Genomic DNA, 57,767 nt, shown 5'->3' on the forward strand with positions numbered 1-57,767 from the left:
GACAAGGACAAAGAGTCAAAAAACGGTACAACGAATCGTCTTCTTTCTCTAATAATTTATGAAAGGTCAAAGCTTCCGCCCTTCGCGCGGGAAGGGGGGGAAACTGAATTCAAACAAGGAGTAAGAGTAGAGAATGGTACAACGAAGAGGCTATAGCCCCCCCCCCCCCCTCGATGAAAATGTCAAAAAAATTGTACCGGTATGTTGCTTCTAATATGACCTTGTCAGTATTGTTATGTTGAGTTGAAAAAAAACGGCATGCGCAATTTTCAAATTTCCGGGCCCCCCCCCCCCCCCCCCCCCCCCCCCCCCCCCCACCCCCCCCCCCCCCCCCCACCCCCCCCCCCCCCCCCCCCCCCCCCCCCCCCCCCCCCCCCCCCCCCCCCCCCCCCCCCCCCCCCCCCCTATTGGAAAATTCTGGATCCGCGCCTGAAACTTGCCTTAAAAGACTCTACAGATGGGGATTGACGAATAATAATAGGTAAACTGTTCCATAATTTAGGGGCTGCAATGGCAAAAGTACGATCTCCGTAACGGGTATTTCTTCGGGGACCAGGGGCGTATTGGAAATTAGCATGTGTAGTTGACCGTAATGAACGTGATGGAACAATAGGTTTGAGAAGGTCGTTTAAAATATGATGGAGCATAACCATGTTTAATTTTGAATACTAACAAAAGAATCTTAAATTGAATGCGAGTTAAAATAGGTAGCCAATGAAGAGATCTAAGAATAGGAGTTATGTGTTCATATTTTGGTTTTGGTATAATGAGACGGGCTGCCATGTTCTGAATACGTTGGAGTGGAGAAATGGTGGAATCTGGTTACTTCTGGTAAGCCAAAGTACAATCCGTTACAATAATCTAAATGGGAAGTCACAAAAGCGTGGATCAATAATGTTCTGTAGACTGTCTGTCCAAATATTTTCGAAGTTTACTAATCCTGGATATACAAAGGCAGCCGTCCGACAAGTATTCCTGATGTGTTGTTTCATATTCAATACATTATCAACAGTGACGCCGAGGTTACGAACTACTTTTGAAGCGTACGATTTCAACGCCAGCAGCATCCAAGCACGGCAGACTGCAAGAACTTCTAAACTGCGAGGTGGTGAGTGTAGTACCTCAGTCTTAGATTGATTTAACTTGAGTTTATTTGAAGAAGACCAGGACATGACATCGGAGACGCACTCGCTCAGTTTATGCATAGAGCCTACGTGATCTTGGATGTCATGGTCACATACAACTGGGTGTCGTCAGCGTACATGACATGATGAATGTCCCGATGGGAAGAGATGACCGCAGACCAGTATACAGGATGAACTCCAGTGGACCTAGGACAGACCCTTGAGGAACACCCCAGGGCAGGGGAAATGGTCTGGAAGAGTCATTCACAACGACGACGTGAATTTTTCGATCATTATCCACATATAAAAAACACACAACAATAACAAAAACTATTCAGTAATAATTTACTTAAATCATTTTTAAACGCAAAACAATGATAAATACATACATGTATATATAAAAATAATTACACTGTATAATATCGTTTGAAAGAGGATTCCACAGTTTGGACCTTTAAAACAAATGTCTTTGTGCAAAAGATGTTCTAGATGAAAAGTGCTAGCTTGCATATATCATGGCGAGTGAACTATGAATCTGACCTTATGCGGTATATATACTAGCGAGGGGAGACTTTTCTCAGGGTATTTTTTTTTTGTCTTCAGAGGTCCTTGGTTTTCCTTGACCTTGTTGTCCTTGAGGTAATTTTACGGGGGGGGGGGGGGGTAATTGTCCTACTATAGACTTTGATTGTAATTTTCCTAGGGTACGTGTCCGTAGGGGGGTATTGTTCCTAATTATTGTCACGCTGGTATTTGGCCGGTGGGTGATTGTCCAGGGGGTAATGGTCCTGTATAGAACCGATTTTGGAAACAATTAAGCTCAAGCGCACCGCACCCCTCTGCCCCACTACCAGTGCTCTGCCCCCCCCCCCCCCCCCCACAACCCGTACTATACCCGAAAAACAACGACGCGACGTCTACATGTAGTCTGCGCTTGCGCTCCGCGATCCGTGATCTCTCGCTGCGCACTAGTATGTTAGTACGGTGTTTTGTTTATATTAAAAACACACTGGGCAGGATTACGGTATTACTTCAAACTTCTACATGATATGATGGTCATGGACACTCGGAGATCAGTGGCTCTTTGTCTTTGGTTGTCATCTTGACATTGTCTGTTCTTGAATTCTTACCAATACTTCAATCCACAGGTGAGAAGAATTTTGTTATTTCACCTGTTGAATTTGCATGGCATTGGTATTGTGGCACTGTCTGTAATGTAGGCCTATACTGTGTAGCGCGCAATCTAGCAAGCTGCCAAGGCTAGGGTTAACAGTGAAACTACAGTCCCATGCACTTAAAACTGTGTCTTAGTCTTACGTCTTGTTAAAAATGTATAGGGGTAGGGGTTGAGGCCCGGGAGGGGAGGGGGGGGGGGGGTCACTCTCATACACAAGTGCAACCCACTAGTGTCCATCAACCTCTGAAATGGACCCTAATCAATGTTGTAATGGTGTATCTGACCTTTTCTGAAATTATTTTCAGGGGGGGGGTGTAGATCTACCCACATTTTGTTGAGACATCTACAGGGTGTGCCGCTCAAGTTTTGGGTCACTTTTTCAAAAAAATCCCTAAACATGGGTCCCATTTTCAACAAAAATATTTCTAAACATGCGTACTTTTTTTTCAAAATTTTGAAAATGTACTTTTTGAAAAGCTAAGTTAGCCTTTGGGCTTGGCTTTACTTCAAGAAAAATCCCCTTAATGACCCTTGAAAATGGGTAGGGGTTTCGAGGCTTGAGCAGCATACCCCCGTCCAAACCTAATCTGAGTGCCTCCTTCCCCCTCCCCCCGCGTAAAAATGTACCCTTTTTGTGGTTTTTGTGCAATCAGTGCTTGAAAAACCCCCTCTGCACTGTAATATTGTTGAAGGTTAATGAAAAAGTGTGTAATGTTTGCATGAAATGTTACTTATTATATTCCTTCTACAGAGCTACCAAGTATCACGCATTAGGCGTGACATCACAAATTTCGAGGGTCTGAAAATGCTCTTACGCATGACGCGCGCGCTAGATTTTGAAAAAAACGCTATACCTTATACGTGTGTTATACCCTCGCATGCGCGCTCGCGCGCCGAATCATGAAAATGTCACCTTTTGCCGATCTTTGAACTTGGCGTCTCTGCTTCTACTGTACTTACCCTCTAACATGCCACAAATCCTGAAAAATTCTCAAACCACAAAGATATTTATAGTTTCGTTGAAATTACTCATGCTTTGATTTCTTCTCGCTTGGATTTTGGTAATGGCCTTTTGTTTAGTTCGCCTCACAACCTACTCGCAAAATTACAAAGATTACAGAATGCTGCTGCTTGTGTCGTGACCCTGTCCAACAAGTACAGTCACATCACACCAGTCCTCAAATCACTCCATTGGTTGCCCGTAGAAAAACGTGTTGTTTTCAAGATTATTTTGCTATTATTTCACTGTATACATGGCTCTGCTCAGCAGTATAACATCGGCTTGATTAAGCATTACTTTCCTTCTAGACAGCTACGTTCTCAAAACTCTGGCTTACTTGTTACTCCTAGGGTTAAAACAAAGTGGGGGGAGCGAACCTTCGCTCATGCTGGGCCTTCGTTATGGAATACTCTCCCTCAATGGGTTAAGAATAGCAGTTCTGCTGAGGTGTTAAAAAACAATCTTAAGAATTATCTGTTTAATTTAGCTTATAATTGATTACCATTACCTTTCATGTCTGTACCTTTCTTATTGCACTTTGTATAAATGTATCATGTATGTATTTCATCTTTTGCACAAGCTGCGCCTTGAGCATTTGACTGTCAAGTGGATTTGGCGCCTTATAAATCATATGTATTATTGTATTATTATTAAGGCGTCACTGTGCGACACCCCATAACAGTAAATTCTCCCAACCATTTTTGAATTTTCGCAATTGTTTTCCATGAAACTAAGACATAATTAAGACAGGCTTTTAAAAATCTGTCACCACTTAAATGTCTGGAATGGTATATAGAGCCAATTCATTGCTTTGTGATAATTTACATTTACCTAAAATGTAATCAAATATAGTTTGAAGAATTAAGGAATCGATCAGATCAGTTTTTCCCAAACTTTCAGATTATCTTTAATTGTACATATAGCATTGAAGTCACTACCTAAAGCTACAGTCCCATATACGTCCCGGACCGTCCCGGACCATCCCGGACCCCATCCGGGGTGATCCGGGATTCGGTCCGTGTTGACACCGTGTTGGCACCGGGGTGGTCCTGGATGGTCCTGGATGGTCCTGGGCGGTCCGGGATGGTCCTGGGCGGTCCGGGAGTCGACCCCGGATGTTTTTGACGGTCAAAAACTGCCGGGGTGGTCCGGGACGGTCCGGGACAAAAGTTTGATCCGGGGTGATCCGTGTAGCCACCGTGTTGGGTCCGGGGTCATCCGTAGTGGCGCCGGGGCGGTCCGTGTTGATCCGTGGCAGTCCGGGAGTGAGTTATTGACCGCCCAGGACCATCCAGGACCATCCAGGACCACCCCGGTGCCAACACGGTGTCAACACGGACCGAATCCCGGATCACCCCGGATGGGGTCCGGGATGGTCCGGGACGGTCCGGGACGTATATGGGACTGTAGCTTTTAAAGCATCACACTTTTTTTAACAAAACATCCCGGACCATCCCGGATCACCCCAGACCATGGTCCGGGATGGTCCGGAGTGGTCCGTGCTCGTCCGTGCTGGTCCGGCTTTATATGGGACTGGGGCTTAAGCACCAATTTTGTCTCGCCTGCGTAGCCAAAAGCAAGCAGCGAGACATAGGTGCCGCTTTTCCGGTGAGGACGGCGGCGTCAACATCAAAAACTTATAGGGTTATCAAGTCTCCCCGATCATGTGAGCAGAATTTTAGGTCATTAAGTTAAGGTCAAAGGTCATATTTTAAGGTCAACAAACTTAGACTTTGTTGTGGCATCAACATCAAGATTTTCAAAATGCTTTTTTTCTTCGTTATTTTTCAACCGATTTTGATTCTGATTGTTTCATATGATAGGGCTAGGAGGGGATTTAAAATTTCTACTCAGAATTGTGAAATTCATTATCTATGCTTATTTATGCAAATTTATTCGAAATCACAAAAAGGCTTCTTCTCCTTCATTTCTTGACCGATTTTGATTTGGTTTTCTTTATATCGTAGAGCTAACTTTAGTACACTAAACTTGTACACAGAATTTTGAAATTGTTCTCCATTAAATAATTATGGTAATTTATGCAAATTTATTCCAAAAATAAAAAAAATTGCTTATTTTCCCTCATTTCTTGACCGTTTTTGATTTGGTTTGCCTTATCTGGTAGAGCTAAATTTGGAACACTAAACTTCTACACAGAATTGTGAGATTTTGATCCATTGATTATTTATGGTACTTTATGCAAATGAAATGAAATTACCGGTATGTCCCTTCCAGGGCATCAAATTTTTATTTTTTGACCAGTTCAAAAGTGTACCACATAAATTTTACGATATTTGTTGTTGCGAGATGCGGATGAGCGCTACGTCATTGACGTTCTGGTTTATCATATTGAATTGCGTTTTGCAGGCGAGACCGCCGAGAGCGTTTCCCTTGTTTTTCTCATATGAAAAATGTTACCAAGTCCCTTTAACCGTTTCCCTGCTATTGGCTTAAAACACGTTCATACCCCCCCCCTGTGCTACAGCATTTTTGTACTGTACAAAATCTGTACGCTGTACACAAAAAGGCCAGATTTTTTTTGGAAGAGCGCCATGTACGGTTCAAGACCTGTATAACATCATTGCAGTGCTAATTACACAGTAGGGCTAGGCATTCTGCAGTGCTACGATCTTGAAAGTGCAATGCCCTAAGCATGTACATGTTAGTGGTACGCACAGGCATGCGAGAGCGAGAACACGTACATGTACGTGATCCACAGTCAAGTGGTTAAGGAAAACGTTGACGACCCCATATAGCTCAAGAGTGACCCCCATGTTAGTCATATCTTTGTCTGCGACCTACGGATATGTCGGGGAGCAGACAACCTGTTACTGAAAACCATGTCATGTCTCTTAATTGTCATGATAAGCGACAAATTCATTATTTCGATATTATCGCCATTATTTCGATATTATCGCCTTTATCGGCTAAAAGATTAACATACATGTACATGTATATTCTCATAAGTCACAGTCATACATGTACATGAGCCTGAGGTGATGAGGAGAGGCATTGAAACCCCAAATTTGTAGCTGAATGGTAATTCTAATCTAAAACAAACAAACAGAATAAGCAAACATGGATGGTTTGTTTGGGTTTTTCCAGTTGAGTACAACCATAAAGTACAACTACATGTACAAGTACAATGCAGTTTTAAAAAACTGTTTTGTTTTCGAATAGGTTCTTCTGCAATGTAAACGGGTCTATAGATGTATATTATTTGTGTATTCATTAGATATACATGTACCGGTATGTATTTAATCAGGATGATTTGTTATCATCCTTTTATGGGATTTTTTTCCCAGAGATTCTGTAGTCTGACATAAAAATGTACAACTTTTGATACATTTATACTAACAAAAACCAGTAACAACAGATAACAAAATAAAAAATTATGCTAAATAACAAAATCAAATCAAATCAAAACAAAGAGAAACATTATAGGCATGAATAACATATCAAAAATATGAAGACTGAAAGGAAATCAAACATAAATTAAACAAAAAATGTACACAAAATACAAATTAACAATAATAAATAAAAAGTAATTAATTAATAGAGAACTACATGTATTTGATAAACCAAGAGTCTGTTGACTCTCTTCCAAATGGTTGCCTCCCTGCATCGTGTATTAAAAGTAAACCTACATGTACATAGTAAAGTTGTGTGTGTTAAACAACATTTACATTCTCTTTTTCATTTCCTGTATAATGTGTTCCAACATGTCATCCTCCTCCCCCCCCCCCCTCCTATAATTTGCCTCTCTTGTACTCTCTCTTGCTCTTCATTTCTTTAGATGGCAAACGGGATGAAAGAAGTGCAGAGCTGATGGATAAGGATAACTCTTCTCAAGCAGAGGTTCATCCATTTTCCGCTCTGGACTATGTCATCTTCTCATCGATGCTGGTTGTCTCTACGGCAACCGGGTTGTACCATGCATTTTCCGGGGGTGGCCAAAAAACTACAGCAAAGTGCGTAACTGCTGAATAACATTTCAAATAGTTATTTACAACAAATTGGCATGTAGTTCAGTCTAGGTTCATTTGTTTTACAATCAAATAAGGAAATTTGCAGGAAACTACTTGGCTCGAACTTTCTATATCTCATGACAATCATGTGACTGTTTCTACCTGAATGCCTGTACATGTTTAATACAATTTCAATTCCATTCGCTAAGGCCTAAAAAAAAAAATTGATGACTTGGCGTAAGGGGTCACTAAAAATTAGGGTAGGTAGGGCGATTTTTTTGTTGTTGTTTTTTTTTTTTTTTTTTTTTTTGGTTGTTGTTGTTGTTGCTTATATTTGCATACATGAAATTAGCCATTCATACACATACATACATACAGTGGCGTAGATAGGTCCTCAGACCTTGGGGATGATCTGATGAGAGGGGTAGACCACAATATGTTCAAATAACTCCACGCACACACACACACATATATGGACACACACACTGTGTGAGCAAAGTGAGCAAGAAATTGTTGAAATCTTGATCACCTTGGGACCTGGGGGATGCATACATACACCTGGCCCCCCCCCCCCCCTGCATACATACATGTACATGTACATACACCCTCATGCACATAAAATGCAAACATACGAACGCATTAATAGGTTTCCAACAGACCCCAGCCTGAGATATCTCAGACACTGTCTTCAACAGGATAAACAGGTTTAGAAGGGGCTGTTCACAAATATTAGTATTTTCACAATGTATTGACTAGCATTTTTATAACTTGTCTAGAGGTTAACATGTTAACATGTTAACATGTATCCAAAATCTTGAAGAATGAGGGTTGAAAAGAGTAGCCAATTACAACTTGTGAAAATATTTACAATTGTGAATGGCTCTGTAATAACAAACAGTTAAAAAATGTCTCCAGTATTTCAGAATCCTTTATCAAAAAATTTAAAAAAAAAAAAAAATTTAAAAAAAAAAAAAAAAAAAAAAAAAATTAAAAAAAAAATTTAAAAAAAAAAATTTAAAAAAAAAATTTTAAAAAAAAATTAAAAAAAAAAAAAAGCGTAGGGTCGGCGATAAAAATAGGGTCGGGCGGGTTACGCCAAGTCATCAATTTTTTTTTTTAGGCCTAATTAATATCGGCTATCTTCCTCCATACATAATTAACCCATTACCGATAAGTATTGAGAATACCTGATCATTGTATCCACTTGTAAACCCAAACTAGACATTCGATCTGACCGAATATACAGAAAAATATTGCTTCTGATGTCAATTTCTGTTCATACTACCATAATACCCTGGGCAGTACAAGTTCAGCGACATCCTATTGAAGCGCGTGTTAAACTTAATACACGCATTTCAAAGGGATGTCGCCGAACTTGTACTTACAATGTATGACGGTTTCTTGAGACGCAGCCCTATATCATATGGGACATCAAATGACCAAATACCTTGGACTTGCCGGTATTTTGAAATTTAGGCCTTCTATGTGTGCACTATATATCTATGGATGGTAAAGAAATTACTACAATGATTTTCACATTAAATAGAGCACATCATTTCACAAAGCAAATAAAAATCAAACTCAAAACACATCGTCTGATGTGATTACCCTGTATGTGCAATAATTTCCACATTAAATAAACAAAATTGTCTTGCACCTCAAATCATATCCAACTCAACTCATGCAGGTTCCTGATGGCGGATCGCAGCATGTACAGCATCCCTGTAGCGATCAGTGTGCTGGCGTCCTACGTGTCAGCTATCACCATCCTTGGTATCCCGGCTGAGATCTTCATCTATGGTATCCAGTACTGGATAGTCATCTTCAGCTTCTTCATCACCATCCCCATCACTGCCTTGGTCTTCATCCCAGTGTTCCATGGTCTGGGAGTCACCAGTGCTTATGAGGTAAACAATTGCTAACAGAGAACCAGTTACCTTAAAGGCATCGCTTAACAATGTTAAATCTGAGATGCATGGCCCTACGTGTTATCAGTGTCTGTGGTATGGTGTATTATTGAAGCCCTAAAAAATTTGATCTTCAAAAAGATCAAGAAGTGCCTCAAAAAATGTAAAAATCTTTGAGTGACTGGTTTTACCCTACTCATTGCCCCAATAGACTGTAGTGTTATGAAAACCGTTAAGCAAGCGCAAAATTTGGCTTCAATTTCCAATCTTAAATATCTTGATAATCAGACAGGCGATCGGCTTGTAAAAGTCATGGTGTTAAAACTTACAGAATAATGCTCAAACCTATTCTTAAAAAGTACACAGAAAATTCTCAATGCTTTTTATTGATTAGTTTTCTTTGAAATGTAAGAAAATCAACATTCAGTTCTATGTACTCATATGCTTGCGTGCACCCCAAAGTTGTTTATTTATGCTTTTCATATTTAGACTGGTGTATAGGTTCTGATCTGTCCCATTCATCACAGGTCAAATAGCTTGGAATTGTCCTACAATATTAAAGCAGAAACATGATTGTTTTAGGGTTTTTATTAACAGAAGGGTCAAATTCTTTGGTTTCTTGTGAAAAAAAGCCACTGGTCATTGATTGTGTACACACACACTTGTATATAAAACCTATGGAGGTGGAAAGGATAGTTCTCTATGAATATGTTCAAATCTTTGGATGTTTGTTTCCTGGGACCTAGTGACAAGTTCCCGGTATTCCATAAACCTGTTATTAAAGGCGGGCTGTACTAGTTTGGCCGGGAGGGAATAGACCACACAGCGTGGTGACTGACAGGTGGCTATCTCATCAACTCAGCTCTCATGTAACATAAGAAAAAGAGGATCATGGGGGACCAACAGGCACCGACTAGGCATTGTTTTCTGGATAAAGGGAGCAAGTAGCTACAAGTAGAACAGTGGGGCTTTAAATATTACACAATATTTATTAGGCGCTTAATACGGGTGTCTCTAAGCTCACCATAGTCTGACTAAAAAATTATTTTCCAAAACTTATAATAAACACACAACTTATACATCTGTTCTTTATTCAATAAACCATGCATATATATAATAATAAAAATAAGAGTGAGATCAAACATATATAAGGTGATGAACTGCAATCCTTGGAATCCAGTCTGCATGCAGTACCTTTCCCTATGTCAGCTAGGCAAGCATTGGGCAAGCTTTCACGTTGTCAAGAACGATCTTTGTTTAAAATTAATGCATACAATTTGAATACCGTATGTTAAACCTGTCTATTCCCAATAACATTGCATGCAATGAACCGCTACTACGCGGACGGAGTGAATGTGTGAGCGCTGGAAGATTTTACGAGAATGCTGAATTATCTTTCTTTCCAGTACCTTCATAAAAGGTTCAGCATGTCCGTCAGGATAGCCGGTGCCTTCCTCTTCATAATCCAGACTCTGTTTTACATGGCCATAGTACTCTATGCTCCAGCCCTCGCTATCAATGCAGGTAAGATCATTGACCTTTGAACCTTGACCTTGACCCAGTGGCGTACCCACACGTATAAGACTTTGTCAGTAGCGAAGTACTGCTACAGCAGGAGCAAACAAAAAATCAAACTTTTAAATTTGATGACTTTTCACTGGATTAAATGACCAATATGTTACATTTACTTATAGTGTCCTTTGTATTCACTCAGATCAGTAGTGAGATCAGTAGTACAGAAAAAAGAATGTTTCATTGCTTCTGAAGTGTAAGTTTTTATAGCAAGAGACCTTTTTCACTCATCAGTTGCTTCTTTTCAACAATCCTTATATAAGGTGATCATAAAAGGGGCATCTTAAAAAGTACAAGCATATATAAGACTATAAGTGACCATGTTGTTAACGTCTGAAAACCGTGTTATCACATTTTGTCTTCTCATACAGTGACTAAGTTTCCTATATCAGCCACAGTACTTCTGACAGGAGCGATATGTTCCATATATACTGCTTTGGTAAGTCGAAGAAAACCTCACCCAAAAGAATAAGTGTAGGTACCGGTATGCTAAATTATGACATTTATTCAGGACTGCCTATTGATGTACAATATTCCTTACAGAAATGTACAAGAGAAATATAAATGAAGATACGCTTGGCATGATTTAATGCCTTTAAGCATGACATGGGCGCAGCCATTTTCTTGATAATGTGATGATAAAATAATGATGCCCATGTCATGCTGAGATACTGTACATTATGCTAAGAATATCTTGCTTCATACACTTTGGTGGGGAATCTTGTAGATAAATGGGCAAGAATACAAGAAATCTTTCAGAATAACTAAAGTTATTTCTTGGGGTAGGGTTTCCTTTAATAATACATTCTCCAAGACAAAGACTCACCACTCATAGGACCAAAACATATCTGGGATTGTGTCACGTTGTCACTACTACTCTAGTTTAAAACGAACCTCAAAATAAATGGAAGCAGGGTTGAATTTACTTACAGTTTCTAGTTTACCTGATTCAAGGACTCTTAAACTGCAAGATACAAATTTGGGGTTTCCAAGTTGAAAATGAAATTTGATATAATATCTTTTCTCTCCTCATGTATGATCTACCTTGGGCCAATCTAGGTCTATAGGAACCAATTCTACACATACAGTTATGCAGGGGTACAGGGTTACAATGTATTTCAAATACCGTAAGTGAGGTTATCATGACAGTGCTGTAAAGTATATCGACTTAGGAGCTGTAGTGTACAAACAAACAAAAATGTTGTTGTTGTTGTAGTGCTCATTATCTACCCTTAGAAGACCTGTGTATATTTCGGGTCATTTGTACCATGTGCTAACTACGACCTGGTCAATTCCTATGCTCTATAAATAGCCAATGTTTGGTTTTGGTTTTCACTTCATAGGGAGGAATCAAAGCTGTTATTTGGACCGATGTGTTCCAGTTCACAGTCTTGTTTGGATCCCTGTTGACTGTGGTCATATTGGGGGCCATTCAAGCCGGTGGGTTAGGCTACGTGTGGCAGTACAACAAAGAGAAGGGCCATCTCAACTTTTTTGAGTGAGTATTCCAAGATAAAAAGAATGATATACAAAGAAGAGGTATGAATAATCCAGGACTGACAAGGTTTAATGATATATTTTACCTGACTTCATAAAACCAGATACAGTTTACTACTGAATTACTCATACTCTTTGTAAATTTGATGTTTTATGTGCTTTTCATAACTCAAGAATCAAAGGTGGACGGGTTGAATTAGAGCCTTTGTTGAATACTTTAAATTTAAGCTTTAATATGTAACATTCTTAAATCGACTTGGTAAGATTATTTAGATGAGAAAATGTGGTGCTCAATGCTAAATGTACAAGTAAAGAAAATCAAAGAAAGCAGACCATTATTAATGATACAAATTGGGGGAAAAAAGTGATCTGATCGATTCCTTGATTCTCCAAACTACATGTATATTATTACAATTTAATTACAGAATGTAACCCGTCACAAAGCAATAAATTGGATCTATATACGATTCCAAGCATTTAAGTGTTCAACGATTTTTAAAAGCCTGTTTGATGTCTTATTTTCATTGAAAAAAGACGTTTGGGAAAATTCAATAATGGTTTGGAGAATTTACTGTTAGAGGGTGTTGCACAGTGACACCTTTCAGGATTTTTTTGCCTGTTACAGGGTTAGAACAGTAGCTTCATATAAACAAATTACACAGTCTTTTCATCAACCTTCAACAATATTACAGAGTCACTTTAAAGGTAAAGACCAGTTATGGTCATGCGATTGCATTGTGAAAGAAACGTTGTGGAATCGATCATAAAAGGTTGATCATCTAGCATCTAGCATCTGCAAGGTTCTGGAATCATCAAAATAATAAGAAATTTGGCCCATTCTTCGTAAAGTTACAAGCACTATACACAGAAAGATGTATATGGGACTACCCTATATCTCTCACAGACCATGAGAGAAACAAATTTACCAAATATATGAATTAGTAGGCGGTTTCCCGGCAAATTTTTTATCATCATGTATTAGTCAAAACATATCTTTCACATGATTGGTAATGAGAGCTTCCATTTCATTTTTTGAAATTGGGGCGTTTCCAATACTGGTCTTTACCTTTAAGTCCTTTCTGAGAGACTTGCTAATGAGGATTACCGGTAATGCATTATCAATGTGCACTAGCGCATCCACTTCGTTTTGAACCTGGCTCTTCTCAGTTACGAGACCACTGTTCTACCTCGTACTGAGCCATCTCGCCTTGAACATAGTTGCTCATCTTGCCTCTAAAGTGTGTTGCCTCTGCGTCACACATGTCCTTTGTCTTTCTTCCTGTCTGTCTTCTTGCCTGTTGTAGACCATCGGCTGACCTGACACAGCGAGAGACCTTCTGGGGTCTGTTGATTGGTGGTGCATTCAATAGCCTTCCACTCTGGGCAGTCAGTCAGACTGCTGTACAACGATTCCTCACCTCAAAGACACTCAAAGACGCTAAAAGGTTAGCAACTCTTTTGCCAATATTATACGAAAAGTTAAACCCGATGTGAGGACTAGAGCGAATTTTAACATCAATCCTAGACCTCAATTTTTTACTTGCTTTGTTCTAAAGTCAACTTTAGACTGAGCTCAAACCCAGGGTCAGGTTTAGATTTTTAAGTCTTCGCTACAAAGTAGCCGGAGGCGTTATGTTTTTGGGTTGTCCATCCATCCCGTTCTCGTAATCACATTATCTCAAGAACCGATTGATGGATACCCGCTAAACTTGTGTCATGTATGTGTCTTGCAGAGCCAATGAACTTTTCAGATTTTGGGGCCACAAGGTCAAAGGTCACAGGGCTCATTATGAATGTAAAAATAGCTTGTGATCACATTATCATCAGAACCGATTGACGGATTACCATCAAACTCAAGACTTGTATGTTTCTTGCTGAGCCAATGAACTGATCAGATTTTGGGGTCATGAGGTCAAGGTCAAAGAGTCATTCATGTACATGAAAAATAGCTTGTAATATTGATATTCTGAGAACCTGTTAATGGATTACAATCAAACTTCAATTTTAAAAATTGCTTCTGTTTTAGTTTGTAAAATGGATTTATGGCAGAGGCATCATTTTCGATTGTGCGCAGTCAAAGTTTCATCTAGTTTAGTTTATTATTCACCTTTGTCACTTCTATATGTACATGCTATGAACATTGATTAAAACAATGGGAAACAAATTGAGAGTTTCATCTTAAATGTGATTACTTATAAATCTCTGTCTTTTTCAATATGTATGCTCTTAACATTGAAGAAAAGGAAAAGAACTAACATCTTTTGAAAAGTACTCAAAAGTAAGTTCTTTTTACTTCATCCCAATTACATTTTCTTGTGTCAGATCTGTGTGGTATGGACTACCTGGAAACATCATAATGATCTCAATCGTGTCTCTGTGTGGACTAGTTCTCTTTGCATATTATAATGGTAAGTTGTATAGGTCCAAGCCGTGGTTTGTATTTATGTAATGCGGGTGTATGTAGTTCATGTTACTGCATTACTTCTAATCATTTGTTATAAATATTTTTTAGATGTGACGTATGTAGTGACTTTGAAAACTTACCTGTACGATGAACATTTACTTATTTCTTATTTATATATTTTCCTGTATGAAAAACAGTGAAATATTAAAGGTGTCCCACAAGCTTTTAACATTCTTTCTTGGGAACAAAATTCATCCAAAGTGCTTTCAATCTCTCCTTTTCAATCTTGCTGTGCTGGTCCAAGCAGGGGATGTCACATGGTTGTTCATTATGCTACATGCATGTTTGGTGTTATTTTTGCACATTTACAAACCCAATTTGTACTCTTTTAAAAATTTACTTATTTTATAAAAGGAATGAGAAACCATACTGTCAGATTTGGATTAATATGTATAGTCAAAACCTAACAATTTTCTTCCTGAAATTGGTCATTTTTGATTTGTGGATGACACTATACAGAATATTTATAACCCTTTTCAAATGCATTGCTTTGTAAATTGCAAATGATGTCCTCTTTAGCATTACATTGTGTGATATAGCACTTTCAGTATAAATCTTTAATCATTGATTATAGGGTGTCATGGTATACACTGGACTCTCAATCCAAGGCTTAAGGGTTTGAATCCCATTCTGCCACTAATGTCCTTTGGCAAGACATTAATCCATGTTTGCCAATCTCCACCCAGGTGTATTAAAATAAGATCAAACTCAAATTGGCAACTTTGTGACTTATCTTTCAAGGTCCCCTCCCATTTAATTACTCTGTACTAAAAAAACTTGTATGAAGCAAATCCATTCTGTCATCGATATCTAAGAAAATGAAAGTTTATGAAGTGTCCTATACAGAGCAAATTGGAGAGGAGCTCGCACGAAACGACACAGTGTTGCCAATTTGTGTTCCAGTGATGACAAATTCAAAAATTCATAACATTGCTATTTTTAATCAGATATTGCTCAAACTTTCACTTATTTGTTTCTCTCATTTTTCTGCTTTTATTAAAACCAACCAAATATCAGGGTGGACTTCCCCTTTAAATGCTCATTTCTGTAAATTGGCATATAAAACAAATATGTATTGCTAGTGCAGTGGATAAATTCCATCCTTTTCATTCTTAGTGAGTGCTTTTGCAGCATCGATTACAAATCCTGCACATGTTTAACTTCTGTCACTTGCATGAAGTGTTGAGCCTTTTGAGTGTCATCTGATGAGAGCCAGAAGGGCTTCTATCAATCATGCAGAATAAATGCTCTTCTGGTTCTTAAAGATGACATTAATTATGAGGTAGAAACCATACTATAGCACCATCTCACACTAGCTTCTTCTTCTTCATATTGCTTCTATCCTGTCTCTACTGAAACAGACGACATGACGCATCTTCAACCAGCTCTCAATCACACTTATCCAAGTAAGAATGATTGATGTAGATGGCTAATCTGGGTCGGCCCACTAGGGGTGTACCTGAATGGAGGGGGGGGGGGGGGGCGGAGGGTGTCAGACTCAAATTAGAGACAAGCATAGAATAATGAAGTAATCTTGCCCAACTAGGGGTGTACTTGGGTGTACTGGATGTCTGATCAAATTTACATATACCAGAAAGGGCCTATCCTAGGAAGGGATCACCCTTGCTGGCATGGGTAAAAAAAATTCTCAGATATTTGCTAGGAGGAGGGGGGGGGGGGGGGGGGGGGTTGATGATTTTGCTTAAACTAGCAACAAAAATGAAAGTATACAGTAGCCCCGAAATTGGGAAAGTGCAAAAGTTGAAATATTGCCAACATAAACAGTGGTTGGGGAGGGGGGTGGGGGTGTAGGGTTAAGCTTCTCTGCCCATGTAGTTCTGCCCCTGCTGTGCACATTAAAGATAAAGGCCAGTTCTGGTCAAGCAAATGCATTGTGAAAGAAACGTTGTGGAATCGATCAGAAAAGGTTGATCATCTAGCATAAAGTATTGTTGTGTACTTCAAGGTTCTGGAATCATCAAAATGAAAAGAAATTTGGCCCAGTCTTGGTAAAGTTACAAGCACTGTACACAAAATATGTATGGGACTACGCGACATGTGCGTGATACGTGCACGATATCTATCAGGTCCAAATGGATATAACTTTTTACCAAATATATCAATAAGTAGGCGGTTTGCCGGCAAAATTTGTATTATCAAGTATTAGTCAAAATATATTCTTTCACATGATTGGTAATAAGATCTTCCATTTCATTTTTTGAGAGGGGGGGGGGGGGTTCCAAAACTGGTCTTTACCTTTAATGGAGCATTTCAGGAGGAAGGAAGAAAGGGAATCCAAAAATGAATTATAAATTCATGTACTGAATCTGTAGTAGAGCAGTTTTCATCCTGTAAAAATTTGATGTTCTTGTTTATTTGGGTCATTAAGTTTTGGCCTTCATCTAGATAGAAGCAGTGTCCATGCAGCATGAGTTTGCATGGTTTCTGAAATTCAGGGTATGCCATAATGGATGTTGATAAATGTACTGGGGAGACTTACAGAGAAATCTACCTTGGACTTTGAATGGTTTTTATTAAAAGCAGAAGAATGTACAGGGAATAATTTTCCTGGTATCGCATCGCAATTTGCTATGCATTTTTGCATGACTGCTATACAAAATATCTTTTATGTAGCAGTTTTCTTCCATAGAAATGTACAGAATTTCATTTGAAATATTTATCCATCGCCTGAAATTGCTAATCAAAAAATTTGAAGAAAATTATTCCCTGATGTACGTGTATAAACATGCAGATGAGCGGAGTAGTTAAAGAGTGCAGAAAATCTGACAAAGAATAAAAAGAGTTCTTGATTGCGACGTTGTAGTCAGTCAATGTAAGAGTACCTTTCAAGCACCTTTCCCATTTGCTTAGTACTGAAAATCCTGTAAACTTCCATTTTTATGGTATCAAATGAATGAACATGAGATCTTTTTCATATAGGAGGGGGTATAGAAATACATGTGCAATAGTATATATGGGGCAAAGGTATGATGAACTATTTTCTTTGGAGAAAAAAAAGAAAGACATTTGTTAGATTTATGGACAACAAATGGGAGACATGTTCAAAATGATATACCACAGCGTTGCCAATTCCTTTTGGATTGATTGCAACTGCTAAAAATCATAAATTTCGTACTGTTTATTTTGATTTCCCTAAAATTTTTACTTATCTGCCTCTCACATGTACCTGCATTTAATGAAATGTATTTATTTGGGGGTTGGATTTTGTTGTAAAGTCGAGCTGCCAATCACTCATGCACCCTTCCCCTCCTCCTCCCTCCCCTTCTATAGAAAATACAAATTTCTTTCTTGCATGAACTTCAGACTTTAGTATGTAGGTAATATCTGTGTTGAATGATGGGTTTGGGTAGGGACCTCGGTAGGAGGTTAACACCCATTCCTACATGTAGCAAAAAGTACTTCACAACACATCATTTCTACTACCTTTCTTGTGTGCAGCTATGTGTACCTTTTTGTCACCCCTAGTATTGTCAATGATTTCATGGAAAATAAAGTGGTTTCCTGCATCATATTTGAATTTCATGAACATTTTTGATAGTTGTACATGTTTAAATTGAATGACTATATTGGCATTTAAGGCAATTGAGTCTAAATTCTTTCCCCCATAACACCGATCATTTTAAGGCAAAATGTTCTTATTGGTAGGATGCAAGCCATGTATCTCATCACTGCTTCCTTTAAGGTGTGTATTGTTTTTTTCTTCTTTTGAAATCAGTGGTATTATCATTAAAGGGAAATCCTACCTTGACAGAGAGCTACTCTAAGAGGAAAGCAGGATAATCAGAGAAGTAGACTGTTGAAAGTTTGAATGAAATCAGACAAAACATGAGAAAGTTATGCATTTTTAGCTCACCTTAGCCAAAGGTGAGCTAAACTCTTATTTTCTGCTTTCATACAAGTGAACTTATTACAAGGGCTGGATTGTCCTTTAATGTTTCCCAATCGCTGGTAGAAGAGTATGTGAATTATTTAGATACAAGCATCATAACAAATGTATTTCTTTTGCTTTTCAAATGTCTCATCTCTGCTATGAATTGACATCACTCTTTGATATGCATTTGATGTGGTGAAGATGGTAGTGATGGTCATCCAGTTCATTATACACCAAAGTATTCTACACCTGATCAGGTAAGAGCTCTCAAAGATTATTATCAATGTTATCCTAATCGTCATCATTTATTTACAATTTTCAGTTAATGTTTTTGTATTATCAGTGTCAATATCATTGCATTTTAATTCCATCAATATGTATGTGTACCATTGTTTTTATTGTGATTATAATGGTATCTTATCTTATCATCAACATGAATCTTTATTATCACAATCATTATCAACGTCATCACAATCATTGTCATCATAATCAATATCATCATCATCAACATCATCATCATCACATTATTATCATTATTAACAACACTATCATCATCATCATCATCATCATCGTCATCATCATCATCATCATCATCATCATCATCATCATCATCATCACCATCATCACCATCATCATCATCAGTCACATCAGTCACTACTCTTACTACTATTACTACTTTTATTATCATGATATTTTTACTATTATTTATTAATATTATTATCAATACCATTATTATCATTATTATTATCATTATAACTATTACTATTAATATTATTAAAATTACTATTATTATCAATATTATCAACATGATATTTTCTCTTTTTTCACCCAGATATTAATCTACTTTGTGAGCATTGAGTTTGGTCACATCCCCGGCATGCAGGGTCTTTTTGTAGCTTGCTTATTTGCTGGCACTTTGAGGTAAGCAATAGGCTAGTAAACAATGAGTGAAACATTTGTGGTTTGGGAATAGTTGATTAAATATGGGCTTGTTCACACATGATGTGGACAATGAAAGCGTTTAAATGAAAATCAATGGCAAGTGGGGATGAAGAAAAAAAGGAGCTGCATGAAACAAAGATGCCTACTCTCTGTGTCTTATTAGATGTAAAGACCGGTGGCATAAAAGCTATGCCAACAATATTAACTATCATGGCAACATCACCCAACAGCAAATCAAATCGGAAGTTACAGTTAACCCTTAGGTCCCAGGATCAAAACCTCAACATTTTCGGAGATTGCGCTGCAACCGCTTGGAATTTTGAATTGTCGTTTCATGACTTTTTTCCCTCAAGTCTTTCAAACATTTTGATACGTAAGAGCATTTTCAGACCCTCAAAATGCGTGATACCTGGTAGCTCTGCATATATGTGCATTGTGATGTATGTTCTTACATAACAAGATAGTGGCCATGACAAGTAAATATTTTGATTCCAATGATCTTGTTACATCCAGTTTCCCCTGAGACAAAGAGGGAGACATACAAGCACATATTGCAATATGGGTTCTCTTCATTTAAAAAAAAGTTTTTTCTTAAAATTGAATGGTTGTGAAAGATACATTTGATGGCTTTGACATTCTCTGCAGTACTGTAGCATCTGGTCTGAATGCCTTGGCTGCCGTGACCCTGGTAGACATTGTGAAACCATGGAGACATTGGAGGACGGGTCAAGCAGAGTCTGTTGGACTAGGGACAGCTGTTGTCGATTCCGCACAAGATTTTAAAGACACAGTGCTATCAAAAGTACTCAGTAAGTATTCTTCATATGTACTTGTATGTAGCCTGCTGACTAGTGCTGTATAAAAATGTGAAGTAACTGTTATTGTTTCATAGGACAATGATGTCCTTTCCTGCTCGTTCCTTGATGTGGAAAATTGAATAAATACATGCACGGCTGCCCCCATTACTAGACAAATTTTGGCATTTCTAAGCTTGAAGACTTTTAAACTACAAAATATCAAGTAATTTTACATTCTGAACTCCAATTATGTTACGTTTATGTATAAAGTACATGTATGTACATTGTAGCCACAAAATTCTTGATTGAGTATAATTCTAAGACTGATAGAGATTGTGAGTTTTATATTCTGTAAGATGCAAAGGTTCCTAACTTCTAGTTAAATACAAGGAAGGAAGAAATAGAGCTTTATATGTGTACATGCAGGTGAAATATGATTTAGATATATAGAAAAATAAAGGACACTAAAAAAAGTTTCAAGCTAATGCTACGGTCACAAAGGTTCGTACGAACGATAATTTTGTACGAATCTCCCTGTTTTTCCATTGTCTTCCCGAAATTCCATTGTCTGAAAATCGTTTGTACGCCGTTCGTAGCAGTTCGTAATGACATTTGTGACCGAGACTTAAGTTATAAGTTGGTTAGTAAAGTTGATGTTCCCTGAACTCAGAAATTGGTAAAATTTTCATATAGGGCCTCATGGAAGACCACCATTATTGGTGATAATGAGTCACCCTGTCTAAATATCAGAAATAAATCAATAAATAAATGCATGTGAATGTAATTGCTTAAAATGCAGTGAAAAATATCAAAATTCTGTATGATGAAGGGGATTCAACTGAAAAGTATGGGCTAGTATTCTGACAGTGCCCTCAGAAAACACTTTTAACTGTGTTTTTATTTTGTTTGTGACAGCCTTTGTGTATGGAGCTGGCGCCATAGGTCTCGCATTTGTCGCCAGCAAGATGGGTTCACTGGTTCAGATGGCTAATACTGTACTTGGAGCGTTGGGAGGGCCCATCCTGGGTGTGTTCACATTAGGACTTCTCTACAAGAGATCTAACACTGGGTAAGAGTCTAGTATAAACTACTCCCTGAGGCTCCTCTGCCAAACTCCCTCCCCCCCCCCCCCTTCCTGGAAAAAGATTGTATTAAACAAATTTTGTTTAAAAAATAGGAAATTTGACTCATCCCAAATGTTTTAATTTTTTTTAGTGGTGATGATGATGATAACAGAAATGCTTGTTATGATACTTCTAATAATGATAATAATGATGATGATAATATAGTGGTGATTATGAGGGTGATGATTATCATGATCATCATCATGATAATAAAGTTAATAACACATGTCAAATACAGAAACTTATAAATGTAACAAATCAGTGCCACTTTGAGGTGCTTCCTTTTTCATATCATGTAACTTTTTTCTTCTCTTGTTCTAATTTCTTGTGTTGTGAACAGTGGTGCATTGATAGGTATGTTGGTAGGAACATACATCAGTCTTTGGATTACAATAGGAGCTTTAACACATCAAGGGGAAGATAATTATGTACAGCAAGATGCATTCTGGTTATATCGGGTGAGTTCAACTCAAAGATCTTATTTTATTATATTTTATTACTGCTGAACATTAACCTTTGAAAAATAGTTTGGAAACTCAAGTATGAACGATTATATCTCCCTTGTTATGGCAGAACCATTGCTATGTTTAGCATCATTATAAAGTGGGTTTATTCCTCTTTAAGATAATACCCCATATGTTATGATTTGTCATTCATGGAATGTGCAGTTCATCAAAATATGGGGCAAGGTCAAATGCTCATGCTCAACTGGGCATTTTTCTTTCTTTGAAGAGTGTAGGAATGCTGTGTTTCATAAATAAAAGACGTGCTGTAACTTCTTTTTGGAGATCTTCAGCTTTGAGTTGCCTATTCACCATTTTTTAACCTAGGCATGATGCTTTAGAAAGTTGATGACCAAACAGAAGCAAAACTTGCCTGACATGTCACCATAGTCCATGAGTTTAATTTTCAGATTCTTTAGAGTTCGGCATTCAAGGACGGCTAGTTGGAAACGATAGCCCCACAGTCATTTACACAAATCATATGCTCTTATGTCAGATTGCTCTCCATAACAATACCACCAGTGCACTTTGCAAATTTACACTTTTGACCCTGCCCCCTGTTCTGATGTACTAATGGATTGACAAATTTGAATGCCGCTATGACAAAATTGATTGCAAAATGACTAAATTGATTGGTGCAATGGTATGTTGGCAGCCAGGGATGACGAACATGATTTAACTTTGATGAAATTTGATGCAAAATTTCGAAATTTAATGTAGAAAGTTTCAAAGTTAATGATCAAAGACAAAATTGACATTGAGATGTCAAGATCACAAAGTGTTGGGATGAAATGAATGTAAAAAGTGTTAAAATGGATGGGAAAACCTATATTCAGAAGTAGCAGTGGAGCATATATGTCAGTTTAGCTTCACCACAGTTTTTTGATAGTTGCTCAATGTTGTGGAAGTGGAAGAATGAGCCACTAGGGCATCATAATGTTCTTTGCACCTACTGTTGAACGTCGTAAAGCCTTTTTCTTTTAGAACATTGAAAAGTTTTTCTTGTTTTGAACACCCAAAGAAAATTCTCTTTTGGGACATTTGCAAATGCTTTACATACACAAAGTACTTAAAGTTCATGTTTCTTTAAAATGGTATAATCTGCCTTTTTTTAGAATTCTAGAAAAGATGCTTGATTCAACCAATGAGACAGAGTAATTTGCCTTTTTCTTTAATTCAGGTTGCAGCACTAATTGAATTCCTAATCCCAACCCTAGACTCAACACCTTAACCCTAACTGTAACCCTAAACCTAACCTTAAAATGCTGTTTGCGACAATAACACTAATCCTATAGTTTTCATGACATAAAGCCTGGAACATTATGGCGCAGGAGCACGTGTCAGAGAACATTATTATTTGACTCTGTACTTTTCCAAACATTTCACAGGGATCTGTTCTTTACCCTTTCTCCCATATAGGTGTCTTTCTTATGGTATAGTATGTTTGCAACGATGAGTACCTTGATCGTCGGTATCATTGTGAGTGAAGTCATCCGGCTAGCCATCGTGGATGAGAGATATAAAAGAGTGGATCCCTTGCTCCTAGCAACATTTCTAAGGTGAGGCTCAGTTCACTTTAAAGGGATCCGGGAACTTTGTCTCAGATTCTGAAACAAATTCTTGGATTTAGCTCATGCTGCAATGATAATTATAAACCTTTAGGTCAGTCAGGAACCCCATGACTTTTACAAGCCGACCGTCTGTCTGATTATCAAGATAAATATGATTGAAAATCAAAATCAAATTTTGTGTTTTCCTTCAGTTTTCATTACCGTACAGTCTATTGGGGAAAACGAGTATGGTAAAACCGGTCACTCGAAGATTTTTACCTTTTTGAGGCACTTCTTGATCATTTTGAAATGCAATTTATGTAGTGCTTCAATATTACACCATATCACAGACACTGATAACGTGTAGGGCTGTGCATCTCAGATTTAACATTGTTAAACGATGTTTTTAAAGGGAAAGCCAACCCTGATTTTACATGGGTTTTACTGGAAGTGGAGAAATGAGAAAAAGAGATAAGTGAAAGTTTGTGATATTTTAAAGTTGAAATCAATCAAAGACATAATGGCCACTCCATGATTTACCTCTCGAGGACCTCTCTCATTTTGTCTATACTGAAGAATTCATAAAACTTCCATTTTATTTAAAGAAGTTATTTATATATGTACCCTAAAATACAGTTACTGTTCATTTGTCTATACACAACTCGTTCATGAACAACCCCAAAAATTGAAATTTCTGAAAATTTCAGTACAAAGCAGATGAGAGAGATGGTCGAACGGTACATGTACATTATGGAACAATTTGCATTTGGTTGATTATCAGATGTTCCTTAAACTTACATTTTTCTTTGAATAAAATGAAACTGATATCACTTGATATGAAATTAAACAGGGCAGACTTCCTGTTTAGGATATACTTCATTTATTTTCAGCTCTTCATTAATTCTCAATAAATCTGTCATATACAGGTAGGCTTTATAATGAGAATGAAAAAGAAATCTTCTGAATGTCTTGGACTTTTACCATAAGAGGATAGGAATTTTCAGACTTAACTACTTTTAAAAGGAATGGTTGGCTTGATTTAGATGTTATACTTTCCCTGACCAATCGCTTTTCTGAAATTACCCATAGACCGAAAGGATGGCACAAGAGTATTTCTGCCACAGAGAGCCATGACCCTGGGGTGCGAATTGGTGACACCGTCATCACAAGACTCAACGATGATGGCATCCTGGTCGACGAGGAGGAGGAGCCCCTCATTGAGAGCATGGATGACCACAATGTACACGAGATGGAGAATGTGGGTGACAACATGTGACGATTGACGTCCTGTTTTGCTTGTGTTTAAGCTGCCTTTTTGTCAAAGCCAGGTCATAGCCCTCATGTCAGTGATGCTATTTGTTAACAAAAATGTGTTTGAGCCGAAATATGAGAGCGATATGCCTCAAAGTACCATATCCCTCTTATATCTGATGCTTTTGCTAAAACAGAAACACCTTTAGGGAATGATAAACCAGACCTCTCTGATGAATTCCACCTTCACCAGTGTTATTGGTCGAATAGAACGCAATTTCCAAGCCAGATAATTGTAAATTTAAGCAAATTCTTATCTTGCAGTCTCATGATCTGAGCTACTACGATTCGAGCTATGGTAACGCAAAAACATTCACTGATATTGTTTGAACAAGTGACGGTTTAAAAGCCACAATATATGGCAAAGATAAACCAGCATAGTTTGATAATTTTCTCTTCACCAATGTGACTTGCTAGATGAAGAACTGTATTAAAGCCAGGTGTTATTACTAGGAAGCAAAGAAAACTGTTCTTCTCTATTCCTATCAACTGTATGAAAAAGCTAGGATAGGCTGGTTGTAAGCCCAAAATACCTCAGTAACAGGTTAGCCAACAAATGCTTAATACATTCTTTTTTTTAATTGAATATTGAAAAAAAATACATTAACATGTTTCAGGGTATTTAAGAGTTTTGAATGATTTTAATCAAATAAATAAAATTGAATTTATCTGAATTGTATTCGGCTGAATTGATTGAGAATCACTCCAGGCATTTTTTTTCTTCTCAGGATGTAACATGCACATAGATTATTCACTTCATCAGAACAATTTACACACAAAGATACAACTTATAATGGCAATTTTATTTCAACTAAAAATATATGTTATGGTAAAAGAGCTGAAATATTGCTGTATTGTGAAAGTGGGTGTCTATAGTCTTTAGACAAGTGATATTGTGGTACACAGATAACTTGTGAAGAATAATTGAAGAAAATTTGGAAATCTTCCTTTCTATTCACATGGACCAAATAAACAAATTTTTTAAAATGAATTTGCACTCCATATCTGATCTTTGATTACTGACAAAAAGTCTGGCCAATTCATAACATTGTTATTGAGCTCCAAGTGTCAACCTCAATTCTAAAAGTTACTGAACATTTGTAACTAATGAACACACAAAAACCATGATAACATGAAATAATTTCATGCCTTCATTTCATGACTGGATTTGTTTCAATGCATAGTCACAATTCCAAGGTGAATGAGAAGACTGTAGTGTCAGGGAGGAAAATGAATTCAAAAATGAATTTTTAAGGATTTGCTGAACAATGAAATAATTTATTTATCAATTAATTTCTTCTGTAACTGAAAATTGGATACAATTTGATTTTTTTTTTCTTTTTTCTGGGGGATCCACAAACTACAAGCACTACTTTTTAGTTGACCCCTCCCCCCCCCCCCCCCATTTCCTCAGAAATTAAGAATTTCTTGTAATAATGTTATTATGTGCAAAGTTTATTTGTATAGTTTCTTGAAAAAATGAATTATGTATGATATGAAATATGATATCTTTGTTTACCTTTCTGTTGGAAATGAAATAAATATTAAGAAATTTGATTTCAAGGTACTCAAAGTGGTATGAAGATGATTATCTGGAATAGGCTGTTTTCGTAATGTAACCAAATTTAATGCATACGTCTGAGGATAAAACAAATTATTTTTGTTGCATGTTTTGTTCTATCAGAAAACAGATTGAAGGTAAAACATACGTACATAGACATAGTACCTGCACTTTAATTAGCGGCAGGTCTTCCCTTTTCCCGTTACACAAGTCCCGGATGTAATAAATGACAGAGTTGCACAGCAAGCAAAATTTAGAGAGGCAAATTGGTCACTTCAAACAAAGATTTCTTGGCTTGATGACAATGTTTGGCTTTAATATTTACTTTAGAAATGCCTAGTATTATTACTATTATCAAGGCACTTCACAGAGACATATGCATTAGATTGGGTTACATTATGAAAACAGCCTTTTGTATATTATCAGTACTGGTTTTGTTTCCTGTATGGTACATCACAAATATGTACATGTAGTATCATGTGATAACCATAAGGATCAAATTATTAGGGATACATCTTTATGAAATCATTTCATGACATATTTTGTTATATATTTTTGTAGGAAGTTCATGTTTGTAATTCTCACTCCCTAAAGTTTACAAAGGTATCAACTCAATTAGTGGAACAACTAATGAATAATTGATGTATTGAATTTCATCTCCTTCATGTTTTATTCAGTATAAAATGTAGATTGCATGTCATTATTGTCATGGGCCTTATCTTATATTTTAAATTGCATTTTGACATGCTAGGTGATATTTTTTTAAACATTCTGTACAATAATACTTACTTGATTCCTTTTTTATTTTTGGTTAAACATACACGCTCTATATTGGAAGTTTTGTATGGTGTACATGTATATTAAAATCATTTGAACAGTGTGTGTCATGAAGTATGAGCATTCAGTTTAGATATGTACCCTTGATACAACATACAATTTTGTTGAAAACTTGACATTGGAAATAATTACGCATTACACAGAATGCTGAACAAATATTCAGTTTTTCCTTTCCAACATTTAGCCTGACTACTTAAGATATAGTCAAGGGTAACATATTTATTGTTGTCCCATAATGTCCTATATATGTGAGTCACAAGTATTTGTAACAGGTGAAGGATAAGCCCCAGTCCCATATAAAGCCGGACCAGCACGGACGAGCACGGACCACTCCGGACCATCCCGGACCATGGTCTGGGGTGATCCGGGATGGTCCGGGATGTTTTGTTAAAAAAAGTGTGATGCTTTTAAGCTACAGTCCCATATACGTTCCGGACCGTCCCGGACCATCCCGGACCCCATCCGGGGTGATCCGGGATTCGGTCCGTGTTGACACCGTGATGGCACCGGGGTGGTCCTGGATGGTCCTGGATGGTCCTGGATGGTCCTGGGCGGTCAATAACTCACTCCCGGACTGCCACGGATCAACACGGACCGCCCCGGCGCCACTACGGATGACCCCGGACCAGCACGGTGGCTACACGGATCACCCCGGATCAAACTATTGTCCCGGACCGTCCCGGACCACCCCGGCAGTTTTTGGCCGTCAAAAACATCCGGGGTCGACTCCCGGACCGCCCAGGACCATCCAGGACCATCCAGGACCATCCAGGACCATCCAGGACCACCCCGGTGCCAACACGGTGTCAACACGGACCGAATCCCGGATCACCCCGGATGGGGTCCGGGATGGTCCGGGACGGTCCGGGACGTATATGGGACTGTAGCTATATCATCTATATCTGGGCATCCACGAACATGTATGCATTACATTTTTGTTAACATTACAAAATAAAAATGGCCTATTGACACATGTTTGCCCAGGGATTCACCTGTTAACACGATATCAATATTCAGAATATTCATGCATAAATTAGGCATTACATGTCCGACCTGGTAAACACCTAAAGTATGCAGTTCACATTCTATTAAAATACAAATCTCTATTGAGATCCAAGAACCCATTTTAAGTTTTGCTAAACCTCAGAGTTTAGACTTCATTTTTTATTCCCAAAAAAATTGAAAAAAATATTTCAAATTTACTTAGTTTTTATAGACATCCTTTTCTTATCGGCTTGACATCCAGGGCATCATTTAAAGGGCAATCCGACCCTTGCATGAAAACAGGAAGATTTTTTTTTTTTTAGTGGAAAAAGTTTGAAATAATTCTGACCAATAATAAGAAAATTATGAATGCTTGAAATATGAAATCACCTTGTCTATGCGAATCTCAAATTGGCAGTTTGGTCAGAGGATTGTGTTGTGTTTACTAGTTTTATGCACACTTATTGAACAAAAGATTCTCTTAAAAAAGTAAAAGCTTACAAGAATCTTGTATCAAGTTTTCATTATGAATAGCAGGTTATCAAATGCACTGTAGATGGTTACTAGGCATCCATAAGATAAACATGTAAAAAGGTCTATTTAGAAATGGCTGAATATTATTTATTTTTTTGTTATGAACATGCTGATTTTCTTAATACTCTTAGTGATGTCAGATTTCAAGTAAAAATATTGTTTATTTAAATTTGAATGATTCTAATAGAATCAGGAAAGATATCTTAATGTCTGTACTTTGATGAGATGTGAAAGACTGTTGTTACATGGGACAGAGACTTCTTGAAGTCGTATGCTAGTACAGACAAATACTTATAAAATATATCAGAGTACTTTACATATTTATTGTCTACAAAACTGCTTTAAGTTTATTACTGAAATAAAATATGAATACATTATAACATTTTTGTACTTTGTCGTGGATCCTATTTAGCACTAATTATAATAGTTGAGTGTTAAAGGTATAGACCAGTTTTGGAAACGCCCCCCTCTGAAAAAAATGAAAAGGAAGCTCTTATTACCAATCATGTGAAAGAATATGTTTTGACTAATACGTGATGATTCAAATTTGGCCAGAAAACCGCGCCGGGAAACTGCCTACTGATTGATATATTTGGTAAATTATTATATCTAATCCAGACTGGATAGATATTACGTAGTCCGATATACATCTTTTTGTGTACAGTGCTTGTAACGTTACTAAGACTGGGCCTAATTTCTTATAATTTTGATGATTCCAGAACCTTGCAGTACACACCAATACTTATATGCTAGATGATCAACCTTTTCTGATCGATTCCACAACGTTTCTTTCACAATGCAATCGCATGACCAGAACTGGTCTATACCTTTAATAAATCCAGATACTTCTACTACCACTACTACTACTACTACCATTACTAACAATTATAATGATGGTAATAATTGTTTGTAATTAAGTGCATTAACAGTAAACTGGTACATTTAAGTGTACATCTTTAACAAGAAATGAATGTTGACATAAATAATACCAAAAAGCAATATTTCAGAAGTTGTAACTGTCTTAAATATTTCTTAATAAAATTATAACAATCATGATTATAACTGTTGATCTATTTCAAACTTAACTGAAAAAGTACTAATCAGTGTTTTATTACAAAGGGTCCCACACATAAGTGATATAGAGAACTTGCTAAGCTTAAAGACATACGTGCAGTGCTAGGGCTTGAACTTTGCATCTCCAGTTATACATATTTTACACTTTTAAAATCCGAATTATACCTCAATAGCATTGTGCAACTGTTTTCAAATACAGATTTTTTTTTTAAATCAAGGCGATAGATCATTACAGTCCAAACATGTCGGTAGCAGGGAAGCCCGGAAGGTAATCCTTGATGGCTGCTGGAAATGTGCTCCTGTAATCCAGCAATTGTTCCATGCACTGCATAGCGATTGGATCAAACGACATGTAGAACTTGTTGGCAAAGAGGTGAGGAGCGATGGCCAGATGCTGTAAGTATCCAGCTCCGAAGATGCAGATGTTCCTGACGTATCTGCCGACACACTCTGGCGTCTTGAAAGTGTTCTGCCAGTGGATAAACCTAACGGTGCTGTTCCAAGTTGAATTTGTGTAGCCTCCGGGAACCCCCGGAATCCTGTGGAGGGTCACCCAGTAGTGCTCGTCAGGACTGAAAGTATCTTCACTGTAGTTCAGCAAGTCAATGGCTGTCTGGTTGTGAATGACAAAGTGGGCAAATTGCCGGTTGGCAGCATAGTAGGCATTGCCGAAGAAGAACTTGAAGTCCTGTGGAGGAGGCGGCTTGTTGACATCCTTCATCTTTATCATCATATTGTTGCGGAATTCATGGTGCACACGTGTCCGATGATCAAACCAGTCTGGTGCTATGACACCAGGAATGTCATTATGTCCTTGGAAAGCCTTCAACTGGTGGATGATCTCCAGATTGGTTTTAAGCGGGAAGTCCTGGGCGCAGAGGTTCAAGACGTAGTTCCAGGGTTCTGGCCGCAATAGGAGATCTGACATGCAGTTGACATCTGCTTGAAGACGACTAGAATGTGCATAGTTCACTCTGACAGGCTTGGAGGCTATGAAAACATTTGGCAAGCATTCGGCCAGCGATCGAACAGCAACCTGAAATAATGCAGGTGATTTGGCGTCTGGATGGATGCAGTATACATTCTGTGGTTGGTACACTGCACGGAGCAATCGCTCAAGTTGTGACAACTCCGAGTGCGTGACTATGATGTACCCGATTGGAAACTCTGCCTCCTCCTTTGACCTCGGCAATGTCGGATACTTTCGCAGACTCCGATATCGCTCACAGTCACTGGTCCAGTTCTTGACGTCATAGTCACTGGGTATCTGTCCACGATTTTCATTCAAGACCTTGGTGGCCATATTAATGGACTGACGTTCTCCTCGTAAAATTGCTGCGCAGTTAATGGAAGAATAGTGCTTATGATAGGGAGAAACAAAGGATGAATCCCATTTCCCCTCAACAAAGAGCTTCTTTGCTGCAACCGATGGGTCCGAAATGTTTGGTCCATTCCAACTCCCTGGTTTCTCTAAACCCACCACGTCAGTTCTCACGGAAGCAAACATAGCAGTTTTGTCTGGATTGCGTAAAACAGATATGTTATTGTCAGCTGAACTTGTGTCTGCTGGATCTGGTTCTGAGTTGGCAGCTGTGTCGTGTATCCCTGCGTGTATCCATCTCTGATACACTTGGTACTGGATGATAAAGAGCAAAACAATTGTAAGGCCTATCCAGAAAATAGATGTCCATGGTGACCCCAAGGATAATCGACTGCTGATGCGCCTCACCTTACTCGCAAGAAACATTTTTTTGGATGGGTAAATCCGTTCACACACAGTTGAATTTACCTTGCTTTCTCCACCACTTGCCGTCTGTTCTTCTTTACTGAAGTTTGCAGCCTCTATGAAAATAGATCAGAATAAAACTTTTCAATTTTTTAATCAAAATTGGCGTCTTTCTAAATTTATTAAATTGCCGCAAAATACTCTTTCAACAAACCGGGGTCACAATCACCCTGCATTTTAACTAAAAATGTATGCAAATAAGGACCGAATAAAATTTTTTCAATTTCCAGCACAGAATGCTGAAAATGCTGGACCCGTCAGGCAAGGGTGTCGATTTGTATCCGTGGTTGGGGGATGATAGGTGCCAAAATATTTTCGGCAATGGATCAAAGCAATCAAGAGGTAGAAGCGTGTGGCAAGTTGCACCCCCCCCCAAGCGCGTAGCCAGGATTTCATTTTAGGGGGCGGTAGTGAGCACGCGAAGCGCGGTGCCTAGGGGGTTGCGTGCAGGGAGGGGGAGTCCCCCCCCCCCCCCCGCGAAGCGCGGAAGCTCTGATGTTTCATTAGATGATTAAAGAAAGAAGACGATCCTATGTACCATTCTCGACTCTTAATCCTTGTTTGAATCAAGTTCCCCTTCCTCCGCGCGTAGCGCGGATGCTCTGACGTTTCATCAGATTATTAAAGAAAGAAGACGATTCGATGTACCATTGTCGACTCTTAACCCTTAATGTTTGAATCAAATTCCCCCTTCCCCGCGCGTAGCGCGGAAGCTCTGATGTTTCATTAGATGATTAAAGAAAGAAGACGATTCGATGTACCATTCTCAACTCTTAATCGTTGCTTGAATCAAAGTTCCCCTTCCTCCGCGCATAGCGCGGAAGCTCTGACGTTACATCAGATTATTATAGAAAGAAGACGATTCGATGTACCATTATCGACTCTTAATCCTTAATGTTTGAATCAAGTTCCCCTTCCCCTTCTGACGTTTCATTAGATTATTAAAGAAAGAAGACGATCCTATGTACCATTCTCGTTTCTTAATCCTTGTCTGAATTCATTTTCGCCCATTCCTGCGCGAAGCGCGGAAGTTTTCACATTAGAGAAAGAAGACGATTTGTTGTATCGTGTCCTTCATGAATTCTGTTTCTCTCCTACCGCGCACTGCATTTCTATGATGCTGTTGATTGAACAAATTGAATAAATTCATCAATTACTGATGAAACCGTAATAACTATGAGCGAGAATACAATCTATTCTTGTCTCATATACGGTTGTCTTATTTACTTCGTATAAAAAGAGATAGCAAAATGTGCATATTGATGGTCATCTTGCGAGTAATAACCATTAACTACTCTCATCGGGCTCTCATCCTTAATTTTTCTCTTCATTTTTTTTAAAAATTTTTTTATGGTGAATTATTGGGGGGATGATTGTACAGGCCATCCCCCCCCCCCCCACCTGAAATATTGGGGGGATATATCCCCCCCCCCCCCATCCCCCCGGGATCGACACCCATGCCGTCAGGGTTTGTCTTAATTGCTTGGGGTTTATCCAATTCTGATGGAATTTGCTCCAGAACACTTTTCCAATGAACTAGGGTCACTTGTACCTTGCCCTGGTTAAGATAACGTGGAATACATCGAAATGGGCCAATTTTTTCAAGCCAAAAATTGCTGAACTAACTCTTTTAAGTTACATGTATTTCCAATTTTCATGAGACTTGCCCCAAAACATATTTGGGCAATCTATAGTCACATTTACCCTGTCCTCACTAAAATACATACAAAATAGGCCCGATTTGATTTAAATTTTAAAAAAAAATTTCGGCCTAAATGCTTAACTGTAAATATTGAAATAGGCGTTTTCCAATTTTCATGGAATTTGCCCTAAAGAAAAAGTGTTAATTGACAGTTTGCATAATTGTAAATGATTAATTTCTTGCTAAGACCCTCGGGTATCAAAATCTGCCTGTTTGCCATAAAGCACAGGGGATGATAGCTGACCGCTGTGCCGTTACCATGGTAACAAATCAAGTATGTTACGAGATACTATAATTGATAACCCTTTCTATTGTCTCGATTAAATCGAGTAGGTAGTTGGAAATTCTTGTACACAGATGTTAATTAGTTACATTAGTATTCATGTTTTCACAAAATTCCTTAAATATATATATATATATATATATATATTGTTTAAATGAAGTATAATTAGAATTCTATCTAATAATGTTACTCGCTAGTCAAAGAGGTAAGCATATCCCAGGTGTTCAGGAATTGAAATCACACACTAAGAATTTCAAAGTAATTTCAAATTTAAATTAGGTACTGACTACTGAGCCCTTATAAAAGGCCGGAGTCTCGCCTGGTATCATCCTTCCAAATGAAAAGGTCATGAAGGAAGGAGAAGGAAAACAACATTTATTTTTCCGAAAAAATAATTTTTCTGGGTGACAGAACAGCATTTATTTCTAATCACTTGTCCTTGGTTTTCCCCTTGCAAATGGTAATTCAGTGTTGACTTCCACGCTCATATTACTCATTCAAACATATTTGGTAATACGCGTGTTGATCTCTCTTGGGAATTAATGAAATGTAGATCACTTTCTCAATAGGTTTTCATTATTTCACACTTGTAGAGAAGATAAAGTCGCCTCAAGTAAAAAAAAAAAAAAAAACCCGATACGTTTCATCGATGTAATCTCTGAATTTGCGTGATTGGAGCAATGGGAAATGGTGTCTTGCTCTGGATTTTGGGGCATATCTGATAATGGAAACTGTTTCTCCAATCTTGACGCATAAAATGCCAAATTTGCCAAAATTTGCTTAACATTTCATTTTCATTGACGTTTAAAATATTTGAGCGAAGCCATTGGCTGGGAAAAATTGGAAATCTTTTTGCATCCTACGAAATAAATCTGCTGCACATTATTGTCGATGTCATTTTGAAATCGAAAGCTTTTACGTAAAAAATAAAATGTGTTTTTACATAAAGTGAAATGAACAGGTATATATCTGCAAATGTACATTGCCATCCCATTAAATAATTTACATAAGTGGATATAATATTCAGATTTACGTTGTCATTGTTGTGTTTGTCGTAACAAACATGCTGCAAAGAAACAATAAATTTACATTACTCATGATTCGATTAAAATGAAAACCATCCTCTAGGACAACTACCCTAGGGGGTAGTTGTCCGGGGGTAGTTGTCCTAAGGGTAGTTGTCCGGGGGTAGTTATCCCGGGGGTAGTTGTCCTAGAGGGTGTTTGCCCTATAGGGGGTTGTTGTCCTAGAGGTGGTTGTCCTAGGGGGTGGTTGTCCTAGGGGGTAGTTGACTGGGGGTGGTTATCCGGGGTGGATGTCCAGGGGGTAGGTGTCCGGATACGCGTGTAGAACATAGATATATACGTCTATCCGCCTATGCCAGCACACCAGGAAAAGATGAATACCAGGCAAGACACAGGCCTTTTATGAGGACTCGGTACCTAATTTGAATTTCAAATTACTTTTAAATTCTTTTTGTGATTACACTGCGTGAATACCTAGGATATGCTAACCTTTGAAGACTTGTACTAGTTTTAAAGGAAATACAAAGTTTTGGGAAATTGGAAAATTTGGTATCAAATTTTCAAATTTCCCAAAACTTTGTATTACCTTTAAAACTAGTACAAGCAGCGCTCAAAATACACGGGGGCGGTGGGCGATTCGCCCCCGTGAGCTACAAAATCGCCCCCGTCAGGTTGCTCACGGGGGCGATTGCAAAATTAAAAATCGCCCCGATTGAATTATAAAATAAAGATAATCTTTTCTGTTATAACTTCAACACAATATTGAGTTTCAATTTTCAAACCTTAAACCAATGAAATGGAACTAAGATTAGCGTGCAAGGTTTCTCGTTTTATGAGTAGACTAGGCCTATTATTACCGATTCAGCTCGCAGTGCAGTGCCGCCGTCAGCAGTGGTTATAGGCCTACTGCGCCGTTAGTAGCGGTGCGTGTGCACGCTGCCGTGCCATGTCTGCTGGAGCTGGAGGCGATCGGGCAAGGGCAGAAACATGGTCATGGCCTGGAGAAGTCTTTTGTTGTCAGCAAATAATGAACCTCGACCAGTAAATCAATATTAGGGACTTTTAGATTTGCACGATGAGAACGTGGACTGCAACGTGTGACCTCCTTTTAAGGCACTGCCAGGACGTCACATGTGATTGCCAGTGCCTTAAAAGGGCGTAATACGTCCACGTCCACGCAAATCTAAAAGTCCCTTTTGAGGAGAAGAGGAAGACCAAAATGTCGTGGAATGATATGGTAACATGGGCAGATCTACGGCGGGGGGGGGGGGGGGGGGGGTAGGGGGTTTAACCCCCTCCTCCCACCCCCCCCCCCGGCCCCCTTGGGCTGCCAAGTGAAAATGTGATATTAAAGCGGGGGGGGAGGGGATTCTGGAGAGGAGGACTACTAATCTATTTTATTTTTTCAGGGGGCGGGGGGAAGTGAAGCGCCGTTTTAGCATGACTTTCTTTTTAACTCTTACTTTCACCTATCTCAGATAACCCTAAGTTTTTGGTTGCTGCTTTATATGTAGTTGATAATGCATGATTAAAATAAAGAGAGAGAGAGAGAGAGAACCACCATCATTTTGCAATGGTTCAGGGTTCGTGTAATGTACATTTGATACCATTTCTTAGCGTCTCAACCCTAAAAAAATAGCAAAACTATTTTTGAGGAAAAGCATTATACTGAATTAAATAAAGAATAATAGCTTTATATTGGATCATACTAATACTGATACGGGCTAAAGACAATGTGGTATTTGTATAGAGGTATTTCAAAATGACATTCTGATAATCAACAATTTGTTCTGGTATCATATATATACGCATAATACAACTGATCTTTATGATTTCTTAACGTGACATAGCTTCTTCTCCCTCTGCAAACAAAACAGAAAACAAGGTTATTTAATAAAAGGATCATGCGACAAATAATCATTGTGATTCAAATTGCAAGGATTTTTTTTAATAAGCAATGCTTTTCACCAGAATCTTCTTTGTAAGAACAACTTTTACAAATCTCAGCCATGCAATTCTGCCATTGTGCTGTAAGATCACTTAGAGATTAGGAGAAGTGTATTATGTGATGGGTATTTTAAATTGAATGAAACGTCTCAACTCAGTTATGGGGCTTTCACATATACACTCCGGGGCCCGTACGGCGAGTAAAAACAGACATTTTGGGAATTTTCGGCCGGTGTCCGGCCGGTTGCCGTAAAGTTCCTACGGGCGCCGGGACGGTTTTTTAAGCCGTACGGGCGCCGTGGTGCTGAGTTGGCTGCTCCCAATTCTCCCGGCGTTTTTATCTGACCGTTAGGCCGTAGAAAGCCCGTACAGGGCCCGTAGGGCACTTTAAGGGTCCCTTGTGGGCTCCGGACGGTGCCCGGACGGGCCCCTCACGATTTTGGGGGTCAATTTCCCATGAAAATCTTTACGGGCGCCTTGCGGTGCTCAAGGGTTCCGTAGGTGTACCCTACGGCGTCCTCACGGGCCCCTCAAGAGCCCCGGGTGATATGCACAACAACAGGCGTCTGCCGTCCGGGGGATATTTAAAATTAATATTGCCCGTGCGGGTCCCTCACGGCGGCATACCAGAGGACACTTACAGAGTGAGTCAGAAAAAAGTCTCACTTTTTAAAAGTTGTATTGTTTGAAGTATGAAAATGCTTAAGGTCATCATGATAGAGACCATCGGTATTATCAACACTTGTGAGCTGGCTGCACCACAAACCCGTTTTTGTTCTTTTGATTTGTTTTTTGTTTTTATATATTATGTAACAAACGTATTATGTAAAGGGAACCTTAATTACAAGCATAATGCTTCAAAGGTTTCCTCCTCATTACTGCGGATTATGTTAGCATCATTTGTATTTAATGACTTGCCATTATTTTTTTGTTTATTACTGTTGTATCGAATATTATGTACATGTTTTTGTTACCTTTTATATGCCTCACTTTGTAAATTCCTTTCATATGCAGTTAATGTGGAAATAAAACCTTTAAAAAAAAAAGGATGAATATTTAATCATGAGTTTCATGACATGTCTTAATAACTCTATCACGATATATCATGAAACCCATGATTAAATATTCATACTTCAAACAATACAACTTTTAAAAAGTGGGACATTTTTTCTGACTCACTCTGTACTTCAGTGCACCGCACGGCACCCGGCCGGGCTCCGACAGGGCACCTTCCGGGAGCCATCGGTTCACCTGATCATCGGACGGAACCCGTAAGGTAACCGGCAGGCACTCGGCCGGCACCCTGCCGGCACCCTTACGGGCGCCGTGCATTTCACTTGACCAATTTTCCCCGGGCACCTCCCGGGCGCCGCAGAATATGTGACCACACATGCCGTAGAAATGACAATCGGACGGTTCCCGTACGGTCTCTAAATCCACGGCAAGCCGCCGGGTAGCGAATTTTTTTTCCGTACTCGAGAGGGCAAATACCCCATGTGCGCATGCGCGTGGACTTGTGATTTCTCTGCTACTTCCCATACGAAATGTACATGTATTCGCATCTACTGTGCACGATTCGCGTTCTACGAGTAAAACGATGGCATAGTAGTCTTCAAACACAGACTCTGATTTGCCAGTTTGACAAAACAATTACGCATATATCGTGCGTAGCAATAGTACTAGTATTCAAGTCTGAGTAGTTGTATGATTCAGACATTTTAGTGCTTACAGAAATGCATCCCAAATTGAATAGCATGGTATAGTAGTCTGCAAGCACAGACGCTAATCGGACAGTTTGACAACATAGTGTCTTGAGTAGTGCTTTATATTCAAATATGTGTAGTTTTATGATTCAGACCCTACTGGTGCGTGTATTGGAAAGGCATCTCAACTTGCAGAGTGGCATAGTAGTCTGCAAGCACAGACGCTAATCTGACAGTTTGACAAAATAGTGTCAAACTGACTACTAAGAGAGAGAGATATGGAGAGAGAGAGAGAGAGAGAGAGAAAGAGTGTGAGAGAGCAGTGGCACAATACATAGGCCTACCATGGGGTCTGGAATCATTAAACTACACAAACTTGCATAAAATCACTACTCATCAATACACAATATATTATTATGTCCTTGCAGACTACTATACTACACTCTACACATTGAGATGCATTTCTAACGCACGCACCAGTAGGGTCTGAATCATACATCTACGCAGACTTGAATAAAGTACTTCTCAGCACACTACTAGTATGTTGTCAAACTGTCAGATTAGCGTCTGTGCTTGCAGACTACTATACCATTCTATACAAGTTGCAATGTATTTCCATATGCACTACTGGGTCTGAATCATACAACTACACAGACTTGAATAAGCACATCGCGACACATACGCATATTGATTTGTCAAACTGGCAAATCAGAGTCTGTGTTTGAAGACTACTATGCCATCGTTTACTCGTAGAACGCGAATCGTGCACAGTACATGCGAATACATGTACATTTCGTATGGGAAGTAGCAGAGAAATCATAAGTCCACGCGCATGCGCACATGGGATTTTTGCTCTCTCGAGTACGGAAAAAAAATTCGCCGCCGGGTAGGGAAAATCGTACGGGGCCCGGTTTATATGTGACCTAGGCATAAGCATGGCTGAGATTTGTAAAAGTTGTTTTTACAAAGAAGATTCGGGTGAATAGCAGTGCTTATTCAAACAAATATTCGCATCAATTTGAATCACAATCATTATTTGTCGCTTAATCCCTTTTAATGACCATGTTTTCTTTTTCGTTTGCAAGGGGAGAAGAAGATATGTCACGTTAAAGACATCATAAAGATCAGTGTTGTATGCGTATATATTATATACACAGGCCAGTTCTGATAATCAACATTTCGTCCTTGTTTTCACGAAGTGACGGTAGTTAGTAAAATCGTCACGCAAAGTGAATGCAATTTTTTTTCACTACCGTCACTTCGTGAAAACAGCGACGATTTGTTCTGGTATCATAATGTATATACGCATAGTACAACTGATCTTTATGATTTCTTAACGTGACATAGCTTCTTCTCCCTCTGCAAACAAAACAGAAAACAAGGTTATTTAATAAAAGGACCATGCGACAAATAATCATTGTGATTCAAATTGATGCAAGGATAAAAACGACTTTTACAAATCTCAGCCACTGTGCTGTAAGATCACTTTGAGATTAGGAGAAGTGTATTATGTAATGGGTATTTCAAATTGAATGGAACGTCTCAACTCAGTAAGCATGGCTGAGATTTGTAAAAGTTATTTTTACAAAGAAGATTCGGGTGAATAGCAGTGCTTATTCAAACAAATATTCGCATCGATTTGAATCACAATCATTATTTGTCGCTTAATCCCTTTTAATGAACATGTTTTCTTTTTCGTTTGCAAGGGGAGAAGAAGATATGTCACGTTAAAGACATCATAAAGATCAGTGTTGTATGCGTATATATTATATACACAGGCCAGTAACAGCTATTTATGTAGCTTGTAAATTTGTAAGAGGGAAAATGCTGATTGAAATGATAATGATGAAATAGCAAATAATTGAGGAGTATCATAGGTACCAATTCAATGGACATTTTTATAAAAAAGAGCCCCCGTCAGTAATAAAAGAGCCCCCGTGAGAAGGCTCACGGGGGCTCTTTTTTCGGGGGAAGAGCCCCCGTGGACAAAAAATTAATTTGAGCCCTGAGTACAAGTCTTCAAATGTTAGCATATCCTAGTTATTCACGCAGTGATTCTTTACAATTTTGATATATTTGGATGCCCCTGTGGATTTATTATAAGCACTAGAAAATTTAGCCCCTAAAACACTTCTGCTTTCGAGAAAAATTGAATATAAAAATTTACCGGTGCTCCCGGTAAATTTTGATAAATTTCAAATAGCGCCTACGGCCGTACAATGGTAGCTGCGACCATGAACATCTCAGCATATGTAGTTGTGATATATAATTTCCAAACGGGAATAGCTAATCGGCCTATTTTAGTCAAGAAACATTGATTTATAGCTTCATTAATATCTTGACCTTGAGAGGGAGTTATACAACATAAAGAGTTTATTATTTACAATTTCATAACTTTAGACTCGATTTCAACCCGACAACGATCACTGAATATTATAGGATCGCATATGCTTCCAATATGTTAATTTGAACCAAATTCATGACCCCATACTCAAACTTGTATTACCTTTAAGTGATATAATTTATTTTCATATAACTTTTCAATGTACTAACACTATTTTCCTACCTTATCGTGACCTTAAATGGCTCAGATTAGATTGCAATTCAACTGAAAGCTCAATTTACATATGTGTTTTTATGTTGTTCAATTACAAATATGTTTCATTTCTCAAAAAAAGGAGGTAACATCCGTCAACGACTTTATGGCAAATAACATCATTTTATATTGTTTATATTCTGTTTTTTAAATATTTTGTATTGATTAGTTACATTTCATTTTGGGTTCACAGATATCAACTTCTTTAACATTCCATTTCCATGGCACCGGCCATTTTTTATATTCGACTGTCACTTCCAATGGCTCAAATTTTGATTGTCATCAAACGAGCAGCTAGTTTAGCTGGTGTACTATAGTAAAGCTGACGATGTATTTTTTTACTTTAAAAAATCCCTATTAACTAAGTGTAAACTCAGTCGCTACTGTTTAATCAATACTTTAGTTGCTCTTACCCTTTGAGATGACAAACGTTTACTGAACACATATGTTAGCCTCTGGTTTTTCGTCTCGGCGATTTCGCTACCTTTGGGTTAAAACACAGCTTTCAACTTAGCACTATTTGTCCTGTATATAGGTCCTCAATACATGTCCGTTCAACCAATGTGCGGTCGAAACAAAATTTTGGCCTACTATAGAATTAGCTGACAATAACAATAACGATCGAACATCACATCCCCGGCGAACAAGAAAGTGTATTGACTAGGTTATCGACTGGAGCACTCGTGTAAGTATGAGATAACAATAAGCGAGTTCGTAAAATGTGTGCGTGCGTTCGTCCTTCAATGTTTATGCCTAGGTCACATTTGCCGCGGCGGCCGTGCGGTCTAAAATATCTACGATCAATAGCAATATAGGACCGCCGCAGCATTCCCACGGTCACATGCGGTAGCGGTCATATATTATGTTAGGGTAGCCGCGCGGCGTATTTTGAATTTGTTGAGACAAAAAATCTGCGACTGCCGTACGGCCTTTGAAGTGATGACGCACGGTCGCCTTAGGGCGTCCCTGCGGCGGCCGTAGCTTGTTGAAAAATTGTTGAGACAAAAAATCTGCGACTGCCGTACGGCCTTTGAAGTGATGACGCACGGTCACCTTAGGGCGTCCCTGCGGCGGCTGTAGCTTGTTGACAAATACTAAGGCAGACGCGACGTTCTGCACATTATTTCCTCCTCATTATTCGGAGCAACCTTTTACATTCTTTCTTTACTGAGCCGCGTAGCGGCGACGCGATTTTGTGTGTGTGCTATTTTGGACAGGTGCGGATCCACGGGCCGATTCTACCGCCCCCCCCCCCCCCCTAGCCTCCCAAACCGGTAAAAAAAAGTAAGATAGTAACGTAAATTTTACCTTAAAAAATTAAATAAAAAACGCCCCCCTCCCCTGACCTGCCAGTGACACAAATGCGGCATCAAAATATTTGTGCTTCTTCTGACCATAATTAAATGCCTAAAACCCCTGAACCCCCCCCCCCCGAAACCAATTTACGCTCGCTACCTTCTACCTGATCGTAAATACTTAAGCCCCCCACTTTGATAAACGTTCCACGGGGCTTGTGTATATAATATATACGCATACAACGCTGATCTTTATGATGTCTTTAACGTGACATATCTTCTTCTCCCCTTGCAAACGAGAAAGAAAACAAGGTCATTAAAAGGGATTAAGCGACAAAATTGTGATTCAAATTGATGCGAATATTTGTTTGAATAAGCACTGCTATTCACTCGAATCTTCTTTGTAAAAGCAACTTTTACAAATCTCAGCCACTTACTGAGTTGAGACGTTCCATTCAATGTAAAATACTCATTAAAGAATACACTTCTCCTAATCTGAAAGTGATCTTACAACACAGTGGCAGATTTGCATGGCTGAGATTTGTAAAAGTCGTTTTTTACAAAGAAGATTCTGGTGAAAAGCATTGCTTATTAAAAAAAAACCCTTGCATCAATTTGAATCACAATGATTATTTGTCGCATGATCCTTTTATTAAATAACCTTGTTTTCTTTTTTGTTTGCAGGGGGAGAAGAAGCTATGTCACGTTAAGAAATCCTAACGATCAGTTGTATTATGCGTATATATATATATATATATATGATACCAGAACAAAATGTTGATTATCAGAATGTCATTTTGAAATACCTCTTTACAAATACCACATTGTCTTTAGCCCGTATTAGTATGAGTATGATCCAATATAAAGCTATTATTCTTTATTCAGTTCAGTATAATGCTTTTCCTCAAAAATAGTTTCTCTATTTTGTTAGCGTTGAGACGCTAAGAAATGGTTTCAAATGTACATTACACGAACCCTGAACCATTGCAAAATGATGGTGGTTCTCTCTCTCTCTCTCTCTCTCTCTTTATTTTAATCATGCATTATCAACCACATATAAAGCAGCAACCAAAAACTTAGGGTTATTCGAGATAGATGAAAGTAAGAGTTAAAAGAAAGTCATGCTAAAACGGGGCTTCATCTCTCCCCCCCCCCTGAAAAAAATAAAATAGATTAGAAAAGATAATCTTTATTTTATAATTCCACGGGGGCGATTTTTAATTTTGCAATCGCCCCCGTGAGCAACCTGACGGGGGCGATTATGTAGCTCACGGGTGGCGAATCGCCCATCGCCCCGTGTATTTTGAGCGCTGGTTTTGAGCATCCTCCGTGAAATACATAATAAATTCGTTTTCGAGGGTCGACCATGAAAATAGAATAAACCGTAGAAACAGACCCTAAATAAAGAAATAAAAAGCTTGACCGGTTGGTTTTGAAGCATTATATTCAAAGACCTGGACAGCTTTAGCTGTATTATCCTTAAAAATAACGTCTATAATCACTCTGAGATGGAAGATAATACCTATACGAAATGCATTAAGCAATGTCTAAACTTAAAGGTCGAATCTCAACTTTATTTTTCTTATTCTTCTTTTACATTTCGAAGCGTTGCATGGTATCTTAATCCTGTTATTTCTACCTACATCAATGCCCCCAGTATTGTAAGCATACTTTGTATCTGGCCACGCTTCAAGAGGGGGGGGGGGGTTAAAATTTTGAAATCGGGCAGAAAATTTCGCAACGACTCAGCCAGCCGCTGAATAAGCGGGGGGGGGGGGTAAGAGGACATTTTTCTTCGTTTGGGGGGGGGGGGGGGTAAGGTCACCTTTTTTAGGTCAGCCATGGGCATAATTTTTTTTATTTTTTTATTTATTTAATTATTTTTACACACAGAAAAATATCAAGGGGGGGTTCAACAAGAACGACAAGGACACAAAAAGAAGGGGAAAAAAAGGGGAAAAAAAAGAAAGAAATAAAAGGGGAAAGATATCAAAGGTATCAAAATATGCTCATCTGACCGTAATCAAATGCCTCTAGACCCCACCTAGGGCCCTAAGGCGGACAGCTGAATTCTAATCTGACGGTAATTTAATGCTTAAAACCCCTGAGCTTCTGGGGTCTCGGCCCCTGGACCTCACGCCAATTAGTGTCCTGCCAGTGTCACAAATGAGGTATATTTATGCTCATCTGACGTAATTAAATGCCTAAAGCCATGAGCTTCCGGGGCTCTGCCCACCTAACCCAACCAATGGTCCTAAGGCGGGCCCCTGGAAACTCATCTGTTGCCTAACAACCCCTGAATAAGGTATAAAATCATGCTCATCTGACAGTAATTTATTGCCCAAAATTTATTGTCCAAACCCATTGAGCTTCCGAGGGCTCCACCCCCTGGAACCCCACACCAATTCGTAGAAAATTATACTTATCTGACGATAATTTAATGTATAAAACCCCTGAGCTTCCGGGGCCTCCGCCCCCTTGACCCCACAACAATTCGTGACCTGCCAGTGTCATAAATAACGTAGAAAATTATGCTCATCTGACGATAATTGAATGTATAAAACCCCTGCTGGACCAAACACCAAATTGTGTCCTGCCAGTTTCACAAATAATGTATAAAACTATGCTCATCTGACCGTTATTTATTGCCCAAAACCCCTGAGCTTCCGGGGGCTCCGCCCCCTGGACCCCACACCAATTCGTGACCTGCCAGTGTCATAAATAACGTAGAAAATTATGCTCATCTGACGATAATTGAATGTATAAAACCCCTGAGCTTCCGGGGGCTCCGCCCCCTGGACCCCACACCAATTCGTGACCTGCCAGTGTCATAAATAACGTAGAAAATTATGCTCATCTGACGATAATTGAATGTATAAAACCCCTGAGCTTCTGGGGGCTCCGCCCCTGGACCCAACACCAAATTGTGTCCTGCCAAATAAGGTATAAAAATATGCTCATCTGACCGTTATTTATTGCCCAAAACCCCCTGAGCTTCCGGGGCTTCGCCCCCTGGACCCCTGGAATATTGGCCGGCACGATTTTCAAATTTCAGCACACTAAATTTCAAATTGATTTCAAATTTTGGCCCCCACCCCTAAGAAATCCTGGATCCGCGCCTGGCAACATCCAATGGGATGATGCCCGCTTGAAACGCACTTCTGGTCAAGAATGGTAGAAGAATCATCTGCAATAACAAATAGAAATCATTTACTGAATAGGGATTCTAGCTATACATTGTTATCTTTCTTCGCTCAAGTGATCTCGAGGAAGCAGACAGAAAGAAATGGTGTAAAAAAATAATAGGTCAACGGGACTGTCACTCTCTCCAACTATATAAAACAAAAGGTTGTCTTGGGAACCACTTCTATCTTTTCTAATGTGGTCCATGGGATACGCCTAAGGGCCCCTGGTGGGTTGCAGCCTTGCAGGGACAGTGCCCCAGCCAGGGATCCAGGAGTCCGAGCCCCCGGAAGCGCTCGAGTTTTGGCATATCAGAACATTCTAGCCGTCGTCAGCGATACAAAATGCGGCAAAAATATTTTTTTGTGGAAATCAAATTAAATAACTTTGGGTTGCTTTAACATTTCGCTGAAAAGAGATATAAGCCTCTCCTTCGCACATGATATTGTCCTTGTACATGGACAATTCCAGAAAAGTAAAAAAAAAAAGGCACTTCTCCAATGTTGATATATATATTTTGGAAAATAGCGTTTTTTGATTAAATTCGATATTTCGAAAAATATCGCCCCAAAATCATGATTTTTACTTTGGCCCTTCACTTTTATGCATTCAATTTGGTTACATTACGAAAACGGTCTATTCATCACACTACCGTCTTTGACCAGAAGTATTGTGTCATTTTTCCACGTTTCATTAAATTATTACAGAAAAAAGACGATTCGTTGTATCGTGTCCTAGTCTGAATTTAGTCCCCTCCCCCCCCCCCCCCCCACTCTTTCATGTTTCATTAAATTATTAGAGAGAAAGAAGAAGATTCGTTGTACTGCTTTCGACTCTTAATCCTTGTCTTAATTATTAGTGAATCATGACTGTACGCAGCGGGGGCTAGGGTTTTTTGAGGAAATTTTTTGCAACGACTCAGCCAGCCGGTGAATAAGTGAATACAAATTTGACAAAGATGGTCAAAAAAAGGGAGAGGAGGAGGGGGATTTAACCCCCCCCCCCCCCACCCTGCGCACGCGCCTGGTTAAAGTAATTTACTTGCAGCTTTTCAATCAAGCTGTTGTATCACTTCTTTCTAAATTTTTCCTAGGCGAGTTGAGACATTTTACATTTTATATTTATATAATGCGCTATATAAAAATTGTTCCATTATCATTGCTATTGGTAGAGGAAATATAAAAAGGAAATGTCTGAATTCATAGGCGTAGCGAAGTGGGATGGGGGGGGGGCACAGAGGGCAATATGCCCCGGGTGGCATTGAACAGAGTGTAAAAACGCAATAAATAGAGTATTTATAGTCCTTAATGATGATATGCATCCCTAATCCAGGGTGAAGTGTATAAGATTATCTGTTGCTATTTGATTTCATTCTCTTTTTAATAAGAGAAAGAGCATAACAAAACATTTTCAAAGGTTCCAAACAGCAGTCTTTGGTCGGCTAGATCAGCGTTTTTCACAAAGTTTCGCGCCACCCCGATCCAGAATTCATCAAAAAGAATTGTTTTCTATTCCATGTATACATACGAACGGGTAAATTTTGCCCGAAAATGTATGATCCGGATCTAAAATATTGCAGCATGCAAAAAAAAAGTTATTTAGTCATGTAAGGTTATATATTCGGTCATATCGTTGCCAGGAATCATGATCCTGAGTTATCCATTTTGGGATAAGTGAAGCCAACGAGGGCAAAGTTGTCTTGGTTGTGGTATAAATTTAATTTCGAAATAAAAATACAATAAGTAAGGTTATATTCGGGCGCCATGCTGCCCACATAATGACCGAGCGTAGACTATTTGTCATTGCTCTGCAGATTCTTTTACAATAATAATAGATATAATAGATACATAAATTAATAGTGATAATAGTTTTAAAAAAACCTTTAAAATAAAATTATTATCTTTTACAAAATGTCATAATCCAAACTAATATGCATTCTGATGATTACTTGATGACTTGAATTCATACCCGGCTACCCGCTACCCTGACCCGGCTACCCGCTTCACTGAGCAATATTGTTTTACAAATGGCATGTCCAAATCCTTTTGGGCCAGATTTGAGCTTAACAGTTCAAATATGATTAAAACGTGAGTATCACAGGCGATCATGACCTGAAGAAATCATAAACTTAAGCAAGATTATTGCCATCATTAGGCCTAAAAAAAAAGATGGTGTATGGCCTTTGCGACCGACCTAAACATTTTGAAATCTACGGTCAGCTTTGGAAAAAAGTTTTTACCGTTTTTGAGAGAAAACAAATATTAAAGCATTTAAAACTTAAAATATTAGCCCAAAGAGGGAGAAAAAAAAGAAGAAACAAGTTTTAAAAAAGAAAAAGATTTCCGACCGACCGATCGACCCATGTTTTGGCACCTAAAAGACAATACAACATCTTTTTGTTAGGCCTTATGATTAAATCAAGAACGGTCATAACAGTGGAGATATAGTGAGGGGAAAGGGAACATACTCTATAGTTATAAGGGTCTGCTATTGTTACGAATAGTGAATTTAGCTTTTTTCAGAACTGCAACTTTTTAAAGAGAACGAACCAAACAGTCCGGTGATATTTCCACGATAATCAAAATAAGGAGCACCTTACAATTTGATAATGGGGAAATGTATGGTACAATCCTTGAAAACATATTACTTCTACTTTATGAAAAAACAAGAAACTTTTGTTTTTATACATCTCCCTAATTTCTCACAACTACCGATTTTTGTTGACGCTCTGTACATATCGGACTATTGTTAATTGTCTACAATCAATAATTGCGTTATAGCTGAAGTATATTATTTTGAAATAGAAATTGCCTTTAAGTTATATGTACGGTGCCATGTCAAAAGAAAATAAATATCCGCTCTCTGGTAATTCATCTCATTTGATTTTGTAACTCCAGCACAGCGTTTTCAACCGGGGTGCTGCAAGAGAATGATTTGGAAAACGTTGATTTTGTAAAAAAAAAATCAAATACCAGAAACGGTTAAAATATGTCATTACAAGAGAAAATACAATTTTGAAGATACTAAAGTGTCTTCCTTCCTCGCTCGCTGACAATATTTTGACAGGAAGGCAAATAAGGGCAACGAGAGGCCCGAATATCGTCATATTCGTGTATCAAGGTCATGACCGAATATATCACTATTTATTTATGTACATTCGGTGGCAAGGTGCCCGCATACAGTACTTTAAATAGTTTCTAGGTGTGGATTACAAACTAATTTTTACCAGTTTGAAAATGTCTTTTTATTCTTAAATGTGCCCATACGTGTGTGATTAGCACTTGACGAGAGCCAGAGTGATGCAACAAAATAGTCTGTAAAGACTTTGGGATTTGGGAGAAACTTTTCATTTCTTCAGAGGGTACCGTGACTAACAAAAAGCTAAAATAACGCTGCTCCAGAGAAATGTATTTCTATGCATTTTGAAAAGCGCTGGACAATGAGCCAGTTCACGGTTGCAGTCTGAGCATGAGCAGATAAAGGTCATTGCAGAACAAATTGTGAAATACACGGAGACGAAATACTGGATACGTGCTCATGAAAGTTATGTAATCATTATTCATTTATGCACTCCATGATACACAGGTGGAAGTATTCTTTGAAAAGGGGAAACAAAGGCTATTTATGTAGCATCTCCATCGCTGTAAGAGTGATTATTTCAAAGTGTACAAAGTGGGACCTCTTCATGTTTGAAGATCTGTGGATATTCGGGGTCATTGCAGAAATGTGCTAACCGTGAACTGGTCTATTACCTAAACCTTACATCCTTCGTGGAAATTAGCAACCGCGCTGGCGTTGCATAAATTATAATAATAGGGAAATGTGTAATGAGGAAGACAACGTGCTATAGTATTTGAAAGAATATGGGTTCATGCAGGGGATCTTATGGGCTCGTAGCCATCTCTCAATGTGTCAGATCGTCTTTTGCTATTGAATCGTGATTGTCCACGAGTGTAGTTGTCCTCGGAGGCTTATTGGGGGTAATTATCATCGGGGGTAGTTGTCCTCGGGGGGGGGGGGGTAATTGTCCTAGGGGGTAATTGTCCTCGAGGGGTAATTCTCCGGGGGGTTATTGTCATTGGGGTATATGTCCTCGGGGGGTAATTCTCCGGGGGGTAATTGTCCTTGGGGGTAGTTGTCCTCGGGGGTGATTCTCCGGGGGGTAATATTTCAGGGGGTAATTGTCCTTTGGGGGTAGTTTTCTGGGGGGGGGGGTAATTTTCCGGGGGTGATTGCCAATTTAACTCTCATGATTTATTTAAAAAAATACCCCCTCGTTGCACATCACTCTGTTTATTCCACTTTGTTTAAATTGTTTAATATCAGTGGGTAGTCACCGCTATAGTCGTTGAAGCTGTTGGTGTCAAGGTTGCCATTTGGTTATGTTGCAGGTATGGAACTAGAGACCCTCGAAGGTAAGGAACCCTTTGTGTTAACCAGAGAAATCATCTCCAAAGAGATATTGTCCTTTTTTTTATACCCCAAAACACGTTTGTTCATGTATCTTTTGGGCTTTATTATATATGACAAGGATACATTACCCCCGGGGGGGGGGGTAGGTACTCACATATTGAGGCATGCAGGGTATTACTCTAATGGGTCACTCTTTCACAAAAAATACTAAACATGGGTCCTTTTTTAAACAGAAATATCCCTAACATTGTGGAAAATGGGCTTTACTTCGAGAATAACATATGAATTACAAGCTACAAAGTTGAGTAAACTTTTTTGATAAGCACTGTACATAATAGAAGAGTAATTTTGATTGAACAGTAATGGGTTTAAAACAATATTTATTCATAGATCTGCATACTATTTGATGTACAAGCTATACACATACATTATGTGTATTAGGTGAAGTTGTTAAAGAGAACTAGAAGTTAGCACAAATGCTAGTCCAGCCTTGTTCCAACGAATTAACTAAAATACCCTCGAGAACGAAAGGAGGGGAGGAGGAAGAGAGTGAGGAAAAGAAATTGCAAATTGCAACAAAACCATTAATTGAATGGAAACACGAGATGGCGCTGGAACAAATTAAAGCAGAAACATCATGGAGTGAAGGTTGGATATACATGGGAGGGGATGAGAAACAGAAAGGGACCGCTCATAGGTAGGTGGCTTTTTTTCATAGGTTTTTATTCATTTCTCTCATAAAGAAAATTGTACATAATTTAAAACATTGTATACAAAATAATCTTCACATAGGTCTTAATAAATTTACAAGTGAACTTTTACATTTTAATACAAGGTTACAAATAAAGTTACACATTTACAGATGAAAAATATTCACATAAACGAAATTATGTTTTCACATTTTAAACAAATCGCCAATAAAATTTGTACTCTTTTCTCAACCAGTTTGCGTATAAATTTCAAATTATTTATTTTGTTTTCCACAATATTTTGCTTTCCTCTTAAATTTCCTTCAGAGAGAGAAAAAAAGAAGGGTTATGATAAAACCAAAACAAAGATAAAGGATAAAAAATAAAAAGAGAAAGAGCTAGAGAACACCTACTAACCCCCACCCCCGCCCCACACAACATTTAAAAAAAATGTGCCATATAAAAGTAAATCTCCAATTATATTTAAAAAGGTTTCTGCCTATTCAAATATTTGTTTTCTTCACCATACACAATTAATAATGGTCGCTAATTATGTGCATATAACTCTTGATATTATCAAATTATTTCAGTAAAATGCAAATGGCAGAGTGAACCAGACTATTTTTTTAATAAAATGTATGCACTGCTACAATCACATCACTGAGTTTTTATTTTCAAAGTGGAAAACTCGCATACCAGTAGTTTATTTTCCCCTCATTCATAGTCCCGTATTTCTACGACATCAGTTTCAAGATAAAAAACAACTGTTTACCTACATTATTTGTTCAAACGGTTACAAAAATTGTTCTTCCAACAAAGATATTTAACCTTTAAAAAAAGGAGATCACAAAAAAAAATTGTGTGAGTCTATACAATAGAACTTTCGTTCCATGACCTTAGAGATAACGTGCACAGCGAATGGGTTTCATTTATTCTTCTCCTTTTTATGTGTATCCGTCTATTTTCTTTCATTCTGCATCATTTTTTTTTTGTCGGAGCTGAATAGCTCTGCAAACATTGACAGTTTTCTAATGCTAATTGTTCGGCTATTGAATAGCTTGCACGCGATGCTTTGACCCTCATACAACAGTCACATCGATGAGACCGATAACAGATCGCTCAGAGACCGATGTATCACATAGCCAAGAATCAGTGTGGTTGGAGTCTATTTGGTCAGATCATGTTATTAGTGTGACTGAGGTATTATAGTTCTGATGTCTGCCAACCGAACAATATAAGAGAGATAGTGTTAACAAGCAGCCTTCTCACGCAATGGCGGCCCGGCCCCCCTAGCCCCCAAACCGGTAAAAAAATGGGATAGTAACGTAGATTTTTACCTTTTTTAAAACAAAAAAACAAAAGCGGCCCCTGACCCCCTGACCCCCCTGACCCCCCTAAAATAAAAAAATCCCCCGCTCATTCGCCGTTCGCCACTAAATATCCCCCCCCCCCCCCTCTTGCCGCCGGCTGGATCCGCCCCTGGTCACAGATGGGTCGTTACTGTTACACTATATGGTAGATTGGGAAAATGTGTAAATCATTGAAATTATAACCAGTATACGATGCGAAAATGATTCTTCTCCAACTTCCGGATACCAACCTGGGAACTTAGGACGCAATTGCTCACTGCTTTTGTGAGATTTGGTTATTTGGTGAGTCCAGGACGCAATAACGCAAGTTTCAGCGACACTTGCTTATACATGTATATTGCTCTAAAAACATATCTGCCACGAACTTAAGAAATATGTGAGAGGAAGAGATGATACGGTACTCGCTTGTATTATATTTTAAACAGAAATTTTATTTTCATCTATAAAATGTACTTATGAAAATAAATGGTCAACATTAAATTTTCTAGTCTTTAGCATGCGTCTCATTTGAATTAAATATTGCTTCGGACCATGATTTACGTCATTCAACAAAAATATTGTGACCTGTCAGTGACTCAAATGCGGCATCAAAATATTTGTGCTTCTCTGACCGTAATTAAATGCCTAAAACTCCTGAGCTTCTGGGGGGCTCCGCCCCGTGAACCCCCACACCAATTTACGCTCCGCTCGCTACCCACTACCTGATCGTAAATACTTTACCCCCCCCCCCCCCACTTTAATAAACGTTCCGCGAGTCCTGTGTATACGCATAAAACATGATTATTTGTCGCAAGATTCTTTTATTAAATAACCTTGTTTTCTTTTTCGTTTGCAGGGGGAGAAGAAATCTTAAAAATCAGTTGTATTATGCGTATATCAGAATGTCATTCTGGAATACCTCTATACAAATACCCGATCTTACTGTGCCGATACCACATTGTCTTTAGTTCGTACCAATATAAAGCTGTTATTCTTTATTCAGTTTAGTATAATGCTTTTCCTCAAAAATAGTTTCGCTATTTTTTCAGGGTTGAGACGCTAAGAAATGGTTTGAAATGTACATTACACAAACCCTGAACCATTGCATAATGATGATGGTTCTCTCTCTCTCTCTCTATCTCTATTTATTTTAATCATGCATTATCAACTACATAGAAAGCAGCAAGAAAAAACTTAGGGTTATCTGGGATAGGTGAAAGTAAGAGTTAAAAAGAAAGTCATGTAAAATGGCTCTTCACCTGCGGGTAGGGGCCCGTGCCACCCCTCCAAAAAATGAAAAGAGAGGAATTATAGAAAGAACAGTTCAGTTCAGTTCAGTTTATTTTATTTTTGCACGGCACCAGCACCAGCAAAAGGCTGTTCTTCTGTAGGTCCGTGCGCAATATAAAAATTGCATGTACAATTATAAGATAACACATATCATAACATACAAATATTTAAAAAAATAAAATAAAAAAAACAAGAACATAAGTATACAAAGAAAAATTGAAACGTACAAACCAATATACTACTACCCACCCACCCCCCTCCCCCTTCCCGTCATCAATTGTTTTTTTTTTCAAACAGCGTTAAATTTATATTTTAAAGTTATATGCAAAGATATTTAAGCAAATATTTATATTACCCTTGATTTAAATACAGAGAAAGACATATATTTTTACCTCCATAGGTAGTTGATTCCAAGATTTAATGCCTCTATAACGTTACGGGACCAGAGAAGAAGGTGTTACGGCCCCTCCCCCGATCGATCGCCTTGCTCCCTTAGCGTTTATCTTCATAATGAAATCCATCTTAAAGATCCATCTGAGTTTATAGAGGGCGCAACCGAACTGAGTATGTAGAGGGCACAACCGAACAGAGTACATAGAGAGCACAACAGAACTGAGTAAGATAAGTTAAGATAAGATTTTATTGACTCTATCGACCCACTTCCGGGGTATGAGAGCACAACATATTTACAACACAATACAGAAAGATATATAAAAACAAAGTAAAACATGATAATAAAATACATAGAGATGATACATACATTTTTATATTTCTAAAACACAATAAACATGAGCTAAAGACTAAGTATACACTATACAGTTTAAAGTTATAAATCTAAAATATCACGTGGTTTGGTTTGTCTACCACAACGAGTTACTACACTTTTATTAACAAAAATAGGATCATGCCTTTCAGCCTTAGGAACCAACGAAAAGAATTGTATTATTACTCTTATGAATTTTATGAGTTTTCTTAATTATTTAACGCTAGATCTATTAAATAATTTGTCCATGTGAAATGTGCTAGGGTTACTCACAACAAACTGTCTATCTAGGTATAACTGCCTTTCTTTCTTGAAAAAAGGGCAGACAAAAATATAGTGAAATTCATCTCCAAAAACCTTAAAATTACAACAAGGACATGCAATTTTACTTTCTTCAGGATTATTTTCAAACCTTCCATTATTAATTGGTAAGCGGTGTGACCTGCATCGGAATCGACAAAAAGTGATTGCACCTCTTCTAATTCAACTTTACCAGATTCTTTTCAAATAAAATTTCGTTCTTAATAATTCGGTAGTTAACACAAATGCGATTTGACCAAACATTTGACATAATTTCTTGCTTTGACATGTCAGTCAACCTGAGCTTAAGAGCATGAAGAATCCATGTATTACTGAATCCATCTCCTTGCATTTGCCACACATTTCCTAGCCCAGCATTATTTAATGTATTCCCTACACATGACAACCATTTAGATAATTGAGACTGGGAACCTCTTTCCATAAGTTATTTAAAAAAATTATAGAATCTAAATGTATATTTACAATGACTTCCTTTGACTACTTTTAGCCAAAAACCTACCGTTCTACATTTAACCTCAACATCAATTTTACTACGGCCTGTCTCACCATAAATCATACAGTCAGGTGTATATTTATTGACATTCAGTATGGCCCTTAAGAATTTGCGATGAAAAATTTCAATCTGGCTTAAATCCTCAAAACCCCACACCTCACAGCCATATAACAGTATTGACAGGATTAACTGATCAAATAACTCACACTGTATATCCAATGATAATCTTAAGCTTTGCACCTTTGAGGTCATTGCAAATGAGGCTTTTCTTGCCTGAATCACCTGTTTAGATATACCCTTTTTAAAATGACCATTGTAATTAAATTTAACCCCAAGATACACAAAATCATGTACCACATTGATAATACCGTTCCCATACTTATAAACTGGGTACTTGTGTACATTTCCTCTAGAGAATATCATTATCTTTGTTTTTTTTCTTATTTATAATAATTATAATAATAATAATAATAATAATAATAATAATGATGATAATAATAATATTACTACTTCTACTAATACTACTAATATTACTACTTTCAAAACAAATAAGTTGACCGATAATTAATTAATTAATTGATAATAACAATACACGGGCCGGCTGGTTGTGCGTATTATAACCAACACGAAAAAGCCAACAAAAACATAAAACGTATAAGGCGCTATTTCGTTTTTCAACGGCTGGTTCAAGATTACCGAATATTTGTGGGTCACCACAAATATTAGATATGGTTATATTTATTGATATTTCAGCCGTCTCTGAACCGATTTCGATCAAACAAAATTATTTTGTCATCCGCAACAAAACTCAACTATCAAAGTGTCATATTATCATTATCCGGTTTCAGCTGCGTCGCCTTGATAAGACGCTGAAGAATTCACAGCCCGGAATTTCTTCAAAATAGGTACCCATTTACTACACCTGTGTGGAGAGCGGCATGCGTAGATTAATGTCTTTCCACATGACGTTAGTGCCGCAGCGGAACTCGAACCAAGAACTGTGTGATCCACAGTCCGGTGGCGTATCCACGAGACCACGACAACACTTAAGGGACCATTCCACAGACTCATGAAACAGAGAGAGAGAGAGAGAGAGCAAGATTAGATCCCAATGGAATGCATTATTTGTCGCACAAGAAACCTAATAACGGGATTTGCCTTGTGTAAAGTTCTTGATAATTTGGGCCTCATTCTTATAAAAACACATGCAATTGATTAAAATAGATCGCAACTTGAAAACAATGGAAACTGTGTAATAAAGAGATAGGAGTTTGCGAGTTTGCGATCGATTGGAGGATTTGCGATGAATCGCAACTTTTATTAAGTCAGGCCTGCTCCCTTGTCTGCACTGCACCCATTGTAAGAAGAAGAAGAGAGAAAAAAACACCCCTTAACATTTGATTAAGGTGAAATAAAGATATGGGCTACTCGAAGGGTGCTAATTGAATGGTGCAAACAAACAACCAAACAAAACACAATTTTTTTTCTCGTGAATTTTCATTTTCACATATCAACACCTAATATAATGGAGAAAAACAGTGTCGCGGCCACCTTGCGCTTCACATTTTCGCATTATTAACATGCGCCATCTAGAGGTCAAGGTAGTATTGTTTTCAGACAAATTGGTAGATCGAGATCAATTGACGAATGAGTAGGCAGGCAGGGAACCGAACGGTCCGAACAGTAGCAAGATATTTCAAAATATCAGGCAATAATGCCCACGTATCTAAAAATAAAAAATACTGGTATCAGAACTTTTATTATTGTTAGTGAAAATAAGTTCTAACTGGTAGAGGTCAATACAAGTTTAACGGTCCACTGTGACAGTCTTCAAAGATAAGAACTTTACCAGGATTATATCCGTCCGGGCGAGTATAGCTCCTGATAACTGATCGAAAATTTGTTTATACGCCATAGATGCAGTCAAGTTTACAGGAGCTTTTTTGTTTTGGTCTGAACCCCCCCCCCTTTTTTTTACACTAAAACCGTTCTCATGAAGCCTAGATATTTTTTAAATATACATGTATATATATATATATAGAGAGAGAGAGAGAGAGAGAGAGAGAGAGAGAGAGAGAGAGAGAGAGAAAGATTTCATCTTGTGAAGGTGGAAATGGAAATAAACTGCACTAGATACATCGGGGGACTCCGAAAAAAGGGATGCAGCGCAATATCCGTCGATAAATAGAAAGTCAAAATCACAAATTTTCATTTGTGGTTTGCAATCATCATAGCTATTGATCGGAACTTTTTGTTAATCATTTCTAGTATGAAAGTAATATTCATCTTTTAGTCAGTGCTTCAAGCTTGGGACGAAACGAGAATGGTTATTGCTATAGTCTCAGGCGCAGGTAGAAAACACGGTAATAACACACACGTCTTGCAATGGTATTGATTGATTTTCTACACTGTTGCCCATAAAGTTGGAATTAATTCTTCTAACCTTGGTGTCATGAAATGATAGTGACAATATGATTCATTTTTTATAATATAATTTATAGATCGAACCTTATGGCTCTGTAGGAATGATGAAAATGTAGCATTTGTATGCGTTTTGAAAGTGCATTGGATATTATTGTCCCCTGATTGTTGGCACTTTGCATTCCAGATTAAGTATTCTATATACAGTGTCCATGATACATAATGGGCGTAGGGTATTATACTGCTCTTAAAAAGTCATAAAGTTGAGAATTATTATTGCACGAATATAAAATGCATTTTTGTTGCGACACAAATAAATGATCTATTGGCAATTTCGAAATTGCAATGTCTTTGCCAGAGATCCGGACTTTCAAATACTGATTATTTCATTTTTTGTAATGTGTAATGTTTACTTTTGATCTAGCTTTGTTCATGGAGTGCCCAGTCAATTTAGGCATTAAAGCACGTTGTTTACTTAATGTTATCCGGTGTTTCTTTATATGGTAACTCATTAGAACAAAACAGTTTTCATTCATTAATTTGAAAAGAGTCAGTATTAAATAATAAATTGTATGATAATAATAATAACAAATAATTGTTTTAATAATATTAATGATAATATCTATAATAAAACAAAAATATTAATATTGATAATAATAACAATAACTACAAAACAAGTAGGAGAAGAAG

At 38.2% G+C, this 57,767-nt stretch overlaps 2 protein-coding genes across 3 annotated transcripts; one reads left to right on the forward strand and one right to left on the reverse strand.

The window, feature by feature from the left end:
- The first annotated feature begins 2,134 nt into the window (after positions 1 to 2,134).
- Positions 2,135 to 25,847, forward strand: LOC578787 (sodium-dependent multivitamin transporter). 2 transcript variants are annotated; one of them, XM_030984493.1, is made up of 16 exons: positions 2,135 to 2,272; positions 7,098 to 7,272; positions 8,957 to 9,176; positions 10,583 to 10,700; positions 11,120 to 11,187; positions 12,092 to 12,246; positions 13,550 to 13,690; positions 14,568 to 14,653; positions 16,071 to 16,115; positions 18,803 to 18,858; positions 19,434 to 19,522; positions 20,189 to 20,352; positions 21,256 to 21,409; positions 21,805 to 21,922; positions 23,387 to 23,526; positions 24,607 to 25,847. In XM_030984493.1, the coding sequence occupies exons 2-16, from the start codon at positions 7,130 to 7,132 to the stop codon at positions 24,791 to 24,793; spliced, it is 1,884 nt and encodes a 627-aa protein (XP_030840353.1). In that variant the 5' UTR covers positions 2,135 to 2,272; positions 7,098 to 7,129; the 3' UTR covers positions 24,794 to 25,847. The 2 variants fall into 2 exon arrangements, with proteins under 2 accessions (XP_030840353.1, XP_030840354.1); XM_030984494.1 differs by lacking the exon at positions 16,071 to 16,115.
- Positions 25,848 to 30,029: 4,182 nt separating this feature from the next.
- On the reverse strand, positions 30,030 to 41,568 carry LOC578725 (N-acetyllactosaminide beta-1,6-N-acetylglucosaminyl-transferase-like). Its single transcript, XM_030984495.1, has 2 exons — positions 41,274 to 41,568; positions 30,030 to 31,660 (listed from the first exon to the last, which is right to left on the reverse strand). The coding sequence occupies exon 2, from the start codon at positions 31,563 to 31,565 to the stop codon at positions 30,048 to 30,050; it is 1,518 nt and encodes a 505-aa protein (XP_030840355.1). The 5' UTR covers positions 31,566 to 31,660; positions 41,274 to 41,568; the 3' UTR covers positions 30,030 to 30,047.
- Between the last annotated feature and the right edge of the window lie 16,199 nt (positions 41,569 to 57,767).

Source organism: Strongylocentrotus purpuratus, unplaced genomic scaffold (genome assembly GCF_000002235.5).
Source record: "Strongylocentrotus purpuratus isolate Spur 01 unplaced genomic scaffold, Spur_5.0 spur5_scaffold_14, whole genome shotgun sequence".
Lineage (NCBI taxonomy): Eukaryota > Metazoa > Echinodermata > Echinoidea > Camarodonta > Strongylocentrotidae > Strongylocentrotus > Strongylocentrotus purpuratus.

Coding starts and splice junctions, on each gene's coding strand:
- LOC578725 (XM_030984495.1), bottom strand. CDS start 31,565: ATGTTTCTTGCGAGTAAGGTGAGGCGCATCAGCAGTCGATTATCCTTG.
- LOC578787 (XM_030984493.1), top strand. CDS start 7,130: ATGGATAAGGATAACTCTTCTCAAGCAGAGGTTCATCCATTTTCCGCT. Junction 9,177..10,582: donor GAGTCACCAGTGCTTATGAG/GTAAACAATTGC, acceptor CTTTCTTTCCAG/TACCTTCATAAAAGGTTCAG. Junction 23,527..24,606: donor CTCCTAGCAACATTTCTAAG/GTGAGGCTCAGT, acceptor AATTACCCATAG/ACCGAAAGGATGGCACAAGA.